Source organism: Podarcis filfolensis, assembly GCF_964270895.1.
Source record: "Podarcis filfolensis genome assembly, chromosome: 12".
NCBI classification, from domain to species: domain Eukaryota; kingdom Metazoa; phylum Chordata; class Lepidosauria; order Squamata; family Lacertidae; genus Podarcis; species Podarcis filfolensis.
In genome coordinates this window covers 20,001,507-20,073,595 of record NC_139614.1, presented here as the reverse complement: position 1 = coordinate 20,073,595, position 72,089 = coordinate 20,001,507, and the positions used below count along the sequence as shown (strand labels likewise).

Here is a 72,089-nt window from a genome sequence, read left to right as displayed (position 1 = left end):
AATAAGGTTATAGACTCCTAGTGGCAGTGGCAGGAATTGCAGTCAGGGGCAGGTGAGACTGTTCAATTACCACTCAAGCCCACTTCCCCTCCAGGCAAAAGCAGGCTTCTTGAGCCTCCTGCTTCTCAGCTGACAGCCAGTAGGTGAACCAGCTCTGTATTCATAACGAATCTGCTTTAACAGTGGAATAAATTTCACGATTGTTTGTGTGTGTGTGTGTGTGTGTGTGTGTGTGCAGTCGGATGGTTTTCTGTAGTCTACAGTGCATCAAAATGATTTATACAAGTTTCCAGGTGGATTATGACTTTCAGACAAGCTGCAAACACAAAACAGCTGTTTCTTTTCTTCTCCTTATTTTCGGATTTTTACGAGCTCCCTATCCCCACTCTGGCACCAGCAATAATACCTGAAAAGAGACTCGGTTAATGGCCTCGTCTCCCACCCCCCTTTCTTATTTTGCCTAGAGTGAGGAGAGCAACTCTAGTGTGTTTCTTGTTGGCTGTCATTTATTCTGTAATTACATCTAATCTACTCTTGGACCCGGCCTTCCCAGGAAAGCAGCAATCTTATGAGTGACATTTCCAGAGCGCACCTCAAACCGGTAATTTATTAGGGTAATACATCATCGGAGCAAGGTGCTTTAATGATGCTTCCCTCAAAAGATGGCACCATCCAAAGAGTGGCTGCATAATTGCGTTGCAAAAGATGTGCCAGGAAGCGAGGTGCTCTGGAACGCTGAACAGGTTTGCCTCCAGGTATAACTGGCATCTTTGCCCCTACTTTTCACAAATCTTTTAGTGCCTCTGCCTCGGCCGCCATACCTGATCATCAAACTGTTGTCTCCTTGACAACTAAACTTTTCAAAGATTACAGGCAAAAAATGTTTCCTCCAGCCCTGGAGCTGTTTAATGCTTTAAAATGTCAGGGAAAATATCCTTCGGTCCCACGAGTGGGAAAGATAAGGTGGTGAGGGACTGGAAAGGGATATTTAAAAACATGTTTACAAAATAATTCAGCGCCACAAGGCAGCTCAGCAGAGGGCTTTTTAAAATATAAAGCCAGCTAAAAAGGGCTTCTGGTATGAAATATGTTAATAAAAATTACACTTTCCTTTAGCTTGGGATGCAGGCTTGGCTTGGATGTCAGGAGCACGAAACAGCCTTTTTAATTCAGCCCTGAATCAGGATATGGTTATTTGAGGCAGACGTTCCCCTCACCCTTTAACTCTTTTGTAGCCAGGTAGCAACACTTACTATTTTGTTCTTAAGGCGACCTAGGTTCAAAGTTTGCCACTGCTTGATAAACCTCATCTATATTGTGTGTGTGTGTGTGTGTGTGTGTATATATATATATATATATATATATATATATATATATATATATATTTTTTTATAATAAAAATCTTCTAAGTGGTTTCCATAAAATAGTATAAAATTCGTTTTCAAAACAAATATATGCAATAAAATTACATGTCTGGGTAGATTTGTTAACAACAACAACAACACAAGTTGTTATTGTTGTTGTTGATTTTAAGCAGGCACTGAAAACAGTGTGATGATGGTGCCTACCTAATATTAACAGGTGCTGCTAGAGAAGAGGTGTTGCCATACATAGGGAGCAATCCTATGCTCAATTAGTAAACCAGTGTAAATTAAGCCAGCGTAAAATTACTTCAGATCCAAATCCGATTCAACAATGGGGCTGCTGCTGTTGTTCTGCCTACGCCTGGCAGAGGGAAAGCAAGCCTTTAAAATTGCGTTCTGTGTCAGGTCATGTGTCTGAGCTAAACAGGCTTAGACTCCAGCCTGAGCCCTCTCTCTAGTCCTGCCCCTGCCATGCCCCCCAAATGCCCCTTTTGCGGAACTTGCACCAGCTTCGGTTTGGTCACATGAGCCCCAGGATGAGCAAGTTTGCTGGCATCACCTTCGGATGAGGCAGGGCAGGGCTGAGCTGAGCCAGGAATCTGCTGCTCGTCCCAGTGGATCTTGCCACCAATTTCCCCCTAGAAAGACTGGTTTTTCGTGAGTCCAGAACAAAGATGGCGCAGCACTTGTAAAAGTGCCAGTTCTGCAGATCAAAGGGGTAAGGTGGTGTGGTGATCACACAGGGTCCCCGGACGTTTCACCATCTATTGATCCCTGTGCCACCACTTTATTTCTCGCTGCCACCACCCAGGCCCTACCTGGTAGAATACTGAGTCCAGTCAGGGTTAAATCGGAACATAAACTACTTCTTCTTCTTCTTCTTCTTCTTCTTCTTCTTCTTCTTCTTCTTCTTCTTCTTCTTCTTCTTCTTCTTTATACCCCGCCCATCTGGCTGAGTTTCCCCAGCCACTCTGGGCAGCTCCCAATCAAGTGTTAAAAACAATACAGCTTTAAATATTAAAAACTTCCCTGAACAGGGCTGCCTTCAGATGTCTTTTAAAGATAGGATAGCTGCTTATTTCCTTCACATCTGAAGGGAGGATGTTCCACAGAGTGGGCGCCACTACCAAGAAGGCCCTCTGTCTGGTTCCCTGTAACCTCACTTCTCGCAATGAGGGAACCGCCAGAAGGCCCTCGGCGTTGGATCTCAGTGTCCGGGCTAAATGATGGGGGTGGAGACGCTCCTTCAGGTATACAGGACCGAGGCCGTTTAGGCCATTTTGTTTATTTATTGCAGTTTAACAAGCGTGTGGTTTCATAAATGCTATCGGTCAATTACAATCATGGGGTGCCTATCCAGACCTATAACTTCCGCTACCTGCTCTCACTCACTAAACCACCTCTCATATATTTACTTGTCTTCCTAGCCCCTAACTATTCCTGACTCAGCTTATTTCGCTACACTAACTCAACCCTCCCACAAACTCTATCCCAATTCACTCCCACTCCAACCAACCACCCAACTCCCAACGAACTCCTCTCTTCGCCCATCCCAGAGCTGGTTTTATAGTCCCTCTGACTCCACCCCCCTGGGTTCTGATTGGGTAACTTGTTTAACTATTTCACCTCCAGCACTCTCATATGTTAACGTCACAGGTGGTTCTTCAAATAAACCAGTCCCCAGTTGCTGAGAGCTTTGTTTTTTTTTATAAATATTTATTAAATTTTCCAGTTTTATACAAACACAAAAGAAAAAAGAAAAAGAAAAATATTAAAAACAAATCAATTTCAACCACAGTTTTTCAATAACATGTTTCTTTGACTTCCTCATACCTCCCCTTCTTGTTTTCTAGTTCAAATTGTTAATCCAGCAAATCCTAATCTCTTAACATTCCTTTTAACTAACACCTTATTCTCCAATCAACTTTTTAAATTTTATGACTTAAACAATTTTAATCCCAATTATTTTTATCATAACAGCTAGAGACCACATAAGTTCGATCCAGCATCTTTCAAAGTTCATTACCCAGTTGCTGAGAGCTTTGTATGCTAACAGTAACACCTCGAGTTTGACTCAATAACAAATGGGCAGGAAGTACAGATGTTTGATCAGAGGTGTAATATCCTCACAGGGTCTTGGCACTCGTGCTGCAGTCTTCTGCACTAACTGCAGTTTTTGGACAAGGACAGTGCCGGATTTACATATAAGCTAAACAAGCTATAGCTTATGGCCCCACTCCCTCGGGGTCCCCCCCAAAAAAATCAAAGGGAAAAAACCCTGGATGTGCATTTCCAAAATATAAGATAAAAAACAAATAAAATAAAACCTACATACAGCAACAGTGTTTTGTGTTGTGTAGGCTCCTATGATGTAAGCAATGGGCCCCGCCTGCTAGCCTGCTCCCTAAAATATCACTGGTTTGCTCATTTCTGTATATAGGGTGCCTACATTCTGCATGGACTGGTTGCATGGCAACATGGGCAAATGGTTTTAGATACCTATTAGGTCCATAAATGACCATATAGCATATATTCACACAGCAACAATTTGTTGTTGACAAAGGACAGCTGGACATATAAAGGGTCCTATTACCTTCAGTAGCTTAGGGCCTCATCAAACCTAAATCCGGCCCTGGACAAGGAGCAAAGGAAGTGTTTATCGCAGCAATCCATTCTTAAAGTTACCAGTGCCTGGTGTACCCTGGCCTAGCTAACCTGGTCACCCACAGTTGCCATACCAACTAAAGCTGATATAAGACACTCCTAGCCACTGAGACAACCTGGGCCTCTATTGACGAAGCTGGAACCAGAAACACCCCCAGACTACTGCAGTGGTGGCGGGGTACCAACTTAAATAAAGTATGGGGGGGAGGTAAGGTAAAAGGTAAAGGTACCCCTGCCCGTACGGGCCAGTCGTGACCGACTCTGGGGTTGCGCGCCCATCTCGCTTAAGAGGCCGGGGGCCAGCGCTGTCCGGAGACACTTCTGGGTCACGTGGCCAGCGTGACGAAGCTGCTCTGGCGATCCTGCACCAGCGCAGCACACGGAAACGCCGTTTACCTTCCTGCTATAAAGCGGTACCTATTTATCTACTTGCACTTAAGGGTGCTTTCGAACTGCTAGGTTTAGGTTTCGAACTGCTAGGTTTAGGGGGGGAGGTAAGCCCCGCCCTAAATAATTGATCACATGACACAGTGCACGCACACCATTTTAATGGCAATGTCTGTCAACTTTGGGAGGCGAGCGGGCCCCCTCAAATATTTTATTCGGGGGGGGGGAACCCCTTCAGCCCGTAGGAGCTGGCCCCAATGAATAGTGGAAGCATTATAAAGGAGTTTCATGTGCATGGCCAGAGAGAGTGAGATTTGAATGTGTCTGATATTATACCATCTTTAAAGCTAAGCAGGCCTGAGCCTGCTCAGTGAAAAGATAATAGGTTTATGCAGAAGCGCATGACAGTGCTGTTACTGGCAACACCCTTGCCTGAGCTGAGAGGTCAGTCTCAAGTAAGAGGTGGAGACGTGGCTTTGAGTCAGAAGAGGCATGGGCTCCCCATTGTGAATCATAACTGCTTTCTTAGTTCTGATTTTAACTTGCAGCCTCTTAAAAAGCAGATACTTCAAAACACTGCCGCCAGTAACTGGATGGGAATGCCGGGCATGTTGCCCTGACCTCTGGGGAGATAGGCCCAAATACAAAAACAAGCAGTCGCCTCCAGAAAGCTGCTGGACAAACAGGAAGTATCTGAGACACTTCTTTTATCAGGCATTTAGCACCACCATGGCCTGGTGGCAGCTCTATCTTCCAAATACCTGCAGACAAGCAGGCATTGGCATGGCGATCTCCATGAGCAATTGATGTTAATAGCTGGTACTCCGATATAAAGCGACAGTGACATGGACACATGCCTTCCAGATCCTGTGGACTACAACTCCCATCAGCCACAGCCAGGGATGATGGGAGTTGTAGTCCAAAACATCTGGAAGGCACCATGTTGGCTAACCCAAGTCTAGAAGCATTAGACTAGTTAAAATATGTGGCACAGAGGACTGCAGACTTGGTAGCAGAAAACCACCCCATTTCTCCGTCTCTCTCCCACCTATCTCTGTTTCCTCCCTGCTTTGTCTTCCATCATCTTCTCCTTGCCCCATTCCATCTTTGCACCTCTCATCCTGTCTCTTGCCCCTCGCCTGGCCCCTACCTTCCCATCATCCTCTTCCTTGCAAAATACCTTCTGGAGGTCTTCTTTGGGAGATTGCTTAGCAAGGGGGAAAGGACCCCTCCGGAAACCACTTCTTCCTAGTGCTTAGTAGTGGAGATGGGGACAAGAAGGAGGCCAAGGGAGGGACATTTTGGTGTCTCCAGGTAAAGATGAAAAAAACAATAATAACCCATGTCCGTAGCCATGGAGAGCCAGTCTGCACTTCCAGTCAGTGCTGATACAGTAATATCAAGCTAGATGTTGGGCCAGTGTCTAAGGCCTATATTCCTAAACCCCCCAGGGAAGATGGTGGGACTACGGCAACATGGATGTCAAAGGCCACCATCATTCTTATCTGCCCTCTGCCCACAGTATCCTCATTGCCCCACTGTTTGGCTCAGCCAGCTCCTGGTGACCTAGAAGACATGGGAATGCACCTCACTTAATCTACTGAGTCTGAGGTTTAGGGAAGTGGGAGGTCATCTGAAGGCCCTGGCATTTTTGTAAGAGAGCCTCTGCAGAATCCGCCCCCTGTTTGTGCCTTCGTGTCTCTACTCAGACATGAGAATTTTCTTATTGTGATATTTATAAAATGGGAGCGAGCCGTTTTAATGTACCTTTTTTCATGCAAATTGCAAGCGCAGGAAATGGATCGGTTTAAGTATCACTTTACCAAAAGGCCAGAGAATAAATATTTGACTCTGTCATGCTGAGTCATGGTTGCAGAAGACACAACAAATCATTCAGCCTTCTTCTGTGTGGCATTTCCAGGGCTGGTTTGCACAATGCATTGTATGTGGGTCAAATAGATTACTTGACTTTCCTCTCCCTCCCCCCTGAGCTAAAGCTAGACTGACAGATCATATAAAAGCAAGTCATGCTTAAGAATCCACAATAACACACATTTAAAAGTGTGCTTTTACTAGAAAAATGTGAGTAGCTGAAACTGTGCATTACTTGGATGAATGAAACAATCGCCTTGGTTTGTTCCTGATGTCTATATTCTGTTTTGTCTTACACTGCAGATTAAGATGTGTGGGTTAAAAAAAAACACTGGCCAAACCAGACATGCTACAGGGTTATTATTAAATCACTTCACAATAAAATGCCTGTCTGAGTAGCACCTAGGCATTAACTCTTTCAATGCCAGAGGCAGTGGCAATTAACCTGGCTGTAGTAATTATTATATCATTGTGTGGCTAAACTATTTCACACCTCTGCAAATGCAAATTTAAATGGTTTGCTTTGGAATCTCCTACCTAGTATTTTTCTTGTTACACCCAAACTCTTGATTAGTTTGGATTCCCCCCCCCCCCTTAGCTCTAATAAAATGAAAATGCAATGAAAGATGATAAGGTGTCGACTTGGGAGAAATGAAAATAGGTGTTCTTGGGGTGGGGGCATCTGCATTAAAGGTAAAGGGACCCCTGATGATTAGGTCCAGTCACGAATGACTCTGGGGTTGCGTCGCTCATCCCTCTTTACTGGTCGAGGGAGCCGGCATACAGCTTCCAGGTCATGTGGCCAGCATGACTAAGCCGCTTCTGGCGAACCAGAGCAGCGCAAGAAAACACCATTTACCTTCCCGCCGGAGTGGTACCTATTTATCTACTTGCACTTTGATGTGCTTTTGAACTGCTAAGTTGGCAGAAGCAGGGACCGAACAACAGGAGCTCACCCCATAGCGGGGATTCGAACCACCAACCTTCTGATCTTATCAATTCGGCTGTCTAGATCTCTCTCTCTCTCTCTCTCTCTCTCTCTCTCTCTCTCTCTCTCTCCCAGCTATCTATCATCTATCTATCTTCAAATATTAGTGGTAGAAGTGGATATCCTTTTCCAAATTTCACATCCAGCTGTGCACCTGGGAGAAGCAAAAATACCAGTCCTTCACTCTAAGGTCTCAGGGTAGGTTGAAACAACAATATATGTTGTACAATGGAAATGGGTTTTAAGGAGTTAGGAATTTCCACTTAACCTCACATATGATCAGCTAAACAGAGGGAAATTATAGTTAACATTGTTCCGAGTTCTTATGAATGAACGCTGGTCCTGAAAGTGACATTTCAAGCAGTCAAATGCATCATTAAATGAAGGGGTATGTTTGAGGGCATGTGCAGCCTGCTTTTGACAGCAGCATAGTCTGCATTCTGCTACTTCAGTGCTGGGATAGTTTTATTAGGACAACAACAGGAAACCAGAAAAGTGAGCAAGCAGGATGTTCGCCACCTTGAATGCAATTATTCGTAGAAAAAAAGTCACACATTTATTTATTTTTTAACACCTGTAAATAAATGAGGGAGGGGAGAAAGAGGTGGATTCAGATACAATGGCAGCAACCATCCTTTGTATATGTGGAGCAGCTTTTACAGATGATTCTATTTATTGAATTTATATCTTGCCCAGGGTAGCAACCTTCCTAGATACGCAAAATTTTATGTCATCTGACGTCACCTCTAATGGATTGCTTTTTGCTGTGTAGGTGGCTACATAATCGCTGCCTGCTCCATTAGGATTGACTGCTGAACCCAAGGTTGAGAAAGAATCAAGAACAAGACACTGAACCTCGGATGGCAGAGCTCAAAGGAACTCAGTTCCTGGGGCCATAAGGCAGGGGTGAGACTGTAATCCTCACAGCCTGGGATCATGCTTCATTGACATAACTCAAAAAAAAAAACAACTGGCATGACCGAAGGCAGCAGTTGAGTCTGGATGCTTCTGGTGTATCTAATCCTGACTTCTAGAGCCACAGAACGTGACAGTTTTCAGGGTTTGGCCTGCCATCTTCTGGACCCCATGATCAGTTAGGAGTACAGCCTTGGTGGTGATGGGAGGAATCCTGGGGTTCGAACAGTTCTTACAAACATGTCAGGATGAGATAAATCACAGCTAGAGAGAAGGGAACCAGCTGGAAGAAGAAGAGTTTGGATTTGATATCCTGCTTTATCACTACCTGAAGGAGTCTCAAAGCGGCTAACATTCTCCTTTCCCTTCCTCCCCCACAACAAACACTCTGTGAGGTGAGTGGGGCTGAGAGACTTCAGAGAAGTGTGACTAGCCCAAGGTCACCCAGCAGCTGCATGCGGAGGAGCGGAGACGCGAACCCGGTTCACCAGATTACGAGTCTACCACTCTTAACCACTACACCACACTGGAGGAGTGAGGCAGCCTGTTCTGATAGCAATCTCAAACAAATGCCAATGTTTGGAAAGCAAAGAAATCTGGACTCTGTACTGGAGCTCCTGAAAAACTCTTGGGGCTCATCCTAAGTCCCATTCTTGTTCCACCATTTCCCTAAAAAAACAAGGTGCATTTTGGCAACAGTATGAATATAGAAATGGCAGTGCAGAGAAAGAACATAGCTCCATTACACAGGCTAGTTTGAGGTAAACAACAGAAGGTGCTTAGAACACAATAAGAGTATTGCTGTATCTAGTGCTTTCCCCCCTAAAAAAAAATGTTTAGGGGTACTCTCATTTTCCTACTCAATGAGGCCAAACTTAGATTCACAGAATGTTTAGGGGTATGCGTACCCCTGCGTCCCCCCAGAAAAAAAAAAGCACTGGCTGTATCAGACCAATGGCTCATCTAATCTAGCTTCCTACTTCATCCAGTGGTCATCCAGACAGCCCTGGAAAGACTACAAACAGGGCTTAAAGACAATAACTAATCTCATTATAATAATTAGGGTAGTGACCACCATATTTTATGGCATATGACTTAATAATGCCCTGGTCACATTATGTGCCAAGAGTTTCATGTGAGAGCGTCCAGTGGTCTCATTTTACAGGAAGATGCAAACTTTATGGTGGGCAAGAGACTTGGCTATGCTCCATTTCCTGGGAGTAAGCTCAATTGAACCCAATGAGACTTACTTCTGAGTAGACATGCCTACAATTGCAATGTAAAACAAGCACATAAAGCAGAGAAAAGATTAAAGTGATTCTTCAACCTTTGAGTGTGATCCAAAAGGTGTCGTATTAATATATCTAAAACCTGTGCACTTATATGAGAACAAGTGCAAACCTGCCTTACAGAAATGATATTAAACAGTGAAAGGAGACAGTCATATTAATAAGGTGCATCTATGTAAATGCACAATTCTTCATTATCTATTTATACCCCTCAGTCACTCAATTTTATTTTTATGCTTCATAATTAAAAAGGAGGCAAAGTCAAGTCTTTAAAATGATCTGATGCCACAATTTTGTACAAACAATTTCGGATGAATGTAATATTGGCTCCCTTTATTACTGTTCATGGACTGTATGGATTTCTTAACTAGAATATTTTTATGATCTTTGTAGAGATGTCTGTGTTACTTAGACAGTGAAACAGAGATGGCTAATATAAGCAACTATTGACTTTCCAGCTAAATAATCCTAAAGAACATTTAAGATCCATCACTTGAACCTCTAACACCCGGATGCTGAATCTGAGAATCTGGATTTATTACACTCTCCCCATGTTAGTTTAATGGAACTAATAATGTAACCCAATGCTCTGTTTATGATGCCTGGGAAGTTTTATGGTCTCAGCGAACCAACTCTGACATTTGGGGGCATCAGCACAGAGGGATATGTTGACTGCCCTGCCCATTGCTTTAAATGCATATATTTACAATCACAGTGGCATCGTCTATCTGTGTTAGCCCACCTTCAGGCTAATGCAAATTTTGGCTTTGCATATGCATGGTTCTGATATAACTTTGTATTTAACAAGAAGGCTTTGGAAATCACTCCTCTGAATGCGTAAGAACATATTGTTACGATAATGTGTCATAAGTTTAAAAGTAATATATACAACTGGCTAAAGAAATTTCCATGAACTGGATATTCCAGTACTCCCAGATCCAGCACAAGCTGTTAGGATGATACGTTTCAAAATGCAGTCATCTAGAGGGATCATTGCAGAAGCCATCAGGTGGGTGTCATTGAAATTCCACTCAGTATTGATCCAGAGTAGATTCCAATGTATAGTTAGCAGAGCAAAAACTTAAACGCGTTGCAGGATCCCGAAACAATAGACCAGAGGCATTTCATCCAGTAGACCTTTACTGCTACTGAAGGCAAGTGAGCATAATGGTCACAAATCCAATGCATTCAGGATTGGCACTGTCCATAGAAAATCCAATTGCAGCAGACTTACAAACTTATAATAAGTCTAAAACTTGACAAATTGAAATTGCAGAGTTTCGAGAAATTAAAAGACAAGGTGCGAGATTGGCTTCATTATTTTCAAATAAGAGAGGCCTATAATTCGGATAAAAAATTGGGCTTCCAGGTGGAAAAATCAAAATTGGAAACTGAATTGTTAGAACCCAAAACTAAAACACTTTCAAGAATGTATAACTTGCTGCTAAAATGGAACACGCAGGATGAAACAGTTAAATCTGCTATGATTAAATGGGCACAAGATGTTGGTCATAACATTATGTTTGCTGACTGGGAACAGTTGTGGACCACAGGTATGAAATTTACGGCATGTAATGCCCTAAGAGAGAATATTATGAAAATGATATACAGGTGGTACATGACACCAGTCAAGCTTGCAAAAATCTATCATTTGCCCGATAACAAATGTTGGAAGTGTAAAGAGAATGAAGGAACATTTTTTCACCTTTGGTGGACGTGCCCAAAGATTAAGGCTTTCTGGGAGATGATTTATAATGAAATGAAAAAAGTATTTAAATATACATTCCTTAAGAAGCCAGAGGCCTTTCTCTTGGGCATGGTCGGCCAATTGGTGTCAAAGAAGGACAGAACTTTCTTTATGTATGCAACAACAGCAGCAAGAATTCTCATCGCAAAGTATTGGAAGACACAAGAGCTACCCACCCTGGAAGAGTGGCAGATGAAGTTGATGGACTATATGGAATTGGCGGAAATGACTGGCAGAATCCGAGACCTGGGAGAAGAGTTGGTGGAAGAAGACTGGCAGAAATTTAAAGACTATCTTCAGAAATACTGTAAAATTAATGAATGTTAAAATTATGCTTGGATTGGTAATAAGTGGTAATTAGTTACAAAAGTTAATAAGATTATGTAAAAAAATGTATTGACAAATGGTTGAAAATACCGAGGGATAATATGTTATGGCACAAAGTTAAGATATTTGAAAAAGGGTAAGAATTTGCTGAATTAAGTATGTAAATGGGAACACAAAAGGGGGGAGGTGTGAGGAGGTCAAGGATATAAGCATATGAATTTGAGGATATTGAGAAAAATGGACTTGTTTTATTCTTTTTTAAATTTCTTTTTTTTTAATTAGCTGTTTTTTGTGTATTTTTTGTGTTTTCTTTTTTGTAATGTCTACTTTTATCTATGGTCTTTTTTTCTTTCTCTTTTTTATTATGTGAATCTTTATTTTTCTCTTTTGTAAAACTTCAATAAAATTTTTTTTTTAAAAAAATGAATTTTAAAAAAATATATAATAAGTCTAAAACTTAACACTATATATGGAACACCACGCCAAAAAGAAGAAGAGACAGAAAGAGAGAGAATGAAGCCCAGGCTCCTTCTGGCATCACTATTATAGTCAGCATGACCTTGACAGAAAGAGATAACAGAACCAGTTTAAACCAGCTGTACTCAGCTTCTCTGAAGGAATAACCCAAACATCACAAAACCTTCTGCTTGTTTCTTTCACACAGAGAGACTTCCAGAACCCTCTTGAATTAATCAGTATAGGAAAGATCTCTACACATCTGATCAATACTTTCTGCACTAAGAAATGCAGTAGGTACAATATTTTAGTTTGGAACTGGTCCTAAGAACAGGCGAATTCCCCACCCCCCTGCAATATAGCTCAGGACAATCTAGATTGGGGCCCTGACGTGGGATGTGGGGTGGGTAATGGTCTGTGGTCTGAGACTGGCTGGATTGCGTCACTGAACAGAATCAGCTCATGTCCTGTTTGGGGGCTTCCCACAGCCATTTGGTTACCCCCTGTGAGAACAGAATCCTGGAACAGATAGATAGACCTTCGGTCTGATCCAGCAGGGCTCTCCTTGTGTTCTTATACATGCTATTTGCACTTGAATAAAGCTTCCATTGGTGCAAATGGGATCTGCCACAGCGTGGGTTAACATCCCATTCACCCAAGATACGGATTCAGCTTGCTAATAGCATTAATCAGGTGTGGGGAACTCATGGTCTTCCAGACACTGCTTCTTCTCTTCTGCCTAAGCGTTAAAATAGTTGAAAATAATAATAATGGAAAGCCAAACTGAATACCTGTATTTGAGACTTTACATTCATAAATGGCCCCGGACAAATGGCTTATATACTCAGTAAGTGCCAGGGCAAAATAAAACATTTACATCCTCAATGGATTTTGCTGAGAGCAGCTGTTTCTCTTGTTGTTGTTGATGATGATGATGTTGGTGTCACCACTTTAAAGTTATTTGAGCCTCATTTTGTTATGCATTGCACTTTTGGCCCTTTCTTACAATGACTTAGTTGGCGGCAGGATAAGGCCCATTGCACTGCTGTAAATTATTAATATTCATCAAATGATAATGAAAATACATAATAATTATGACAAACACACCATCTCATTAAAACGAGAGGGGATGAAATCATTGTGAATTTTTCATCCGAAAAATAAGGAACGTTACATTAATAAGAGTTAATTGTATCATTAAATATTTACAATTACTTCCCATAGTAGATTTTATTTTTATTTAATATATTTCATTTCTAAATATGTTTAGCACTTTTATGAGAGTTGTCCATAAAAAACACATCAACTTATGGAGCAAAAGAAGTATTAGCTTAATGTATTCATCATGTATATATTTTGCCACATTTTCTGTTTTATTTATCTTTAAGGGAAGCTAACAATCCTTTTTATTTTATTAAAATTTATATATCTATATTCTCTTGAAATAAATATTTCATACCGTTGCTAATGCATCATATACAAAATATTTATTTAATAGAAAGTATGAATCACTTGGTGTGCATTTGGCTTTAATAATTTATACTTACCTTCATGCAATATTTTCACAGGAAATTATGATTAACGTTAAGAATCTGACTTTAACTGACAGCGGCTAGGCAATGAAGAGGGAATGCTAAAAACCAGCAAACCATTCTGTTTCGGTTAAACCCCACAGTGGCCTCCCCATAGAACTCAGCGCTTCAGTCAGGGGCTCTAGCAGGGTGAGCCTGAGACGTTTTCCTGCCTGAGGCAAATGACAAAATGGTGCTCTTCTTTCTTGTACAAAAGCCAACTCAACCAGGGAAGCAGGCCCATTTCAGGGGGGTCCAAAGCCATACATATCTCAACCAAAAGAGAAAAATGCCCCCAGGGCTTAGGATGGAACAGTCAAGGGCCCGCTGTCACGGCCTACCCCCAAGCACTTGCCGCCTAAGGCAGTTGCCTCATTTTGTTTCTTGGCAGAGCTGACCCTGGGTTTTAAATTTCCATGGCGAATACACCAATTTACCTACTAGAGTTGCTGAGGTCACATTCACACCATGCAATTAAAGTACCATGATACCTCTTTAAACAGTCATGGTGTCAGGGAACTGCCATCGGAGCTAGAGGCGGAGGCAAGGCTCCAAAGCGATGCTGGAGAAGGGCCCAGCAGGGAGAGAGGCAGCTCATCGGCTGGGGAAGGAAATCAGCGTAACACCAGGGGTAAAGGGGGGCAGATGGGGGAATCGGCGAGGGGGCTCCAGGACTCCTCGCCAGAGACCAGCGGGGAGAGCACGGGTCCTCCGCTGCCCACACCCACTCTGCGCAGAAGACTTCCGCGCAGGGAGAGTAGGCGGAGACTTGGTGTCAAAGAACTTCTTTGCTGGAAGAGGTTCAAGAAACGCCCACTGGCGGATTCTGCCAGCGACTGAAACAGCCACGGAGTGAAGGGCTGTCCAGACAGAAAGGGTTTAACCAGGTAACCTAGCCAGGAGCGGCGGCAACTTACGCACGAGCAACCCCTATAACCATTACACATGGCATCCCTCAAAGAAAACTGGCAGCTGCAGTTTGTTAAGGGTGCTGGGAGTTCCCCTTCCCAGAGCTACCGTTCCCAGAGTTCCCTGAGAAGTTAAACCGCTCGGAGAATCGTAGCTCTGGGAGCGCAGTAGGGGGTCTCCTAACAACTCTCAGCCCCCACAACAAACTTCACCTGCCATAAATCGATTAGGAAAGCTATGACTGCTGTCATAGTGCTTCAACTATATGGTGTGAATGTGGCCATAAGTCAAGAGGTTAGAATAAACTATGCATAGTTGTATAATTGGGCCTGCATTCCTCAGTTCTTTTCACTTCCAAAAATATCTAGAATATTCAGTTTTCCATTTGTCTAAGGGATTTGCTTAAAAGCACTGGAATAAGTGATAACAAGATTAGCCAATACAACAGATAAATCTAGGCAGTTGGCTCAGAGCAGGTGCTGGCCTTGGGAGTCAAAACTGACAGCCGTCATCATTCCCAGCCATTATCCCTGCATGGTCTTCTTGGTCTTGCTTTCCCATGCACTGGCATCACTGTTTGATGACCAAATTACAAATGACATGCATGGCATGTGTAGTTTGTGCCAGAGTGAAAGATAATGGAGCTCCTTCCTGACAGCTACTTTTGATTTCAGCAACAGCAGCCCATGACAGGACAGCACTGTTCCATACCTTCCAGCAACATTCCTCATGGAAATAGGGACATTCTGTTCTAAAGCCCCTATTTTCACATGGTCTTAGTAGCTTGAGTTCTCCTTTAGGCCTATGCTAGTAATTAGTCCTAGTACTATGCTAGTATCTCGAATGTTGACACTCTAGTCTAGATAGATGCCCAGAAACAGAAGCTGGGACTGGACAAGTAGTGAAGAAAACCTACAGTACTGAAATTTACTGAGCAGCAGATCCATTTCAGGCTCCTAGTTCTAGCCATCTACTCCTGATTACCAAATCCATTGTTGTTTCCTTCTGTGTTTTCCTACAGATGGATTTCTTGATTACTATGACCCTCAACTTGGTTTCACCTGATGCTTGGGTCTTCACCTCTCACCAAACACACTTTAGCACCTGGCTGCTTGGACCTTCTGCTGCACATTCCTCCAGAAAGTCTTGCTCTCAACCAAGGCAGCCATAAGCATCGCAGTGAGCCAGAGCAGAGCAGTTCAAAGGCGAGTGGGACGATATAGGATTGGACTTGGCAGAAAGGTATGTTGGAGGGGCAGAAACAGCTCATGTGGAGCAGAGAAAGGGATGCAGATGTACCAGTAGAGCCACTCAAGCCGTCTTGCTGGTGTGTTTGAACAGCCCTGACCTTGCTGCTACTTGTGCCTTCCTGTCCCAAGAAGCAGCAGTGATCCTGCTGGTGGGAGACTGTTTGCTGTGGTTCCACCCAATTGTGTGCGCTGCTTCTTAGAGCTGTTGTGAGGAAGGGAAGACATCAGGGCAGAGCCACAGCGGAGGAGCACCGAGCATAGAGGACACAATCTAGGGTGTAATTAGGGATGCTTGAGAAAAATCATTTCAGTTTGCTTGTAAATTGAATTATGAACACTGAAACTACGGTAAGTGGGAGTGGGGATCCCTGAAAGATAAAAGCTCAGGAGGCTTATGGTTGACTTTTAGGAATCACAGATAATCTTCAGCTTGAAGGAAGAAGGCGTCTGGACATCAAATGAACTCCAATAATTTAGACCTTATATGTGTTTAGTTGCTTGTTATACAAGATATGGAGAACACCCAATGCCTGTAAACTAATGATAATTAAAACTGTATATTGCACGACCAGATCAGACATTTGATCAGGCTACTGCGCAGGTTAAAAATAAAAGAGGTTTTAAAAATATTAACAATTTGGCAATTGGAAATGTGTTTAAACTGTAGGATTTCCTGAAATGTGTTTGTGTGTGTTGCAGTGGTCCTAATTCTAAATTACCCCAGAATGCCAAACTACTTATTTTAGTGAGGAACACAACATGGGTATTGTTAGGTACCAAAGCAAGATGATATTATTGCCCTTTATCCAGATTTTTCCCTGGGCAAATTAAGGTAGTTTGGAGGGGTCATCACACAGGCACCATGCCATTCAGTCTGAATAAATAAAACAGGCAAGGTCCTGGCAAAAAAGGAGGGTATTTCACTATGACTATAGCACTGAATCATTAGGATGAGAAAGAATGATTAGATGTGTTATTGCTAAATTAAAATACATTTCACTGAAATGGGTTAACATCCTTCATGTGGTCATGCACCGTACGCAAGGATGGCTTCTTCAGCAAAGGAATGACTAGAAAGGAGGAAATGAGTAATGTGATGATACCCATATTTGGGGGAAATCCTGCACAAACGTTGGCCCCTTTAAACCAGTTTTTCTATTCCATGCAGTGCCTTAGGTGAGGTTAACAGAATAACAAGAATAATACCAATAAACCCGTTCTTGAGAAATAGGGAGGAGGAGAGTTCTCACGACAGAAAACCCACAAACTGGGTTACCAGCTCAATCCTGGAGTGGTGATAACGGGCACAAAAACGAACAGATTTTGCCTTTCTTGGAAGTTATTCCTATGCAAGTCACTTCCTGTAAAAGTGTGATCTTTCTCAAAAAAAGAAAAAACATTGCAGAGGAAATCCTGCTCTATAATTACACAAAAGAACCTGTAGGCATTTGCAGGAAATGCAACATGTTTAGCCTGGAACACATCCTTTGACTTTTCAGTGGTGAAAGCTTTTCTCCCCACCCAATTCAGGGGTGGAGAACAGTTTTCTGTCTGAAGGGCACATCCTTTCATGGGGAACCTTCTGAGACCCATGTTACAGTAGTGGGCCACCACCTGAGGCAAGAGTGATTGAAGCAATGCTTGTGTCTCTTACCTTTGCACAGCGGGCTGCATGATTCCCATACAAAGGTCAGAGGTATCTCCACACACACCTCTCTCTCCATCTCCTACCAGGCAAGGGAGAACATTGTCACCCTTTAAGCGCTCCTTCCATCCAGGCAAAAGCATTCAAGGAAGGTGCAGAGTGGGGGTATGTCCTAAAAAGAAGAGTGCCTGCCCTGGAAAGGAAGTGTATCCTGGGAAGTGTGTGGTTTAAAGGACCACATCCAGCCCTTAACCTGAAGCCCCCAACCTTCATGGCAGGGACGCCAACTTGAATAAAATATTGGGGGGGGGGCAGGTAAGCACCACCCCACACAATCAATCACATGACGCAGTGTATGCATGCTATTTGAATGGCAATGCCCATCAACTGGGGGCTGTGATAGGAGGGCTTACCCCCCTCAAATATTTTATTGGGGGGTGTGTCAAAGGGCCCCTGGCCCCTAGGAGTTGGCTTCTATGTTTCCTGGCTTTACCCTTTTGTCATTGGGTTCAATTTTTCTGACCTTGGAGCCATACACAAAAATCCAAGGGGAGTCAACAGAAGCAAATTGAGCTTTTCTATCTTCAACATTAAAAGTTCAAGAAAGGAAAGGAAAGCTGTCTTGTTTCCTTTGTGTCCTTAACTTCAAATTATGAGGATATGACACGAGGAAGAATGAACTCAGGCAGTCGCATTTTGACCAAGCTCACTATATATGCCATTTTGATTTCGTACTCGGGGCTCGGACTATTGACAATGTAATGATTTGGATGTAAATCACATGGTTTGATGGCCAGGGAAGTTATAGGGCATTTTATGCAAAGCAATAATATAAAAAAAGTCTATTGAACTAATCACCGGTTAATCTGACACTTAATGGAATAAGTAATGCTAAGTATGACATGAGGGCAGCGTTAAGCTTTAATCAATTCTGCTTGGGTCAAAGGTGCTGGTTTTGCTGATGGCAGGAGACAGAAGATGGAGAACCTTTACAGAAGAGTCCCTGCACTTCATTATCCCAGGTGAACAAATGGCTGCTCTCAGGCAAACTGTGAACTTAATGACTAGAGCATGTGAGAGTATTCTTATTAATTTTGTTATTATTTTGCTGCTGCTGTGTTTTGTGTTTTTTAATGAAGAGGGTGTCTCGTGATCTCTTTGAAGACACCTTCACCTGGAGTTGGCAGACTTGATCGGAGTTAAGTATGCAGAAGGAAACTCAGAATCTCACCTGTCGCTGGCCTTTCAGGAAGATCTGCCTCACCTGCTGATCACTAGCCATGCTTATGGGCTTATCTCTAATGCCTCCACACTGTACATACATACAGTGATACCTCAAGTTACATACGCTTCCGGTTACAGACTCCGCTAACCCAGAAACAATGCTTCAGGTTAATAACTTTGCTTCAGGATGAGAACAGAAATCGTGCTCCGGAGGCGCGGTGGCAGCAGGAGGCCCCATTAGCTAAAGTGGTGCTTCAGGTTAAGAACAGTTTCAGGTTAAGAACGGACCTCCGGAACGAATTAAGTACTTAACCTGAGGTACCACTGTACAAGCGAAATGGTCAGAGCAAGAGAGGAGAAATCACAAGGACGAGCTTTTTGGTTGTAAGGCAGAGCAAGTGTCCTGCATGCAGCTATATGTAGGGCTCATGATTTCAGACAAAATTATTATGATTTTATTATTTATTTTATTCATTTATTAATTTGGCAGACCACCCTTCATCCAAAGATCACACGGCAGCTCACAACCTAAATATACAAAATAAGAACATAAAATGCATAAAAAACAAAAGCAGGAACAAACAAATAACTACCACCCCACACAAACATTTAAAAGACCATAGAATGTTAGTCACCCAAAGGCCTAGTTATACAGAAACTTTTTTTGCCTGGCACCTAAATTCATGTAATGATGATGCCAAGTGAGCCTACCTGGGGAGAGTATTCCACAAATAGGGAGCCGCCTCAGAAAAGGCCCCTTCTTGTGTTGCCACCCTCCAGGCCTCTTGGGGAGGAGGCACATAAGGAAGAGCCTCACATGATGATTGCAGCGTTTGGGTAGGTTCACATGGAGAGAGCCATTTAAGGCTTTATAGGTCAAAACCGGGATGCGGGTGGCGCTGTGAGTTAAACCACAGAGCCTAGGGCTTGCCGATCAGAAGGTTGGCGGTTCGAATCCCCGTGAGGGGGTGAGCTCCCATTGCTCGGTCCCTGCTCCTGCCAACCTAGCAGTTCGAAAGCACGTCAAAGTGTAAGTAGATAAATAGGTATCGCTCCGGCGGGAAGGTAACGGCGTTTCCATGCGCTGCTCTGGTTCGCCAGAAGCAGCTTAGTCATGCTGGCCACATGACCCGGAAGCTGTACGCCGGCTCCCTTGGTCAGTAAAGCAAGATGAGCGCCGCAACCCCAGAGTCGGCCACGACTGGACCTAACAGTCAGGGGTCCCTTTACCTTACCTAGGTCAAAACCAGCACTGGAAACTAATTGGCAGCCAGTGCAGTCGGACCAGGATCAGTGTAAGACGCTCTAATTGTCTTGTCTCAGTGAGCAACCTGGCCGCCGAATTATGCACCAGCTAAAGTTTTGCCCTGAATGTGTGCATAAAAATTAAATGTTAAACCTCACTACAACAACCAACAAATTCCTAGGATGGCAATCCTAAACTGATCTTGGAATGGATGAATCTGTCAATTTCTGCTTTTCTCGGTTTCTCACTTTTCCAATATTAACCTCATTTCTGTACCAGTTTGCTCATTTTAAGTTTTTTTTTAAAATGCATGAAAGGCCATGCACATTTTTCATGGTCATTCCTCCTAACACAGACATATTTGTATGCAATTTTGCCTAATATAAACTTTTTTTTTGCAAGCAGATATTCCTCTACAGGATGAACCTTTTGTATGCCCACCCTAACTAATATATATCTCCTCGTCCCATCTTTCCCTAATATGTGGGGGTTTTTTGGCTGGATAATTGCATTGAATAATTTGCAGAAGTGTGAATTTTGAAGAATAGCTGCAATTCACTTCATGCAATGGTTTGAGAAATGTAAACCAGGTAAGTTCACATTAACTGAACAAACTTCTATCTGATCCTTCTTAGAGAGCAAGGCCCACTGAATGTAGCAAGACTTCTGAGCAAACATGCCGAGTACTTTGTGCTTTCGAGAGCCTATTATAGCTACAGATATGCCAGCTGGCACACTGAACACAAACCTTAGATGAACTCTAAAAGGCAGTGAGTTAGGGTGTGGTTGGGTTAGAAAATATTTGCTGTGTGTTTATTACTCTTGAATAGATTTTCCCCCCTAGACAGGTGTCTATGAGGTGGTTCTAATCATTTGGTTCATAAGAATATGCCACTCATATAAAGTAATAAAGCCTTGGCTAAGGCTATTCTGCCCTAGCATCGAGACATGAATATGATGCAATACTTTAACTTCATCTAACTAATACATATTGACAGCGCCGCAAGAAAAGATTCACGCACCACGCCTAGCACTTTATCGCTGCCCTTTGTTACTATATGCGGATGACGCAGTCATCCTTTCTTTTTCTAGAGTAGGTCTTATGAGGGCCTTAAAAGTTTTTGGATCATATTGTAACGCAAATTCCCTTACAATTAATTATGGAAAATCTAAAGTCCTAGTTTTCTCAAAGAGCCGGAAACGCCATAATTGGAGAATTGACGGGAGAGTCATCGAACAAGTCTATAGATTCCAATACTTGGGAGTTTGGTTACAACATAACCTTAGATGGAAGGCCCATGTAACCTATGTTACAAACAGAGCCAAAGCTATCTCCTTGGCGATCTTGCGATTTTTCTTCACCGATGGGGCCCTTCATATCCCATCGGCGCTGAAAGTCATCAAGGCCAAGGTGATCCCGACAATTGCTTATGCCATCTCAATTTGGGGGACTTTTGTCAACTTATCTCACTTAGAGGTTATTCAAAATCAGTTTTTAAGAGGGATATTGAAACTGCCCAACTGTGTAAGTAATTCAGCGCTACGCATAGAACTTAATATTGTATCCCTGGAAAACGCTCTGTGGAAGCACATACTTTGTCACTGGCTATCTCTATGGCACAGTCTCCCAAACTTGTACTTGATACAATGTATGTGGAGAGATGATTTCCAGAGCCCATGGGTAAAAAATTTACAACTGAAAATTACGGCAATGGGAATCTCCCCATCCAAATTACTAGAGCAGGATATAGTTCCAGCTAAAAGAACAGTAACCTGTAAACTAGAGGAGATGGACTTGCAGCAGAAAATGATCTTGGGCAATGGTACCTGCTCACCTCTAAACCTTGGTTTATTACCCCTCTTAAGGCTCCCAAACTATTTGAATTCCTTGACTTCTTCGGCTCATAGATATGCCTTTGTAAAGGCAAGATTCAACACCTTCCCATCGAACGTGCTGAGAAATAGATTCTCCAATGGACAGATATCGCTCTTATGTGATTGTAATTGTGGGGCACCGGAATCGTTGCATCACATAATTCTTGACTGTGCTCTTCACTCATCGGCCAGGAGCAAGTTTCTCGCTCAATATCTAAAGGGAATTGCCGATGATACGAATGAAGCCAAACTGAGATATCTATTAAATGATGATGACCCCCTAAGATCACTCATGGTTGCCAGATTCTTGATCAGCGTCCTATCCCTAAAGAAGAGAAACGGACTCCTGTGCGGCTCGGATAATCCCTTTAAACTATGATCTATGTTTTAGGTTCTAATTAGGTGATATCACCATGGAAATTAGTCTTCTACTAATTTATAAGCAGAGGGCGATGTTTATGCTACAAATTTATTGTAATGTATGATGTTGGTCCTTTGTTTTTTATTTTGCTTTGGTTCTTGTCTGCTGTTTGTAAGTTTTTGGCGGTTTTAAATTTGGAGGTTTGGGTACATTGTGTTGGTATGGGAGGCTGTCGTGTGATGGGCCAATGGCCGTAATAAAGATCAATATGAAATATTGACAGCGCCATTGCAAGTAGCTCCTTCCAGCCCCCATGGAAAAAAGTAGCGAGAAATGTCAAGAACCAGCCATTAAATGTCTTGATAGCTTTAGAAAGTGCAAAACTCACCTTATTTATCCATAACTTGTTCTGTCATATTGTAACAAAATGCTATTTTGGGTTTTTAATTTTTTTTTTTAAGGACTTCCTTCATTTTCTGATTTACAAGTTTCAAGATGGTGCTGTGGAATTCACTTTAATTAATCCACTTTGCTGCACTTCCACATTGGCTATAAGCACAGAAGGAAGCTTCTGCATTTGGGTCATCATCTTCACTGGCTTGTGGTAGACACTGATATCTACAGATGTGCAGCCCTGACCTCACCACCTGACCTCACCACCACCCTGCCCCACACGAGTCCTGCAATGATGGTGGTGTTGGGAGCAAGGCTCCAGCCCACTGCACAGCCGCCTTCTTCTTCTTCTTCTTCTTCTTCTTCTTCTTCTTCTTCTTCTTCTTCTTCTGTCATTTAGTCGTGTCCGACTCTTCATGACCCCATGGACCAGAGCACACCAGGCACTCCTGTCTTCCATTGCCTCCCGCAGTTTGGTCAAACTCATGCTGGTAGCTTCGAGAACACTGTCCAACCATCTCATCCTCTGTCGTCCCCTTCTCCTTGTGCCCTCCATCTTTCCCAACATCAGGGTCTTTTCCAGGGAGTCTTCTCTTCTCATGAGGTGGCCAAAGTATTGGAGCCTCAGCTTCAGGATCTGTCCTTCTAGTGAGCACTCAGGGCTGATTTCCTTAAGAATGGATACGTTTGATCTTCTTGCAGTCCATGGAACTCTCAAGAGTCTCCTCCAGCACCATAATTCAAAGCATCAATTCTTCGGCGATCAGCCTTCTTTATGGTCCTGCTCTCACTTCCATACATCTCCAGCTTCCATACACCCCACAGTCTTCAATCCACAGCCAACTATCCACAGCACAATAATCATTCCCACAATGGTCAATGGCATTTACTGTCTTACAAATGTGCACAGGTTTGAAATTTCTATCAGAACCTCCAAGTGTTCCTATTTTCCAGGGACAGTTCTGGATTTACAAAAGCCACCCCAGTTTCTGATCTGATCCCAGAATGTCCCACTTTTCCTTAGGATGTCCCTATTTTCATTGGGGAAATGTTGGAAGTTCTGCAACCCCTGAGCCGAGGAGATAGAAACTAACTATACAACCTTTAGAAGCCTTCTGAAGGCAGCCCTGTATAGGGAAGTTTTTTTTAATGTTAATAATAATAATAATACTATATTTATACCCTACCCATCTGGCTGGGTTTCTCTAGCTGCTCTGGGCGGCTCCCAACAGAATATTAAAAACACGATAAACCATCAAACATTAAAAACCTCCCTAAACAGGGCTGCCTTCAGATGCCTTCTAAAAACCAGGTAGTTGTTTATTTCCTTGACTTCTGATGGGAGGATGTTCCACAGGGCGGGCGCCACTACCGAGAAGGCCCTCTGCCTGGTTTAATGTTTTATTATGTTTTTATAATGTTGTAAGCTGTCCAGGGTGGCTGGGGCAACCCTGTCAAATGGGCATGGTAATAATAATAATAATAATAATAATAATAATAATAATAATAATAGTTATTATTGAATAGGATGTCCCTATTTTCATCAGAGAAATGTTGGAGGGTGTGTTCTATATGTAAGGCTGCAATGCTATACCCACTTCCTTGAGTTTAAGGCCTGTGGAACTCAATGAAACTTACCTCTGCATAATATGGCATTTTGGCGTAAAGGCCTTAAGAAGATAAATGATTTATTTTCTCCGCTAGTGGGGCAAGGTGTGTGTGGAATCTGAACAAATAATTGAAAATAACTGAAAATACATTTCACTGTTCATGAAGTTCAGATAGTATATTAGGCAGTATACTTTTTCATGTTCTATAATTAGGATTACTGTAACATCTGTGAAAACTCAACTGTCACTTCAATTTGGGCTCATTCAGATATTTCTTTTTCTTATGCCCAATTGGTGTTTTAAAAATAAAGTCCTAATTAACAAGATCTATCATGCCAAATTTTTCTTGCCCTTGCTAATGCCCGTGACAAAAAACATACATTGGTTAATTAATAGCTAACAAAAATATTATGCTGAAAAGTTGTGTGCTGGCTGGTTGGATTGTTGGTGTTCATGTGTTTATAGGAGAGGGAAATGGTTAAGAAACTGTAAATATTCTTGTTAATTTAATAAAATATAAAACTTTAAGAAGCTTCAAGTTTTAAGAGGCTCCAATCAAGTTTGCATCTCAGAATTCTAAAATTTCCTGACACAGAAGCAACATTCAGTGTGTTTCCATTTCCTCCCTTTCTTCTTCCTTTTGATAGATTAACTGGAACTAAACTCATGTCATGAGTTCTTGAACATTTCCTTCACGAACATATTCCTCTTTAAAGCTTAGAGGCAGTTTTGTATTCTTGTTCCTCACTTCAAACACTATGCTGAAGAATCACAAAGAGTTTGAAGTCAGATGAACTTCTCTTGAGATTGCTTGGGACGTTGCTCTGAGGCCTCCTCCCTGGAGCTGTGGTGAAGGTGGCCTTAATTTAAAACACATTTGTAATATATTTAACAGGTGGTTTCGAGTTATCTATATCACCTTGGAGCAGGAATAGCCAACACGGTGCCGACTAGGAATTTTTGAACTCGCAATGCCCATCACCCCAATAGAAAACTGTAGTCTAACAACTTCTGGAGGGAATACAATGGCTGCTCCAACTTTGGAGAGGAACAATAAACATTATTCAGGGACATGGTTTGAGGAAATACGTGCTTGTGTGTTGCTGGTGTTGGTGGGAGGGCCATGTGTCCCTCCCCTCTTCAAGTCTAGTAAGGGTTGAGAGTAGTGGGTGATGCATTTCCTGTGCTTCACTTGGTTTTAGGAAGAGATGGCAAGGGAAAGAATATGCCAGAAATAGCCTGTGAGTGGTGCTGGGACAGAAGTTGGAAGCAGGCTAGTGTTGTTGTGGCATAGGGATGCAAGGTGTTGCTGGGGGAATGGTCATGGCTAGAGTCCTGCTGGTCTGATTGGGCCAATGGCTGGTGTCATATGGTTTGGGACTACATTACCTTGAGGACAATAGCTCCCTATTGTTTCTACTTCATTACTGCTCTCTTCTTCAGAAGGTATTATTTTGATTCTCCATCTACTGAGGTGAGGCCTTTTTTTTCAGGTGCATCACTCAGACTAAGGAAGCTCACCTAGCACTGAACGGGTTTCTTTTTCATACCAGGGGAAGAGCTTTTTCCTTAAATACAAAACTTAATATCAAATATATTTTCCTCTTCTTTTGTCCAAACTAAGACTTTGATCTAAATATGATAAAAACATAAATAGAAGTGGTGGGGAAGAATAAAGAAAGAGAAAGAGAAATAGAAATAAAGAGAAATAGAAATAGAAATAAAAAGAAAAGAAGTTAAAAGAGAGGAGGGGAATCAGAAGGTAAGGGACTTTTGATTCTTCGTCTGTCTGCTAAATATAAACAATATTTGTATCATCCACTCCAATACAACATCCAACAAAGCCACTTTCTATATCGTTTAATTTCTGAATAAGAGTTATGGAGTTGATTTTGTCAGCCATGACTTTCTAAACTGTTCCTTTTTTGTTAAAATGATGCTGTTGAAGTATACCTGAATATTTGTAAAAGAGAAACAGTGGTGTGTGCGTGCATGTCCTGGCATAAAGCAGAGACACTGCTTGTCATTTTATTCATTTTTGCATATCTTATCACTCCTCCTTCTCTTGCTTCTTGGAGGGCAATAAGACAACCCAGATGCCAAGCTATGGAACATGTTCTTCTGACACGAGCATCTGGCTCCTTGGCAATCTCATTGAATTGACATGCTGGCAGCTTTGCTGTTGTATCCTCGTACGTCGGTATATAAGAAAATTGCAGATGGGCTCTCTTCTCGGATTAATAAAAAAATAAAAAATCATCCTGACCTTCACTAAGCAAAAAATGTGTTGGGCTTGTGTGTCTGTGAATGAGATCTCAGACCATTACGAGAATATTTAGCAGTTCAAATTTCCAAGTGTTTTCTGAGGTGATGCCAAAATCTTTTACCGCAAAACCTTTTAAGTAATAAGTCCTCCCAAGTCCAAGATACAAAAGAATTAGCATGAATAAAATACATTATTAGAGAAAATTAACTCTTTCTCTTGCAGCAGCTTATTCTGAAGCTTGCAATCTGTCGCAGCAAAAAAAATGAGAATTTATAGATATTTCAGCACAGGTTTCCATGGAGCTTTGTGGTGACAATAAGTGGTTGGGGTGGGCAAAAGGGCAGAGGGGCAAAGCTTCCTTGTACATTTTTTGGGGGGGGGAGTTGTAGCAGTTTCCTGGGGTCTCATGGCTTGCCAGCAAAAGTTGCAATGACTTTATTTCTTTCTTGCATAGTTTTGGTGCTGCTGCGGGAAGCATCAGAATTCTTCTTGGCAACCTAGCTGCTGTCATTTCCCCTTACAGTGTCTCTCTTGGAAGGACACTACATTGTATTGCATTGCTGGTTAAAATAAACATGTAAAAGGGGACAGTGTGGATGAGCTTGATCGCTACCACCTCCCCATCGCCGTTCTGATCACCTTCCCCCATGAGGAAGGTGAAAGTCAGGACGAGGGAGCCTTCTGAACTTGTGGGAAATCAGGGTTCTTTAGTGCATGGAAAATTCAGGAGGTTCCCAGCAACACAAATTGGAAGGTGATGAGAACAACCACAGGGGATGGAACCAGCACACTCATCCCCTTTGTCCTTTTCATATATTTACTGGAACTGGGGATGTAACAGAGGTGCGCCGTGACAAAAAGGTTTATCTTCTATCTGTAATTCAATCTATTTTGGATCTGCTTTTTGGTGTTCCAATTTGATTTGTTACTTGGTTCCAAATTTGATCTGTTGAGAATTTTTAAATCACCATAACTCCCCACTCTTTGTACAAAAGTGGATGAAGTCTTCAGGCAAATGAGCCCCTCCAGAGTAGATAGGTATAGCGGTTTACCCACAAGCCCAGATTTTACCATTTTGGGGTAGGAAAACAGGAATCACATTCTTTCCCTTAGTTATTTAATTGAAGGCAATGATTTCAAAACTGCAGACATAAAGGTAAACAACTCGCCAACATTCAGACAAATAGTCCAGGGGCTTTCGTACTAGATGATTTTACCTTGGTTATAAAAAACTGGAAAAGTCAAAGCTTTTTCTTGTGACACTCCCTCTTTCCTACAAGTACTTTCTGTGAATAGCGAGTGAGTGAGTGAGTGAATGGGCACTATGCTTTTAAATGGGTTGGAAAAATTATGGTGGTGGTGTTGGGAAACAGGCTGCTTGACTAGTCTAACTTTCATCCTGCTTTCACAGCCAAAACTCAGAGGTAAATGAAGACCCACAGAAGTAAAAATGGAGTGTGCGTACATACCTCAGTCAGTGATTTCTTCATCAAGCCCCCTTTAGTTCATTGTGGGGGGAAACCCCCAGCTATGAACATTCTCTAGGCTAGGAATAACAACTTTTGGAAGTCTTCCACAATGGTTTCTGGAGCATGATATATATAGCAAACTTCCTGGAAGTTTCAGACCAATACTCTCATGCTAGCTGGGCTGATGGAGGCTGGAGTTCCACAACCTCTGGTGGGCAAGTTGGGGAAAGTTGACATACCGTATCTATTCAAGCCATGTGTAAAAAGCTCTGTTGCACAGACTCCATATCCACGAATGTTTATTGTGGAGGCCTTGCAAGCTTTTAAAAGTTGGCACCAATTAAGAATATTGAGACAAGATTAATTAAACTACTCAGTCTCTGACCTTTCCCCTACTCTATCTCCCAGCAATTTACCACAGCAGAAACTGAGATAGGTATACAACTCCCCAATGGCTATATGGAAGACAGCCAAGCCTATTGAACCAAAGTTGGTCCGATGAGCATGCTCTGAGTCTACAGGGAAGGGTGGGGAAAACACCTCTGAATTTGTGGGAAGCTTTTCTTAATTTATTCCTCCTGAAACCATTATTAAGATATGACTGACAGAGGTTTCTTGTCTGAGGCTTTTGCAATAAATTATACCACTGCATGATTGCAATATATCGCCCTTCCCCACTTTTGTTCTAATAAACAGCATGAAATAGCATGAAAGAGAAATTTAAAAATCAGCATAAAAAGGAAGGAAGCATAGCCTGCAATCTAGTAAACCGCTGAAGCCGATGGCGTTTAAACAGCTTAATTGCATACAGGGTTGTAGCCACAAACGGTCTGGAATTGTGCAACTGGCAAAATCCATCCAAAGTTAAGCACTCTTCAAAAGAGTTAAGCTTGCACGTGTAAAGCATTTATTTATTTATGAGGATTTATATACCACTTAATCATTCATAACTTCTCAATGGAAATGTGATCATATAATGATTATCTCCCATACATGAAGCTGTGCAAAAGGTGATTAAAGCAAACATAATTAAAGCAACTATGGGGTGTAGGTGGGATGGAACATGCCATAACTATTTCATTCTTTCAACCAAAGCTCCAGAGCTCTAGCAACTTGGCCTGGTATAGATGGATAAAATATCTGAATGGCCAGATGGGGTTGGATCCAAAATTTATCTTCTTCCAACCAAGCATTTCTTCCATGGCTGAAAAGACTCTTTCCATCAGACAATGCATCTTTTGTCAGATGAAGGAAACCTTTGCTTACAAACCATGAGCTATGTTGACCTTTGCCAAACTATTAGGACACTGGGCAGTGATGAATATTTAGCTGATGCAACTTAGGAGGTAACCTTTCTCAGGTAATTGTCACAAGAGACTTTTTTTAAGGACTATGAAAGCAGCAAATGATATACCTCTCAACAATTGTTATTCTTAAAATTAGATGTGGTAAGATAAAACCATTTCCAATGGCAGAACATACTTCCGAAATCCTTGCTCATCTGCTGTGATGTATTCTTTTCAGCCCTAAACAGCTTTCCCAATAAATACCAGGCACATTGCTGTGACACATATTTAACTAGCTGTGTGATATACCATGGGATTTTCAAGAGGAGCTTTCTCTAATGTTTGGATTACTGACACACTGCCCATTTTTGTGGAAATTTACTTTTGTTTTTGCACCCTGAGAGTGAAGATACTCATTCCAGTTCGCCAAGAAGAATCACATGTGAAATGAAGAAGAAGAAGAAGAAGAAGAAGAAGAAGAAGAAGAAGAAGAAGAAGAAGAGGAATTTGGATTTGATAACCTGCTTTATCACTACCCAGAGCCGTCTTAAGATCCGCCCAGCTCCCCTAGGTTGCCCAGAGTAGTCAACCTTTTTTTAGGGGGGACCCCAAAGTTGTTGACCTTTTTAAAGGAAATAGTTGTTTACCTTTAGAACAGTTGCGGGATGGACTTCCGGGTTGGTGCCACTGTTTAATGGCGGATTCCCTCCGAGCTCCGGAGGGAATCGGCTCCGTAGCGTCTGGGTCTGGCCGCTGCGGCGAAGCGGGGACCCTTAAAATCACAGGCGCGGATGCCTGTGAACACAGAGACTCGGCGGGCACCATTTGCGCCCCCCCAATCCGCGACGGAGCCTTTTTAAAGGCTTCGGAACGGAGGCAGGGTAAGGCGTGGTGCTGAGAGTACTCCCTCGTCTACGGAGTGAAGCCGCAAGCCATTGACAGAGAGCGCCAACTTCTTCTAAGAGTGATTGGATCCTAAAACATCAACCCGTGAGTAATACGGAGATTGGAACTTTAAAAAATTTCTTATCTTGGATTTGGAACGAGCGGGAAGGGGCTAAAAAGGAAGTCCACCCCCCCCTCTTTGTAAACAACTTAAAGCAAAGGACTGGGCAGCTAAGGTCGAGAGAACCTGTTTCTTGCTTTTTTTTAACTAAAGATCCTGACCTCACGGTTTGGACATTATAAGAGGATATTCTGGAGGATAAAAAGAATTTTGGGAGCTGAAACTACACCCCCCCCTAGACCCGGGAACGTCCGATGAGAAAGCCTGTTGCATGGAAGATTTTGACAGCTGTCAAGTGAGCTGCTAGTCAGCTAGTTGTCAGCTGGAAAAAGAGAACATTGTTTCTGCTGTTTTTGCTGGTTTATTCGGGATAACTTGTTGAAAATAAGGTTGATACAAAATAACTGGACTTTTGGTTTTTGAGCTGAAAGGAAGATCAAGGAATTAAATCCCCCTAGAGGGGTAACAAGGATACTACATTACAAAAATGGCTGGAGTGTCTAAATTCCAAGCAGAATTGGACAGAGCACTGGTTCTCTTGGGAAACTTACAAGATGAGTACGATGCTTTGTCTACAGAGGTAGCGCTATTACACTGGACAGTAAACAACAGCTTGGAGTCTGATAAGGATTTGAAACAGGAAGCCTATTCAACTGAACAAATAAATGAAACCGAAAGCGTAGACACGATGGAGCAATATGTTCTTTTTGAAGAAAACGAAGGAGGAGATGGAGGTTTGCAGGAGCCAAAGGAGAGCTACAATATGAGGCCTGACATGATGATAAAAAAGGACAATAAAAACTGGATGCGGAAAGCCTGGTTTGATTGGGAATTTGGAAAATGGAGAGATCCTCTTTTGAGGAGATCTGAAGACCTGAGGATTATAAATTTGTTGAAGGTGGAAGCTGGAGCTGTGGGGACATTTGGATTTGAAAGAAATTCGAAACAAGAGTTGGAATACCCCATAGGCTTTGCTTTTGCTTTTAAGTATGGAGGACTGGCTAGAAGCAACACCGATTCTGTTGGGCCGGAGCCCCTCCGAGACCTGGGGCTTAACATCAAGGTCTATCAAAGAGACCGGCAGAAAGGAACTGAGAGAGACATAAGGGCCTCGGACCTGAGATCTCCAGGCTAAATAAATAATATAAAGACTGAGGGATATTGGTTGGGGACTGGAACCGGGAGAAGGGTGGGTGGAGGTTGGGAATCCAAAGGGTACATAAGGATAATTTGCATTGCTTTGTTTGTTTTATATTTTGTTAGTGGTAAGGAAATTGGGTAAACCGTGGAAGGGAAATTTTGGTCGACCTTAGGAAAAAGGTTCAAGAATAAATTAATGAGGTATAAGTATTGATGTGTAATTTTAATAAGGTGAAATTGGTTTTTTTTTTCTTTTTTTTTTTAAACTAAGTGAGAATAAGGCTGTTAAAAATAAATGGAGGAAATGGAAAAAAGAAGTAAAGTAAAATAACAGTATGTTAGAATAAATGTTTAAGTTAAGGTGAAGAAATAAGTTAAGGACTTGCTGAATTGACAATTTAAATTGGAATACAAGAAGGGGAGGTGTGAGGAGGTCTGAGAAACAAGGTTGAGGAAAATAAGTATCAGAAATTGTATGTGTTTTTTCTATTTTTTTTGTTTAGTTTCGAATATTTTGTTTTTTTTTTGTTTTTGTTTGTTGTGTGTTTTTTGAAAATACCAATAAATATTTAATAAAAAAAAAAAAAAATAGAACAGTTGCGGGATGCAGGGACTCACAGCGCCAACCAATGGGGGGTGCCATCACTACCCTAAGGGGCGTATGAAGGTGGGTGCGGGTTCCATTTTGGGGGGGACAAAATGTTGGGCGGCACAGTCACTGCGCTGTCCGCCCGCTGCCTCTCCCCCCCACTGCATGGCGGCTAACTATTTTGGCTGCGCACGCAGCCCCCGGAGCGCCGTGTAACGTGGGCATTGCGTGACACATCCTATTGCGTGCGCCAAGCTGCGGATTCCTTTGCTGGCTTTTCCACTGTTGGCGCACGCTCCCAGCGCTGCCCAACGTGGGGTGCCAGCACAGAATGACTGGGAATGCAAGCGGGATCCACACACTCCTATTCATTGGGTTTTGTTGCTGCCGTCAGCACTGTCAGCGTGCGGCGCATCCCATCCAGAGATGTTTCCTCCACTGCTGCTTGCATTCTCCATCGTTCTGTGCTGGCACCCCACATTGGGTGGTGCTGGGCGGGTGCGCTGACAGCAGAAAAGCCAGCAAAGGAACCTGCAGCTCGGTGCATGCAACAGGATGTGTCATGCAGCGCCCACAACGTTACACGCTGCTCTGGGCGCGGTGCTGAAACAGTTAGCCGCCATGCAGCTGGGGCAAGAGCCGACAGCCGAGCGGAGCAGAGCCCATCGGAGCACCGTGGGCTCTTCTGTTGCGGGCAGCTCAGCGTGCTTTTGGGGGAAAGTGATGGAGTCCGGGGAAGAGCTACCTGCAGCAGAAAAGGCCATGGCGCTCCGACGAGCACTGCTCCACTTGGATGTCGGCGGCTCTTCCCCAGACTCCAACGCTTGGCCCCGGACTCTCGGCCTGGCGCCCCTGAGAGCCCGGTGCCCGCGGGCCGTGCACCCCTAGCGCCAATGGTTAAGACGGCCCTGTCACTACCCTAAGGAGTCTCAAAGCGGCTAACAATCTCCTTTCCCTTCTTCCCCCACAACAAACACTCTGTGAGGTGAGTGAGGCTGAGAGAAGTGTGACTACCCCAAGCTGCATGTGGAGGAGAGGGGACGTGAACCTGGTTCACCAGATTATGAGTCTACCGTTCTTAATCACTACACCACACGGGCTCTATATATGGCTCCCAGGGCTGGTGACCAGTACCTGACATCCTTGACCTGTCTTTATGGCCACAGCACCCAATTAGGACTCAGTGTCCAGATCCTTCAAATTCTAAATTCACTTCCAAATTCACATGAAGCTGTTTTTGAGATGGAATTTGATTCAGTGGTTAAATCCACATCCTGGGTTCAGTTGGAGTACTCAGGCCTTGCATATAGAAAAGTCCCTGTTCGATTCCCTGACATCTCATCAGGTAGCAACAGGTAAGCACTGAAAATCTGCTGAGTCAGACTAAATAATACTGGACATGGTGGACAAAAATCTTGACCCATAAGTTAGTTTCTGATATATATATATATATTTGGGGGAACCCTGCTATACCTAGTTCTATATACAAGGGGGGCATGGACATGTGTTAATGGATACTGCAGTGATGCAGGCAATGTCATGGTGCCACAGGACACAATGCTTCTTTTGTCCTGAAACTGTGACTTTTGACTGATATACCACCATATCGTGCCAAGTTTCATTCACATCCATGAGTGTGCCACTCCCCCAACCTTTGTGCCCATATATACTTCTGTCTTTTATATGTTTCTGTCAGTGCTATTTTTATAGAAAAAGAGGTGAGAGAGCCGGCATACAGCTTCCGGGTCATGTGGCCAGCATGACTAAGCCGCTTCTGGCGAACCAGAGCAGCGCATGGAAGCGCTGTTTATCTTCCCGCCGGAGCGGTACCTATTTATCTACTTGCACTTTGATGTGCTTTCGAACTTCTATGTTGGCAGGAGCAGGGACCGAGCTCACCCCGTCGCGGGGATTTGAACCGCCAACCTTCTGATCAGCAAGCCCTAGGCTCTGTGGTTTAGACCACAGCGCCACCCGTGTCCCTTGAATGCAACCTTAGAAGACATTAATAAAAGATGACAGGAAATATAAAATAACAGGGGAAAGCAGGAAGGAGGGGGCGGAGTTGAGGCCTGGATTGCTATAGGCCAAAGATCTTTTTTTCTAAAACGAAAATGGACACTATCTAATCCTTAATGTAGATTCCTTTATTATAAGACCTTCTGTTTCACAAAGGCTGAGGTGAGATAGCAACAGAAGCAAGTGATGCTCTGGAATCTTATTCCTTGAGGGGAGAGAAGGAGGGAAGTGTGTTGGCATGCTTAGTCGCATGGAGGGTTCAGGGATGTTAATCACAACTCCTTTTATCAGACAGCTTTATTAAGATCAATTTTTTTGTTGCCAAATTAGAGTGGACCTAGAGCGAACTTCCCAGCAGTTATTAACACAAGTCCATGTTTGCTGGAAGGATCGGGGTGTGTTCGCATGAACCACCATAGCTGGGAGTTACACAATATCTATATCATTTTTCACAGCTTTGTCATTAGCTGGTAATGATTTGATTATTTTGCAGATGAATCACAGTATAAATCTCTTTCACAAACACTACCTCCAAGTATTAATCAAAACCATTAAGGCAAAGCAGTCAGTGCAAATTAAAAAATTTGCATGTCTAAATTAAAAATTACAGTAATACATCATAAATAAATCTTTTAAATTCTCTATGGCCTCTGTGAACATCCCCTTTTTGTGCCTATAATGAGCCCATGAATGCGAGATTTCCCCCTCTTTTTTTAATCATGATGTAATTGAATTTTAAAGGTAGAATTCAGTTCTTTCTGTCTGAAGCATATCCTAGACCTTACTGAGGGGTGATTCTTTTTTTTTAATTCCCTTCATCCTTCCAAAAGCGAACCAGAGGAGAAGGAAGAGATTCAAAGACAAGTGTGGAAGATTAGAGTTCAGTCCCATCTCACATAATCTTCAGCTTCTTCAATTGCAGCAAAGTAAATATTTGGAAAAGATGATACATCTTAATCAAATATCTTTGAACTGTGAGAAAAATGACTAGTTTTTGTTTTAGGCACTATTTCATTTTAGCACTATTAACACCTTACGTGCAGTTTGGTAAGAGATTAAAGAACTCTCCGTAATAAAAAGCTATCTTTGGCATTCAAATTTTATTATTATTTTGATCTCTAAATACAGTAATCATCTTCAAGCATGAGTATTAATTGTTCTTGATGTCCTTCATATGTCAGGGACAGCAAAGTAACTTCTCTTCTATAGCTGGAGCTGAAGTTGCAACTTCAGTCTTCAGACCCAGCCCAAGGGGTTCTGCCGCCTGAAGCAAAGGGCAAGAAGTTGCCTCCTCCCAGTCTAGTTCCACATGCAAAAGCCTCCATTGCACCCTGAGGGCAATGGCCTAGTTTAGTGGGTGTAGGAGAGGCTGCATGGCACACACACAGAGAGAGCTCTCACTTACCTGCTACCCCTCAATATTTGCCACCTGGCAGCTGCCTTACTATGTCTCACGGTAGGGCCCGGCCCTGCTGCATTGTGTGGAATAGAATTGTTGTGCCCTCCCCTCAACTACAACCCCTGATTTTTCAGGGGAAATGCAACCTCATCCAGAACGGCTTGAACCCCATCTCTTTGAACATGTAAACAATCTAGCCACAGAACCTTGGTCTGGTCAGGATAGGAGAAGATTATCATAGGGGAAGGGCCATAGGGCATCTGCTTTGCATGCAAAAGTTCCCATATTCAATCCCCAGCATCTTCAGGTAGAGCCAGTGTGGTGTAGTGGTTAAGAGCAGTGGACTCGTAATCTGGGGAACGGGGTTCGTGTCTCCGCTCCTCCACATGCAGCTGCTGGGTGACCTTGGGCTAGTCACACTTCTCTGAAGTCTCTCAGCCCCACTCACCTCACAGAGTGTTTGTTGTGGGGGAGGAAGGGAAAGGAGAATGTTAGCCGCTTTGAGACTCCTTCGGGTAGTGATAAAGCGGGATATCAAATCCAAACTCTTCTTCTTCTCTTCTTCTTCAGGTAGGGCCCTAAAATCCTGGATAATTGCTGCCAGTCAATGGTTTGACTCAGTGTAAGCCTATGTTCCTATCACTGATTTCAGGCAAACGTTCACTTTCACATGCTTCCCCATTTATTTTCTTCTTTAGCATGAAGAAAATTCAAACTTGCACAAACTCATCATTTGTACTGTTATAAGAATTTTAAGGTCATATATATATGACCAAACTGCGGGAGGCAGTGGAAGACAGGAGTGCCTGGCGTGCGCTGGTCCATGGGGTGACGAAGAGTCGGACACGACTAAACGACTAAACAACAACAACATATATATATATATATAATAAATGTTCATAACTGTATATATAAACCACATGTCTGAAACCCCACAGATTAGATCCTGAACAAATTGACCTCAAATATTTCTCTGCAAGGTCAAAGTGGGAAACCTCCCCATTGTCTCTTTCCTCACAAATCCTGTCTTAAGGGCACATTCAAGATATGAACAGGGTGTGAGCCTGTGACCTGTGACCTAGATTCAGGAATTAAGTTATAATAACAAAAGAGTGGCCAAAAACCAGATAATGCAATCAGGTAACTTGCCAGACACGAGATAAACAACGCACTCAGATTTCTGTTGTAGACCACCCCTTCTGTGATGTATGTATGATGTTTCTGGGGATGGTCTTGGACTCCAGGGCGGGCAATTTAAAATGTCTATTTAAGGGCTTGCACGCATGGCTCTGGGTCCCCCTCCTGTCTCCTGCATGTGGGGGAGCACCCTGTTGCAACATTTAATAAAGATCAGGCTTACTAGCTGCTTTGTTTCTCAATATTCTCTGGTTGGTCTCTGTTATTTTCTCCTACCGAGAGAAAACCTACAAAAGGACTCTATGTGGGCTCTTGGGTACCCCATAAGGGAAAAGGAGTAGGTTTTTTTTTTTTTACTTATATCAGTACCTTTTTTCTCCGCGAAGATAACCTTTTCTTTTAACCAACGCAGCATTACCTGCTTACTTGCATCTGCAACAGGTAAGGTCCTTACTGTCTCTAGGGAGAAAGACAAGAAGAGCACTACTCCTGTAATTAACCACAACTAATCCCTCATCCATTTTTTTGCAGAAAGAAGCCAGCTGTGAATGGGAGTAAGTATGTCATGCTGTCATAGCGTTTGAGTAGTCCTGAGGCGACAGGAAAGGCCTACCAGAATTTCTAACGTTAAAAGGTAAAAAAGGTAAAGGACCCCTGGACGGTTAAGTGCAGTCAAAGGCGACTCTGGGGTGCAGCGCTCATCTTGCTTTTCAGGCCGAGGGAGCTGGCGTTTGTCCACAGACAGCTTTCCAGGACATGTGGCCAGCATGACTAAACCACTTCTGGCACAATGGGACATCGTGATGGAAACCAGAGTGCACGGAAATGCCGTTTACCTTCTCGCCACAGCAGTACAGTCATACCTCGGGTTATAGACGCTTCAGGTTGCGTTTTTTTTGGGTTATAGACTGCCGAAACCCGGAAGCACCGGAATAAAGGAAGAACATTGATCTTACAGTGGTACCTCAGGTTACATACGCTTCCGGTTACATATGCTTCAGGTTACAGACTCCGCTAACCCAGAAATAGTACCTCGGGTTAAGAACTTTGCTTCAGGATGAGAACAGAAATCGTGCGGTGGCAGCGCGGCGGCAGCGGGAGGCCCCATTAGCTAAAGTGGTACCTCAGGTTAAGAACAGTTTCAGGTTAAGAACGGCCCTCCAGAACGAATTAAGTTCTTAACCCGAGTACCACTGTACTTTTACAACTTCTAGGGACAAGTCATTATGGGTATTCTTATTATGAAGTGTGATACGACACAGAGGAACACGTTTTCAGAAAGCAAAATATTCACTTCCTGGTTCCCTACTTGTAATCAATTGCTAGCATTCAAAAATCAAGCAACACACAAGGCCCAATAGTCACAAAATGTACTGTTGTTGTTTGAGACTGAAAGTGAGAAGTTGGCAATCCCAGCTGGTTGTTTACTAAAAGGAAGTAATGACATACTTACTCTGCAAGGTTTGCGTATTTATCTGGTACTGCTGTTTAAAAAGCGATTTTGCCTAAACAGCTTCTTCAGTCTGGCCCTCTTGTAGTGGTTGCAGTGTGCCTGTTAAGTGTATATTTAGCACACCCTCGCATTGCGGTGTTCTGCTTTCTTTTCCTGTGGTATTCTCAACTGTAGGTGACACTATTGTGAAGGCTGCATTTCAAAGTCCTCACCTGCTCTGCCTTCTCTGATTTTATGTCACACTTCATGGTATCAGCTTTAGCAATCTCATTCTTTAGCTCTTTCTTTTCATTTACACCTCCTTTACTCACTTCCTGAAGTTTGACACAGTAAAAATCTTTGCTGTGTATGTCTTTAGAAACTGTATTTAAGTCTTTGCCACAGCTGCTGACCTTAGAAGACGGAGGAAAGGCAAAAGTCTAAGAACTGAACTATAGTGTTTTGAGGGCCTTATTAAAAACATACATAGGAAATAGTATTTGTATATTTATTTCACATTTTAAAAATTGCCTAAAGAATTCCATTTTACAAATCCAGTCATAAAATGGAAACTGTTAGAAATGCAAGGATCGTTGTATTCATGGTCCATCTCTCTTTTGTGTGTCTATTCATAAGTCCATTCTATCCCATTTCTGCATTAATTTGAATTTTTAGAAGTCCATCAAAAATAATTTTTGAATGTATTTTCCCCTCACCAAGCACACATTTCTAAACTTATTTTATCCTAAATAAAAAAGTATATTTTGGGAGTAATTTTTGGATGAACTAATCTCCTGTCCATATCCAAAATAAAAAAATTACCAAAAAGGGGTTGTCTTTAGCTGTTTTAAAGGATTCCTTTTCTTTCATTTTAATTTCACAGGCTAGTACAAGTCTGCATTAGTAACAAACAGTAAAAACTGAACTCAAGATAGGGTTTAACACACCCACACCCACACCTAATTAAGGACAGATTAATTAGTCTGGATTATTTGTCTATCTGTGTAGCTATTCACAATTCAGACTAAGTTAGCTGTGCTTAGTTCCACTGAAACCAATTTTTCACATAAATTTCAATGGGACTTTAGAGTTGTATATTTAATTGGTGTCTCTCTGCTGGCAGATAACTCTTTGATCCTTCAGCACCTTCTTTTTACCCATAGAGGGGTAGAACCAATCTCCAGTGATTCCTCATCGGCCCTGTACTTCCACAAATCTGCTACAGAGAGTTGCGGGGGTGGGTGGGGCCTCTTTGGAACAGCACAGAAAGTGGTATGGGGCGGTATGGGGCGGGGGACGAGTCCCAAAGGTCCATCAGCTGGGAGACAGCTGTTAGATACTGCCTGACATAATTTCTTCAAATTGTGTCCGAGGTTCTCAAAGAGCAAAGCAGTTCTAGACCACCAGATCCAAGAGAAACATAAAACCAGCAGCTGCTGGAACAATCTTTCCTGCTTACATACGGTATGTTTAAAAAGTGAAATATGAGTTAAGGTCAATTCTTAAATGATACTGCAACTCTGCTGTGTGGACTAATGACAAAATCTTTTAAACGTTTTCCTCATACTTCTCTGCAATGAGGACAATGTAAAACTTGTCCTGTTCAAAGTGTTGGCTTTGACCTATCAAGCCTTGAATGTCTCAGGACCACAATAACTCTTTCCATATGAACCTACTCAGACCATGAGATCATCTTCTGAGGCCCTTCTTCATGTGCCTCCTCCATGAGAGGTCTGGAGGATGGCAACACGAGAATGGGCCTTTTCTGCAGTGGCTCCCTGCTTGTGGAATGCTTTCCCCAGAGAGGCTCACCCCAGAGAGGTTCATTATATGCCTTTAGGCGCCAGGCAAAAACGTTCCTCTTTAACCAGGCCTTTGACTTTGACAGGCCTTTGGTATCTGAAGAAGTGTGCATGCACATGAAAGCTTATACCCAGAACGAACTTAGTTGGTCTCAGGTGGTGCTGTGGGTTAAACCACAGAGCCTAGGACTTGCTGATCAGAAGGTTGGCGGTTCAAATCCCCGCGATGGGGTGAGCTTGGTCCCTGCTCCTGTCAACCTAGCAGTTCGAAAGCATGTCAGAGTGCAAGTAGATAAATAGGTACCGCTCCGGTGGGAAGGTAAACGGCGTTTCCGTGCGCTGCTCTAGTTTGCAAGAAGCAGCTTAGTCATGCTGGCCACATGACCCGGAAGCTGTATGCCGGCTCCCTCAGCCAGTAAAGCGAGATGAGCGCCGCAACCCCAGAGTCGGTCACGACTGGACCTAATGGTCAGGGGTCCCTTTACCTTTAAGGTGCTACTGGACATTTTTTTATTTTTTATTCCGACTGCGTCAGATCAACACGGCTACCTACCTGAATCCAGGCCTTCGACTGATTGACATCTAAGGCCCTTTTTAAATTTCTTGGGGAGGGGGGGTACTATGAGTTTGTTTTTGCGTTTATTTTTATTATGTATTTTGTGTTTATATATTGTGATTTTATATATTTTGATATTGTGATTTTATGTTGTAACTGCCCTGAGACCTGCAGGTGTAGGGCAGCATACAAATTTAATCAATGGTAAAATAATAATAATTTTAGACTTTCTCTGACATAAACAATTAAACCAGTCCTTTCAGTTGAGATCTATGTGATTCAGCTCTAGGTCCTGTTCTCTTCTTCTCCCTTCCAGATAATGCAGTTTCTCTGCATGTTCAGTTCTTTGTACCAGCCCATGTACAAGGATGACAGAGCCAGAGGTGTTGCAAGGTTGGGGAAACAGATGTGTCAGACCCAGTGCACAGCTCAGAGAGCATTCATCAGTGCTTCTCCTTGGAGCCTGCCATAGCCCCTTGTGAACTGAACTCTCCTTCAGTTCTAATAAGCAAGCAACTGTTCTCTGGTGTAAAAATCAATCGCGTCCCATAGGGGTATTAGGTATGCCTGGAAACTGGGAAATGAGCACTCTTAAGTAGCATTCTGATGTAACTTGCACTCTGGTGTAAGAACATGGATCTTTTTAATCCAATTATTTGAGTTTAAGGAAGCAAGGCAGTGCCCTTACGTACTGTGTATATATCTGTCTGATTTCCCTCATTCATCAAAAGATTAGAGCAGTTGGGAACAGATTAAACAGACAGAAAATGTATAACATGCAATTAAAACCCAATTAAACCGCAACTGATGTGAAGTACCTGAGTAGTCTACCATATTTACCTGGACTTTAAAAGGCAGCATCTTATAGTGGTTAGAGTGTTGGACCAAAAGTAAGGAGAGTTGGGTTTAGAAGGGCTGCAGTTCAGCAGTACAGCAACTGCTTTGCATGTAGAAGGTCCCGAGTTCAGATTTCTGAGATCTCCAGGTAGGACCCCTATTTGAAATATTGTAGAATTAGTTGATGACAACCCTACGTTCCCAGTTAGTCATCAAACTCACTGGGCAACCCTGGGCCAGCCACCGACTCTCAGCCTAAACTACCTCACACAGCTGTGTGGTTAAAAAGGATGAATAGGAGGAACCTAGTGCTTCTTGGGCAAAAGGCAGGATTTAAATGTAATAAATAAAACAAACGCAGAATAAAACCCGATTCAAAAATAAAGCATTTACAGCATCCTACATTTGGTACGTCATGCCTTACCTAAGATGGCAGTCCTATGTACACACTGAACCCAGGGCAGAACTAGACCCCTTCCCTCCACCATACTTGTGAGTAAACATGAACAGCATCAGGCTGTCATTGTGGAATGTGAAAGTTGTAGTTAGTTTATTTTTTTAAAAAAATCATTCCCTCTCTAGTTATACTCTGCCTTTTGATCCAGACAGCACTCTTAGTTTATCAAGCAGACGGAAGGCAATTATGGGCTTCATCTGTTATAACCAGCAATTTAGAGAGCTTCCTAGTAACTCACCTATATCCGCCAGTCACCATGTGCAGTAAAGGTAAAGGTAAAAAAGGTAAAGGACCCCTGGACGGTTAAGTCCAGTCAAAGGCGACTATGGGGTTGTTGCACCCATGTCGCTTCAGGCCGAGGGAGCTGGCGTTTGTCCACAGACAGCTTTCCAGGCCATGTGGCCAACATGACTAAACCGCTTCTGGCACAACGGAACACTGTGACAGAAGCCAGAGCGCATGAAAATGCCGTTTACCTTCCTGCTGCAGCGGTACCTATTTATCTACTTGCACTGGTGTGCTTTCAAACTCCTATGTTGGCAGGAACTGGGACAGAGCAACGGGAGCTCACCCCGTTGCGGGGATTCGAATCGCCCACCTTCCAATGGCAAGCTCAAGAGGCTCAGTGGTTTATACCACAGCGCCACCCGCGTCCCTACATCCACGTGCAGAACCACATACGCAACACACTACAGTAGCCTATCCAGCTTTTGTTTATCCCACTTTTTATCCACCAAGGTCAGGGCACCTTAGGGCCACTCCTTTATATCCCAGCAACACACTTAAGGGTGACAACTGAGCAGGGACGTGAACTCAAATCCCTGTCACCAAATCCCAGCACGATACACTAGTCTCCTCCAGAGTTTTGGGGCTACAACTCCCATCAGCTCCAGCCAGCAGGGCTAATGGTCACAGGCAATGGGAGGGCACCAGTTTGTAGCAGGTTACGATAATTGCTCTTCCGACATCTTTTCACCTTCAGTGGTGGTTATGTGAGCTCACTGTAGGCTCTGATGGTCTTTCACCCCATCCCCCCTCTTTAGATGCTTATGTCTATTACGTCGCTTACTTTCAACAGTTGGAAACCAACTTTGGGGCACTCCCCTATTCATTCTGCTGAATTCAGCCCCAGACTCCTGCCCCACATCCTTCCACATTGACAGCACTACCATGCTTGGTGGCTGGGTGTGTGGACAGAACATCTAATGTGTGTACAACAGTACAAGGGAGTGTCATTATTTTTAAGACAATCTATTGAGGTAATGTTCTGGTAAGTCTAGTTAAATCAGAAGGAGTTTATTCTTGGTTATTGGTTCCATCGAGACGACATACTTCATTTTTGATATAGTTCTGCCCAGCTCTCCAGATGCATAATGTCTATAAGCGTGTATTATGTCTTCTTGTGCTTCTCTGTACATTAATAAATCCACCAGCAGCGGAATTCTTGTTCATCACGAACAGCAGCAATAATAGCAAAATCGCAGGAACAGAAAAGAAATCAAGTGCTGTTATAAATCTCATGACTGGATGGGTCCAGCAAGAGTTTAATAATCAGTTACATTCCCCGGGACCTGTTCATTCATGCCTTTGCCTGGTAAAAAATTTATTGAAACACTTTTTACTCGCAGATAAAGCATTTCTTCCTTGATCAAATGGGAGATAATAACAGTCTTATTGACTCAAACCAGTCAGTGGGGTTTTAGCATTTTGCTGTTTTTGCTGTCTGGCTCCTTCATCCAGACTTCATCGTGTGTTAGTGGGCCTCTAAAATTGTGCTGGCTACAAAATGAATGTGTCCCGAGACAGAGACTCTTACGCACAGACAGGTGGGAGAAGGTGCTGTGATTTGTGAATGGCTGTTACTGATTTAGAATGCAGAATAGTACAGGTGAAAAGCCATTTTTGCATTTTCGCACAGAGAGTGCAAGTAGATAAATAGGTACCACTCCGGCAGGAAGGTAAACGGTGTTTCTGTGCACTGCTCTGGTTCACCAGAAGCGGCTTAGTCATGCTGGCCACATGACCCGGAAACTGTACGCCTGCTCCCTCGGCCAATAAAGGGAGATGAGTGCCGCAACCCCAGAGTCGGCCATGACTGGACCTAACGGTCAGGGGTCCCTTTATCTTTATCCTTTACACACGTTCTGCATCCAAAGACAAATGGAAAAAACCCCTATCTCTGTACAATGCAGGGTCAACAGAGGATGCCATGGATAGATGCCATTAGATCTGTATGGGTAGGTCAGCTTACTAGTTGTGCATAACAAAGTGGTAGGGTCTCAACAATAGGAATTAAAGAAGCTTAAAATATATTGGTAGACCTGATTATGAAACCAATTCTTCCTCCACTGTTGAATAATAAGTAGGGTGGCCACCAGGGATGGGAGAGAACCTTGATTCAGTTCCCATTTAAAAGCAAACAGACTAAGTTTACATTTTCCAAAACAGTGTGCAAACTAAGGTACCCTTGGGAATTTGCAGTCACCTGAATTTTACAGTGCAGTTCTCCAACCATACAATGTTTACAAAAATACATACATTTGGGGGAAGTGTGCATAGAATGGAATATATTAGTGAAAATAACATATAAGAATGTATTATATTAGGGGAAATTGGTTGCAAAAAGTGTGTGCATTCATTAAAACTGTGTCTTGTAGAAGAAATTTGTACTAAAATGCTGATGAATTTTCATGAGGATTTAAAAAAAATATCACAAATTGCAGCAGAAATGTGGGGAATGGAATTTAAGATGGGGGACATGAGAAACTGAGGAAACCAAAATTGACAGATTTGTCAATCTTAGTGGCCTTAGCTACTAGTGGTTGCTTAGTGGCCACTTAAAGGTAAAGGTAAAGGGACCCCTGACCATTAGGTCCAATCGTGACCGACTCTGGGGTTGTGCGCTCATCTTGCTCTATAGGCCAAGGGAGCCGGTGTTTGTCCGCAGACAGCTTCCGGGTCATGTGGCCAGCATGACTAACCAGAGCAGCACACGGAAACGCTGTTTACCTTCCCGCCGGAGTGGTACCTATTTATCTACTTACACTTTGATGTGCTTTCGAACTGCTAGGTGGGCAGGAGCAGGGACAGAGCAACAAGAGCTCACCCCGTCGCAGGGATTTGAACCACCGACCTTCTGATTGGCAAGTCCTAGGCACTGCGGTTTAACCCACAGCGCCACCCGTGTCCCTTAGTGGCCACTTACACATTGCCAAAAATGAGGAAGGAATAAAAAAGGGATAAAAATAGGATGCAAATTTCTGTAAAATCGCATATAATTTAGAAATAATTATTGTATTTTATTTCTGTTTAAATTATATCCCACCCTACTATGAAAGATTGTAATCAGATGACCCATGAGTCCGCTTAATCTGTTGTCCTGGTGCTCTTCAAGGCTCCTGCTTCTTCCAAGACTCGAAAACCCACACAAAATGCCTCTGTCTTTAAGCTTCAATTTATTGGCCTACATCCACTGCCTTCAAGCACTGGTCTAACATCTCAACAACCTCCCCCTACAGTTTAGATGGAACAATGCTGGGTGTCATCTGCATATGGATGACACCTCATTCCAAATCTCCTGATGACAGCTCCCAGTTTTCATACAGATTTCATGAGGGACAAGATGGAATCCTGTAGGGCACCAGAGGAAAGCCCCCACTGTATTGAATGGTGCCTCCTATAACTACTTTCTGGAAATAGCCTGGAAGTAGGAGTGGAACCACTGAAGTACAGTGCCCACAACCCCCACATCCCTGAGAAGCTGCTGAAGGTTCAGCAGTATCAAAAGACATTAAGAGATGAAGGAGATAAAATGATCAAGGAGAACAAGCAGGGATGCACTCCCCACACCTCTCACCCCATAAATATCATCAGTTACGGTGACCAAGGTGGTTTCAGTGCCATGGCCAGGTCTGAAGCCAGACTCAGTTTTCTCCAAGCATGCCTGAAGTTGGTCACTACTCTATCATGCACAAGGGGATATTCCTCACTGGGAAATAGTCGTTTAACCCTTCTGGGTCCAGGAAAGTCCTATTAAGGAGTAGACACACCTCCTTCAAGGCAGGTGGTACTTTGCCCTCCTCCAGTGAAGCATCAATTACTTCCTGGACTCATATTGTTGACCCCCTATGGCTAGCTCCAAGAAGTCAGGATGGGCGAGCATCAAGGTGGGCAGGTGGTTGGCTGCATTTCTTGAAGCTGGTTGTCCACATTCACAGGCTGCAATAATTGAAAATGGTCCAATATGGATGGGACAGTGCTCTGGACACTTGCATTGAACTTGGTCTAATTGTGGCATCCAACTCTATACAAATCAGAGTAATTTTGTCCCTAAAGTGCTCCACAAAATAGTTGCAGTAGGCTTTTGAGGATGTTAAAGCAATGAACTCTTGGCCAGGTGACAAAAGCCCATTCACCACTTGGAAAAGCTTGGCCAGATGTCTATTTGCAGCTCTAATGGTAGTGGAGAAGTAAACTTTATTTGCTGCCACCACCGCAGCAATGCAACTTCACCCATGTTTAGTCAGGTTTGGATAAAGATTTACAATACTTGCACTCTAGCATCTGATTCTCCTGTTTCATCATACACAGTTCACAAGAGTACCAAGATGACTGTGTGCTCCACAGCGACGATGAAGGCACTGAGGAGCAATTCTGTCAATAGCTCTATGCAGGTAAAGGTAAAGGTGGCGCTGTGGTCTAAACCACTGATCCTCTTGGGCTTGCTGATTGGAAGGTCGGTGGTTCAAATCCGCACGATGGGGTGAACTTCCGTTGCTCTGTCCCAGCTTCTGCCAACTTAGCAGTTCAAAAGCATACCAGTGCAAGTAGATAAATAGGTACCACTGTGGCAGGAAGGTAAATGGCATTTTTGTGCACTCTGGCACTCGTCACAGTGTCCCATTGTGCCAGAAGTGGTTTAGTCATGCTGGCCACATGACCCTGAAAGCTGTCTGTGGACAAGCGCCAGCTCCTTCGGCCTGAAGCGAGATAAGTGCCGCATCCTATAGTCGCCTTTGACTGGATTTAACCATCCAGGGGTCCTTTACTTTTTTTTTTTACCTTTTGCATCAGCCAGGACTTTGGCTAATTGGCATCCAATACCCTTTTCAATGTGTTGGGGGGGGGACTATTGGTTTGTTGTTGTTGTTTTTATTTTCTTGTTTTGTAGTTTTTATATTGTAATTTGACTGAGATCTAGAGATGGATGGTGGTATACAAATTTAATAAATAATAATCATCATCTCAGAATTCCATAGCAAGTTGAAAGCGTTGATAGGAGTGCCAGCCATGCAAGCTAGAAAAATCCCATAGAACATTCAGGAATTCCTCAGATTCCTAAGTCTCCAAGGGGCGGGCCTTCTCTTTGCCCCCCCCCCCCCCCGTGGAGTGGAGTAGCTACTTCTTCATTTTTCAAAATTAAATTGCCCTTCAGATATTATCAGTTGCACATGATATTGTTAAAGAGCATCTGGAAAACAAATATTGTTACACAGAACTGAATCCCATGCATTCGCAGATCCCAAACGTGCAGCTGGATCAGTTGCTAATTAGTACTGTGCCATGATCCAAGGTGTTGGCATTAATTATAAAGCCCTGCACAACTTTGGTCTTTAGTTACCTGCAAGGCTTCCTCTGGAGGGGATTGAATTAGCAGCTCCCTGCTTTTAGTCATGAGGAAGAATGATGTCCGTGGCAGTGGCGTAGCGTGGGGGGTGCAGGGGGGGCCGGCCGCACTGGGCGCAACACCTGGGGGTTAGGGTTAGGGGGCGCAAATCCACGGGTTAGGGGGCGCAAATCCACGGGTTAGGGGGCGCAAATTACTTGCCTTGCCCCGGGTGCTGACAACCCACGCTACGCCACTGGTCTGTGGACCTTTCAAGGGGCAAAATGCACCTCAAGACTCAGTAATCACTCAGAGGTCAGCATTTGTTTTTTTAGATGATCCATTATTTTCATCTAGTCTTAACAGCTTCTAATCAAACCTCTCTACTTCTACGCCCCTCAGCTTCTCTGTCTTTAAAGCTTAGATATATGATGATCAGGAATAAGGACATCTGTCTGGAGGTGCTCCATTTATATTTTTTATATACTGCCAACTCATATAAAATCTCAAGGTGGTATATCTTACTATATAATAAAAATTTGAGAGTGTCGTCAGACTGCAGTTCCCTTGGATGCTATCAGGGCGTCATTCGCTTCTTCATCCTCAACCCCTGCTTTTACTGTGGGGAACAAGAGAAAAAAGCCTGCATTTTAAAGATCGCAAAATTTCTGCTGGACGAATATTCTACAGCAAGGAGCTATTATTGGCGGCACCAACTACCCAATTTCTAGTTGAAGCCTGTCACACTTCTGTAACATGAAGTACAATTATTAATTAATTAATTAAATTTGTATGCCACACTTCATCTGAAAATCGCAGGGCGTTTCACAACATAATCACAACCAGCTTGGACAAAAGGCTTCAAGTAGTCCTTAAGGTATTATCTAACAACAACAACAACAACAACAACAACAACAACAACAACAGATTTATATCCTGCCCATCTGGATGGGTTTCCCTAGCCACTCTCCCAACAGTATATGAATAATAATAAAAAAGCGATAAAACATCAAACATTAAAAACTTCCCTAAACAGGGCTGCCTTCAGATGTCTTCTAAAAGTCAGATAGTTGTTTATTTCCTTGTACCTCCTCCCAGTACCAGTACCTCCTCCCACCAGTACCTAAGTATGTCACTTTCAGTTGCTATTTTGCTTAGAAAGATGGGATATAAATTCTGGTATAAATAAATAATACTCATTTATATAAGCATGACTCATAAGTGGAGACGCCAAAGCTCTTGAACCTGATGTACTCTTTTGATAAGTGTTCTCAGCGAAATGCCTGAACTATTTGGTTATTTGTCATTTACTTTGTATCTTAGTTGCATTTGAATCTGTCTACATAAAAATCATTAAAGATGAAATGGGTGGAAGGAAGCATGATGGACTTGGGAATGGCCAGCAGAATCTGCTAAACAGTTTTATGAGAAACAGAACAATTTACTCACGACTGAAGGAAGACGATTCACTGTGCAGAGGCCTCATTAATCTATAGGCTTATGAGTATTTGAGGTGTGATGGTTTGTAACTCTTTATTGGAATAGGATATACCAGTTTCATGTTGTTCTAGGCTGAATTCTTTATCTTGAACATCCAGGACAATATACACAACCCGTTTAAATAGAGGTCAAATGCTACATTACATTCTTTTTAGGATTTTGTCTCTTTTGAAACCCTTTACTATCTGCAATCAGTCACATAATGTTTAGGCAGCAATGAATAAAAGGTATGTACAGTAGCTCGTGGTGAGTCATGCATGATGGCTTTCATTTGTTTCATGCTCCAAAAAATTCAGTATTAATAATAAAATCTGTTTCCCTTTTTAGCTATTTTAGTTACATAACATAAGACATTTTCTCTCCTAAAATATTGCTTGAAATCCACATATGCCAATAAAAACTTTACCAAATAATGAAATGGCAGCAGCTGGATTTTGAAACATCCCCCCCCTACACACACACACACACACACACACACACACGAATTAAGGAATCATAGTGAAGAAAATGCACAACAGCCATAATGGTGGGACTTGAGTGATAGCCTGAAAAGGATAGAATGCAAAGCTCCATGAACATATGAAGCCATGTAAGGGGGGAAAAACGGTATTCTAAGCGATTAATGGAAGATTTCCCTTATTTTAAATGATACCTTATTATTGCCCTTTTCTTCAAAATATGTCAGCTCTGTACAACATTATTGGTGTCCCTTAATTCAGAGCACTATATTGCTGTATTGACTAGAATAAATGCCAGATATCTAGAGTGCCCCATATTTTTAAACTTTGACTTGGCAAATCTATAGTGTGATTGAACTAATTGAACATTAGTGGCATGTTTTTTTTTAATGGCTGATGAGCCCTGAGAGCCTCAGAGATAGTCTGTCCAGTCCGAATTAACACTCGGACATATGGATTCTCATCTGAACCATCTGGGTCTACAAAACCAGCTGGAAACTCTGCCTGAATGCCATAGGCAATATTTTTGTTTCAATTTGTGGTTCAAATTAAGCTGTAAATAAATTGTAAGAAGTCAGAAGGTCAAGAAGTATAGTAGTGCAGGATGGAAAAGATCAATAATATTGCAGTTTCTCATAACGCTTCTGTTTCTAACGAACGGGAAAAATCTACCATCAATATATTAGAATCACAGATTTATAGAATTGTAAAGTTGTAAGGGACCTCAAGGGTCATCTAGTCCAACCCCCTCCCTACCTAAGACACTATGCTCAAAGAGAAAAGAAAATATCAGCAATAGTACTTTAGTGATACTAGATGCCTCCAAATCTATGGAGTGGGGAACAATTTTGGAAACAGGCCTTCGGAAGCATCCCTGAGGAAATCTTTGTATCAAAAAATGGTGTGATCTTTTGGTGCACACTTTCTGGGTACAGTGGTACCTCTGGTTATGAACTTAATTTGTTCTGGAGGTCCGTTCTTAACCTGAGGTACCACTTTAGCTAATGGGGCCTCCTGCTGCCATTGCGCCGCCGCCGTGCAATTTCTGTTCTCATCCTGAGGTAAAGTTCTTAACCTGAGGTACTATTTCTGGGTTAGCGGAGTCTGTAACCCAAAGTGTTTGTAACCCGAAGTGTTTGTAACCTGAGGTGTTTGTAACCCGAGGTACCACTGTACAAGTTTGCCTTGCCCATTAGTATCACCGGCTCTGCTCTGAGTATGACTAGCATGGGATGCAGCCCACAAACCCCAGCATCTCCAGGAAGGCTGACCTGAGCAAGACTCCATTTTGAAATCCTGGAGAGAGCTGTTCCCAGTCAGTGTAGACAATACTGTGAGCTGTATGGACCAATGATCTGTCTCATCTTCCTTTGTTCCTTTGTTGGGTTCCTTTGTTCAGTCACAGAATGGAGTAGGAGAGCTGGTCTGCACAACTCGGCTGTGGTGTCCCTGACAGACCCCTGAACGGTTTCAAACCCTGAACATGCCTCACTCTCTTCCTCCACGTGATTGTTTATTGTGTGAATGAACACCAAGCATGGAACTGAAACCTGACAGCGGTAGCTATTTGGATTCAACAGCAGTAAACGTTCCAAATTCTGTTTGTTCTACTCTTAAGTCTCTTGTGGCCTCATTTTGCTAAGTCTGCCGTGGCAAGTATTGCACACCTGCCCTAATGTTGATGGGCATTGTGATAGCACAGGAGAACAGGCCTGTTCCTGCAGGTCTTTTAAACTCTTCAGAACTTATGAAGATATTACAGAACTTGTTGCCTAGCAACAGGTGCCTGGCATAGCAGCTGCGGGAGCCTGTCAGCACCTAAAAGCATCGATTGTGAGCCCCTGTGTCCTCTGAAATATGCTTGTGGCCTATTTAAGTAGCCAGCATCCCTGTAAACCAACCAAGGGCCTGGAATTTGGGTAGGAATTTGAAAAGAGCGAGGGATGAAATTCTAGAACAGAGTGACAGAACTGAGGTAGCTGAGGAGGTAAGTGATAAAATGATTACTAAGCTCTTTAACAGTTGAAGAATTGACCAAAAGTTGCATGCCATAAAGCTTATTGATTAATAGGACATTTAATTTATGAATAGGATCGTCATTTAATCCTTCAAAACTCTTCATGCCATTATTCAAAGATTATTATACACCTTTTCTTTGTTTCCGGAGTACAATTACTCCTGAATCTCCTTTTTGAGTCTTGTCAGTTGAAGCTGAGGGTGAGTTAAGATCCCAGGCAGTTAACACTCACAGAGGTAGATTTAAGGGTGCCCCCACTGGGTGCCAAGCTGAGAGGCAGGGGGTAGGGGGAAGCCAAATTTTGGCATCTTGCGGGCGCTACTGAAATTTTAAAGCCCAAAGTCTGTCGTTGGCACTCATCAGAAAGGCACAGCTGGTCAGAGTTCCTTGAAATTCTTATCCTTACTTACAGACAGCAAGGAAGATGGGGATTTGGATCATCTGGAGGAAAATGTACATAATTTCAAGACAAAGGCCAAACTGAATTGTGATGTTGTGTGACCTAGAACTTATCACTGTAATGTATAAGTGAGTGTTTGTGTAGACCCAGGCAGGAGCTGTCTAATGCGTGCTGGCTGACAGTCTGGTTATGAGATTCTGTAAGTTAGTAATCCTTTCTCTCACAGAGGCCCCCATCTGTACCATACATTGAAAGTAGCATCAAACCACTTTAAAAAGTCATAGTTTCCCCCAGAGGATTATGGGAACTGTAATTTCTTAAGGATGCTGAGAGTTGTTTAGGACAGTTGTGGCCCTTGCACAGCTACAATGTTCAGAGTTCCATCGGATTAAGGATGAACCACTCTGTAAACAGCAGCTCTCTGGGGGACATAGGAGATAACCTAGCAACTCTTAGCACCCTTAACAAACTACTGTTCCCAGATTTTTTTGGGGAAAACCACGACTTTCAAAAGTGGTATGACACTGCTTTCAATGTGTAGTGCAGACGGGGCTGTTTAAATGAATTCCCAAGAGACAGATTCCTGGAGTGAAAACAATACAACTACAGGAGAGGTACCTAGGGTTAAATGAAATAACATGCACTAGCAGTACCACAAAGCCATTCTCTTATATGTTGCATGGCTCATTTAAGTTCACCTTTGTGTATACTCTAGGTTGTATGCTGGCTTGCCATGCCAGGAGCTGCCTGAGTCAGCTCTGAGACTCTGTGCTTTTAGTTTCAGTTCTGCGTTACAAGCAGCAGTTTCCTGCAAATGTTCTTTCCCCCCTCCATAAACTGTTTTGCACTAAAGTTGTTTTGGTTACGCATCCTCTGTGTGGCCTCCTCTTTACGTCACTTGAGCACAATTGAAGGCTTTTGTGGGGTCATGCTAACCAGTGGCAGCTGGTAACGTTTTTATTTGACAGGGCTGCAAGTTTTAACCACAGTAGGACTTTTCATCACAGTAGGACTTGTACAGCACTTATTTAGGGAAATGTGTCATTGTGCATGTGCAGAGTGTCATTGTGTCCTCACTAAAAAAAACCCAACCCAATTATTTTCTGCACATCTATGAACAGAGGAAGAAGGGACCTTATAGAAGGGTCGAAGTATAGGATTGATTCTATACCTCTTGTTTTAAAAATTATTACCTGACATTTGTTGTGGAATTTGTGCATTGATTATACCTAGACATCAACTGACAAAAAAACTAAACAGTCACAAACTTTTAATATGTGAGGAAGTTGCTTCCAGTTTCATGCAGCTGCTCTCCAGGTTTTGGGAAACTAAAAGCCCAATCATCCCAGAATTTTAGCCATGCTGGCAGCAACCGATGGGTGTTGTGGTTCAATGTAGAGGGCACCATGTTGGATACTCTTGGAGAAGACAATACAAGCCTATGTGGACCAATGCCTTACACAGTATAAGGAGTTTTGTTTGTCCATTCATTTGCATTACATGGAAAGCTCTGCCAGGTCAAATGTCTGCTCCTGGTTCCGCACTGTCGTTTGAGAAACTGCATTTGCCAGAACTGCTTTATTGATTGTTCTGTGTGTGCTCATTATTCATTAGCTAATATCTGCACAATTAACCTGGATGAATAGGATTGGATATGAAATCACAAACATAGCAATGGCCTTATTATAAGTTGTGTACAAAGTATCATTACTTCTTGGTTCAAGGAGAAAAGAGTGGCTGAGTTTCTATACAGAAGCTTACACATCTTGTAAGATTTTGAGAGGTACAAGAAAGCTGGGAGGGAGGAACTTTGTGGAGAAATGGAACTTATTTGTAGAACATTGGAACACTCAATCCCAGGAGAACTTTACAATTTTTAAATTAAGGTTCTTTATTAGGAATTATAGAGGGATGCAGTTTGGGTTGATTATTGCACTTTTTGACTATGGTTTATGAAGTATGATGTATCATTTAAAAGTTGGAAAATCAAGCAAACAAAAAATAATAATGCATCCTTATAAGGTAACAGTGGAATGGCTATTGAAGGCTTGGTATTAATGGCAAATATTGCTTCTATAGTACATCTGGATATTCTAGTATTTGTCTTCCTCCCAAGTGCACAGCAACTTCATTTGTTCAAAACAAATAATAAATTCCGTTGTAGGGACTCCAAAACATGCATTTTCTATCTATTAATAGTACACTTCCTTTCTGTTGGCACAGGAAATTACTCAGAGACAAGTACACCGATAACTGTGATAAACAAACTAGTGTAGCACTTTTTTTTCTATTCTCAGCCGTCTTTCAGATCACAACATAATTCTAAGTTAAAGAAAAGGGAGAAGGAAAAGTAAAAAGAAGAGGATTCAATGGCTAAATGAGTCACTTGTTTGATTCTCAGTGACTCTATTAATGAGCAAAAAAGGTCTGCATATAATTTATTAAAATCGATGGAATTCAGGGGAAAATAATGCGATTTTGAGCCACAGTTAAGTGACTAACTAAGACTGCAATGTTTTGCATGCTTACTTGGGGAGAAAATCCCATTGCTTTTCAGTAAACATGCATATTATTGCACTACACAGAGCACAGTTTATCCAGAATATGTGTAAATCACAATTATTTGTGGAGATACAATAATGCATTTCCCAAAAGACCTAAAAGTCAGAAAAATATAAGCCAACACTGTTAGTTAATCCCATTTATCCTGTTTCTTTGAATCTCTGATTCTTATGCCATATATGAAAATGGATTACACAATCTTATTCCGTATTCAGAAGCATATTCAGGAAGTTTTGCTGGTGATCCCATCACAGAGTGAAGTTTGCAGGCAAGGGCTGCCAAGGTTTGCAGTGCAGGGCTTTCTCTGTGGTGGCCCCACAGCTCTGCAATAGCCTCCTCTCTGAGATGTGTTATGCCAATGCATCATTTTAAATCAAATAATAAGTAAAGATACACTGTTTTGCACAGGCTTTTGGATAAGGACGAAGTGCACAGTGATATTTTATTTTCACGTTTGACACCTGTTTTATTTCAAGTTGTTTGAGTCATTTCATTTTAAATTGTTATTGTTAATTGTTATTTTAGTGTTATTGTGTGTCGCTCTGGGACCCTTGAGTGAAGCGTGGGTTACAAATGCCTCAAATAGATAATAATAAATGATAAACTGGAAGCAAGAATCTTCAGTTTTGTGGTACTGATTACTGGGGTGGCATACGTGTTGCTTGAGATATCTTTACCCGACACTCAATTTCTGTACTGTAAGTTTGTCCACTAGTCTTGTAACCCTTTCCTGGGAGTAAGCCCCATTAAACCCAATGGGATTTATTTCTGAGTAGATGTGTATACAATTCCATGGTAAAGCACTGAAAGTTTGCTTGTTTAAAATATTTATACTGCACCTTTTCACCTACTAGTATTTTCACCTACTAGTAAGGTTCTCAAGATGGTGAGTCTCAACAAAGATTAAAGATGATGAATGCTGATGAATTTTGCACACATACTCCTGCACAAAACACACACACACTGAAATTTGTTAACATGTTGCTTGTTTTAAAATTCCTCACCTGAGAGATCAGATACTAATATTTTAATACTGAAATGAACTATTAAATATATATAGCTCTGTGCAGACAACTCCAGAATTTTGACAGTTAAAATACTGCATTAAAAAAGGTTGAATTTTAAAAATTATAATAAAAGGCATGCAGGCGATATTTTGCCTGAATTTCTTTGAATGTAAAGGGGGAAATGTTGTGCTGCTACTTCTAGATTGTTTTTTCATTATCTATATTGTGTTGTTGCTTTTTGGTCTTATTTTAATGGAGAAGGTTGTTCTGTGTAAGATTCAACCTTGATGCTGGTAGAAAAAGCCAGAGAGAGCTTTTCTTTAATGTTACAAAAATAAATTAAAAATAGAAGTAGTATCGCTAATGAAACCTCAGTGATGTCATTTCTGATCAGACTGCAATTGTAGTTGCTGATGCTGTGATAATGGAGCTTACTTTTTAAAAACCCTTTCCCTGAATTTTCAAGGTTAAAGAGTAGAAGAAACTATAATCGGAGATTTGTATATCTGTATATATATATCCTAATTGGCACATAAAATAATAAAAATAACAAAAATGAACCTCGGTTACTGTCAGGGATGTTTGAGGATTTCATTCAGTCTGGATTTTTCTTAGTGAATTGGCCCAATTTTCACCTCAGTTTTAACACTTCTCTAAATGTTGTGGCAGTTTTTGGCTCAATAAAACTTACCAAACTGTGTAAAATATGCATCCTTTAGATTAAAATGCTTGCCAAAATGTATATTTTAGGATAAAATGTATACAAAAAGGCATATTTGAGAGTTAAGCACATATGTTGTGTAAAACTTTACCTCAGTTGGTAGAGCATGAGATTCTTTAATCTCTGGCTCGTGGGTTTGAGCCCCAAGTTGGGCAAAACATTGCATGGGGTTGGACTAGGTGACCCTGGTGGTCCCTTCCAGCTCTACAATTCTATTATTCCACTTTGAAAAATAATGTGAATATTCCCTTCTTTTCCCTTTTATATTGCATATTGATACAAAAACAGAATGGCACAGACTTAGGAACGAACACAAGTGAAAATTGGCACAGGCAGGAAATAAGGCTATTCCTGGCTAGTTCATGTTCTGTGTTTGAAATTCTAAGTATTTGAAAGCAAATTCTCGCCAAAGGGTAAATACCCCTTCATGTACACAAATCCATGGCTGTTCAATTTGCAGAAATACATTTAATACTAAATATTAGAAGTTCCATTTCTATGTAAGCACCGTGTTACGTCCAGCTTCTCCCAGTAACTGTAGCGCTGCTGTTGGAATTGGGAAAGCTGGATCTAGAAGCAGTGAATTCAATAGGACTTACTTCTGAGTAGGCATAGTGTGGTTTTCAGCCACAGACGGCTTTGTGGTTCACCATTAGCCACTTCGTTACCTTTATCCTTAAGGTGTTTCAAGGCTCTTTGCTGTTGCTACTGCATAAGACTAGCCAGGCTATCCCTCTGGAAATTAGATAAAAAAATTCCTTCCACTAGCACCTTAGAGACCAACTAAGTTAGTTGGAAATTAATTAACTTGGAAAGAGAACGTATATATATGGACCACTGGGATAGCTCAGTCAGTAGAGCATGAGACTATTAATCTCAGGGTTGTGGGTCCTGCATTGCAAAATATTCCTGCATTGCAGGGGGTTGGACTAGATGACCCTTCCAACTCTACAATATGGAGAGGTAATTAATCTGTTGATGGCTGAGATATACATGCTATGTAAAAAAATATGTTAAAGCATGCGTGTCTTTCTGCATCAGCACACCATGAAAAGGGGAAACCAACTTGTCCAAACTGAAGCAGAGTAGAAAATGGCATGTGAAAGTACAAATGACTATTGGAACAGATTGGGACACGTTTGTACATCTGTATGTATGGTATCAAGGTCTTACGCTGTTCCCATTTGTCTTGTTGAAACTTGTGTAGCAGAGCTTCCCAAGTAATCGTACTCCATCTGATGGAAGGGGTAATGTTGTTAAAATTTTATGGAGAGGCAGGACAGGGAGAACTCTGGGACGAAGCAGGGAGTACTTTTGCCATATGTGTACATTGAGCCGCTGTATGCTGGCTTTTCAAAAGCATCAGATTTTCAAGTCTGCTATTTCTGAGGCTTTCTCAGGGACCCAACAGAGAAATAGCTGGTGCGCCTAGACATCCGATCCTAAACACTTTAAAAATGTTTTCCAGATTTTGTTTCAGAAGTGTTTTATTTTGTCCCTTCTCGCCCCCTGTGAATTTTAAAATAAAAAATGTAAATGAAACATCAGACACAATCTTATATTGACCATTGTTTCCTGTGCCTTGATAAGGAATTGCTTCAATTAAAAAACAACAACAAATCAGGCAAATAACATATAACATTTGTAGCCACCATCTTGATTCTTGAACTGATTGCTTAGAGCTGCTTCATTTTTTGTGTGAAAATATTAGGTGAAATGATAATTCTGTCATTTTAATTTCTCATCGGGAACTCACCTGCATGCTTGGAAAACATATAAATGAATACTTTATTGCCAAAATCACCCTTTTGGAAGCATTGCCGATGAAATCTTTCTTCACAAAACAATTCACTCTGAGTGTTGCTCGTTATTTACATAACATCTGTCTTTCCTATTATAGAACAGATTAACAATTAAGCTTTTTCTGGTGTGTTTTTTTTTTTAAAGACAACACACCAGAACACACACAAAATGTGCAATTAAAACCTCAGTGGTTCGCCTGGGGTGCTACATGTATGTCAGATGGAAGACCACTCTCAGTGCTACTGGGGAAGTTTGCTCTATGCCTGCTTGTTGTTCCAGAGAATACCATATTATTCCAATTACAGAATTATTCCCTAGAGGGGATAAAAAAAAAACCCTTCCCATTTTTGACACATGCAAAGTTATTTTCTTTTTTTTCTGTTTAAAAAATGTATTAAGCTCTATAGCAGAAGGACTTCTTTAAATTAGTGTTTTGTTTTGGCAGCGGTTGCTGATGTGTACATGTAATACAGTTTTAATCAAATCCCAAACGCTGAAGACCTTTCAGCTGTATCTTAGGAAGCAGCGTGCAATGCTTATTCCACTTGAAGTGGTCACTGGGGAGGTACAATTAGCTGTTCCCATGGAGAAGTTTGTTATAGTAATAAATAATAAGTAGTGTAGGTAGAGATGGAATCAATTAAAGATATTTTTGACGACCCCTAATGGTTTATGGGAATGCTAAATAATTGACAACAAGTTTTTGACTATGAGTTCCATGGCGAGTTCCGTATGCATGTTTCATTGTAACTAAACTAGCAGCTGTGGAACTAAGAGGGCCAAAATGATGGCAGTGTCATAAAGGTCAACCTCTTTTGTTTATGCATCGGTACCCACAGGGGTGGTGTTAGAAAACGAATCAATTCCTGCACCGGCTCTCCTGTCCAAAAGACATTTCGCAAGGGGGTGAAAATATAGATAAATGCCCTCAATATCTGGACCAAGTTGAAATCACCAGTCTGGTATTCTTCCGAAAACAATTCCTGAACTGTACTAGAAAAACACAGCTCTGGCTAAGTATGCTATTACCTAGCATGGAACATTACAATGGACCCCAGTGGTGTAGCGTGGGTTGCCAGTGCCCGGGGCCACACGGAGGGTGGTGGGTGGGAGGGAAACAGATGGAGTATGCATGCACATTCAACTGCCAAGCGGTATCCACATCACCCAGGAGAACACAGCTGTTGTCTGGAAAGGTCACTTCCTGGTTCACATGGAGAAGCTGTTTTCAATGGAGCCCAGTGACTAAAGTGTGAAGCTGTATTGAGGCAGCACCGGGTGTTGAAATTTTGCACCCCTAACCAAGGCAACCGTCCCTGTGTCCCCCCTTCACTATGCCACTGATGGACCCTGTCACCATGACTCCGCAATTTTGTACGCTTGCAGGAACAGTGCCCATCATACACCCCCGTTTATTTTGATGGAAGCAGCAACATGAGAAAGAGCTCAGTCTGCATGTGGGAGCACATGTATGAACGAAGTTCAAGGTAGTTGTGCTGAGTTTGGGTTGGTTTGAATGAATGTAGCTCTATTCCCCACACCCCCAGCATAATGTGCTTTACGAATATCTAGGAGGAGCTGAAAGGCGCACTTTGAATGTGTGGGTGAGTGTACAAAATCATTTACACTAGCAGTGCAAAATGAATTCTGGCCACAATGGAACCAGCTCTATTAACAAATACACATTGCCCTGCTACTTAGTTGTAGTCAGTCACAACTCTATTAATGTGGCATGTGAGTTAAAAGGAAAAACGTGTCCCACTTGCCACACAGAGGATGCCACCCTCATGGTGTCTGGTGATGTTTGCTAGTGATGCATACAAGGCTACAAAACAGGTTGTTTGAGGAATTATTTTCTGAATGATTGGGCTAGCGCAGGCATGGCCAAACTTGGCCCTCCAGAAGTTTTGGGGCTACAATTCCCACCATCCCTGACCACTGGTCCTGTTAGCTAGGGATGATGGGAGTTGTATTCCCCAAACATCTGTAGGGCCAAGTTTGACCATGCCTGGGCTAGCGTGTCAACTACCCTGAAATATATGCATACTATGAATTCAGCAAGGAATAAAAATTAAGAGGTGCACACAGGAGTCGATAAGTCTCTCTTGCAGTTCCTTTGGTGTGTGTTTTTGCACGGGGGTGGGGGATGGGCGCCAGTAGTGTACAGAACATACACGCTGTCTATTGCTGCATTCTGAAAAATGTAAAGCTTGAATTCAGAATATTTTGTTTGGCCCTGTGGGTTTTTAAAATAAACGGTCATCATCATGTTTCCATTAATAGCCTACAAGAATTCCTAGAAAGTAGATGGAGAGCATGCAGTGTGTCCTTTAATGTTATTTGCAGGGTCACTGATCAATGAGCAAAGTAGAGGATTTACCTAAGAGACTATAATGACTTCATCAGATGTGCATGGATTAATAATATGTGTTCTGAAAGTTGTGATGGGCACCTTACCTCTGTTTACCTGATGGACCAACATATCCACTGGCTAAAAGCATTTTTAATAATCTTAAATTATTTATTAGAATTAGAGCTTTTGTACATTTGTAGCAGCAAATGGCACAACTGCTGTATCCTAATAAAAGTGGTCCTTTTAGTATTGAAATGCGCACATTGCTACAGATAAAAACCTGGAAACTTCAGCAGAGCGAACACTCTGCTTGCAAGGGGGCAGCCCAGTTAGTTAACCCTTTCATTTCCTATATGTAGACAGAGCTACAAAATGGATAAATTGTCCTGAGAAGCCTGCTTTTAAGAGAGACCCTTGTGTGAAACTTTGCTGTCAGTCAGTGTAGACGATACTGAGGTAGATGGACCACGAATCTGGCTCGGTGTGAGGCATCTTTCTAGGATCCTAAAAGTGACAAGTGTGAGGAAATGGATTTGCCTCGTGATTTCCCGCTGGGTGTTTGTGTGGATTGAATCCAGATGGAGGAAGAATGTGAATGGGCAGTGGGGATGGAAGCAAGGAGGAGGTAGCCCCACTCAGGGAATGGGCACCCTGAAGGTAACTTCAGGGTGCCCATGATGTCAGGGACTGAAGAGGAAGGCTGGGAATTGCCCCCTCCTTCCCCTCTGCTTACTTCAGAGGGGGAAGAGAAAGAATCACCCCTCCCCCCCCATTCTCCAGTAGCTGCAAGAGGAGAAGGAGACGGGATTGAATTACAACAGGACAGTGAACTGCCAAGTTATGAGGCATTGGGAGAAGGAGGGGGAGTTGGAGAACTGATAGCAGACTCATCCTAGGAGAGCCTGGGAACTCCCCCCTCTCCAAGGACTCACCGGTCACTTAGAATTCAACAGCAAAGAGTGCAACAACGTTTGACTCCTGAGACCACCCATATGGACACAGAGTGTTGCTGGGGAAGGAAAGGGAGGGGCTCAGAGTGAGCAACGTCACCATGGCATCCAGGACTAGCTTTGTTGCCTCGCTCCACGACTGCTGAATAAAACCATGGCTACGAACTTTCTTGTTTCTTCTTTGATCCTGGAGGCTACCGGGGGAGGAGAGAATCCCTTGAGTCTGACACTTTCCTAAGGACCACCAAAGCCTGGAGCCGCCACTGACAAGTAGATGCTTTACAGCCTTTGCTCCAGGGTTTAAGAACAGGCATCAGTGGCAGAAGGTCGGCAGTTCGAATCCCCGCGACGGGGTGAGCTCCCGTTGCTCGGTCCAAGCTCCTGCCAACCTAGCAGTTCGAAAGCACGTCAAAGTGCAAGTAGATAAATAGGTACTGCTCCGGTGGGAAGGTAAACAGTGTTTCCGTGCGCTGCTCTGGTTCGCCAGAAGCGGCTTAGTCCTGCTGGCCACATGACCTGGAAGCTGTACGCCGGCTCCCTTGGCCAATAAAGCGAGATGAGCCGCAAGCCCAGAGTCGGTCACGACTGGACCTAATGGTCAGGGGTCCCTTTACCTATAACAGGGACAATACAGATATATCAACAGTTAAAAAATATATAAATTAAAACTTAGTCACTAACATATAACCTAAAATTATCATTTAAAACATTAATCATTATGATAGCACAGCTTGTTCCCTAAGTTTTATGGCAATTGCACAGAATTTGGCTACCCTTAACTCATTTGGAAACCTGATCTCACTTGCCATTAACGCCTTTTGAGTTATTATTGACTGTGAGGTGACCCCCAAGGCAGCTGCTGTATCGAATTATTTGTTAGGCTTTGTTGAAGCTGCTTAGCTCTAAACTTCGTGCATGAAAAGGCCTAGGCATCTGACAAAAGGAAGTTGAAAAAGAATAATAATTAAAAAAGAAACAACACCTCTCAAGTGAGTCATGGAATTATAACTAAAAACAGCCATTGCAGTTTGAGACACCTGGAAGAATAAAAATGGAGTTGAACCTGGCTTACCAGTTTGACCTGTTAGACAGACAAAAACTAGTAAAAGCTCAAGAGTCAAACTTCACCTGTACATGGAGCCTCACCTTCAAAGAGGTATACTGTGTCTCCATCTGCTGGTCAGCAGCATAGGCCTCTGGTGAATGAAGGACCTGGGAATGCAAGTTTAAAGCAGCATAAATTTTTCATCAGGTTCTTCGCTCTCTGTTACAATCCATCTGAAGACATTGTCACCAAAAGCACCTTCTAGAGAAATGCAGAGGGAAAGGACCAAGACTTTACAGTGAAGAACACACACAAAGCTTTTATGAGTCACCTTTAAAGAATGGTTCATAAGCCTCAGTGCAGTATATTTCCTAAAAAGAAAGAATAATGAAGCGAGCATAGGGAGACGGGCAGCAGCCAGTCTGAAGAATCAGGTTAGGGACACTGTGTTCAGCTGCAGAACACATGCATTGCATGGAAAAGGTACTATTAGTTTTTACATTTTTTAAAATACTACATTTAAATTCTCTGGTGCATTTTTATGGGAGCAAAGTACACAAAGTCTTTACAGTTATTAACATCTGCTAGCAATGCTTATTTAGCAACAACCACCACCAAATTATTAGGGCCATTTGGACACTTTTAATAAAGGCAGATACAGTGGTACTTCAGTTTACGAACTTAATCCTTTCCGGAAGTCCGTTCTTAAACCGAAACCATTCTTAAACCGAGGTGCGCTTTCCCTAATGAGGCCTCCTGTTGCTGATGTCCTTCCACTGTTCGGATTCTGTTCTTAGACCGAGGTAAAGTTCTCAAACCGGGACACTATTTCCGGTTTTGCGGAGTTCATTCTTAAACAGGACTGTTCTTAAACCAAGGTACCACTGTAGTGAAAATGAATTGCACGAAGGCCTGTGACCACCCTGTCATGGCCAGGGCTTTTTATTCAGATCAGTCATTCCATTTATATGCTGCTGCTCCTCCCAAAGGAGCCTGGGGTTCTGGGTTCCCTTGCTAATCTGTGCAAAGCACATATGCCTGCCTGCCTGCATGTCACAGAGGCTCCTAGTAGCCCATAGGACCCATAGTAACCCAAGTGCTGTTGTGCTCATGTTCAGCTTGTAGACTTCCCGCAGGATCTTCCCATAGTCAGCCACTGTGAGACCAGGATGTGGGGCTAGCTGAGCCACTGGCCTGACCCAGCAGGCTCGCCTTATGTTCTTAAACTTTGGGATTAATGCTGCCAAAGACAATTGTAACTTCTGACAGGGATTGCCAACCTGGTGCCTGCGGGCACATATGTGCCCAAAGAGGCCTTTCCTTGTACCGACAGGGCCACCTCCCCCCTGTAATTCTATTGTAGCCACTGGAATAGGTTGTAGTGTGTGCCTTGTCGCTGTGTATGGGCCGTTTCTGATGCTAATTCTACTAAGAGCAGACCCAGTGAAATTAATGAAGATGACTAACTTAGGTTTGTTAATTTTAATGGGTTGGACTAGAATTGGATACAGCCCAGTGTGTGGTACCCACAACTGTTTCTCTGGTTTGCAGAATGGCCTACTGGCTAAAACAGATTGATGGCCTCTGGTTTATGATGACCAATTCAATGGACCATAGTGAGTGGATAGTGAGAGTGCCATGAGGCACTATCAGTGCAAAAATTTGTGCACTGAGCTGGATAAACCTGGGTTTTGGTAACTTTTCTTAAATGCTGGAGTTGAGGCACGGTTTATAACTGTGACAAAAAATATAGTCAGAATGGTCTTCCTTGAGCTGTCAAACCGTTTCTGATTAACGGCAAAACTGTATTTGCAACCCATTATCTTAGATTATTTTTTGAACGAGAGTTGCTGCCAAAGCAAAGCTAATCTGAACTGAATTAGATTATTATTGGAGCCCTTATGAATGGGGATTTTAAATTATTCTGCATTGTGGTGAAATTACAACACATTATCGGGATATTGAAAGCAATTGGTAGCACAATGATAAAGCAATACTTTTCCATATTACTGGTTGGTGTCATGTTAAATCTTTGGTTTTTTGCACATCAGTGGTTTCTGGTCAATTGGCCTAATGAAACATTTCGATACTTTATAAAGATTTCATACTACCAGGATCTTGACAATTTGTTCAAGAAACAACAGAACCATTTACTAAAATTAATAGAATCATAATAATTAGGAACATGGGATGCTGACTTATACCAGGTCAGACTGACTGCTTTCACCTCTGACTGGAAGTTGTCCTCCAGGATCTCTGGCAGAATTTTTGCCCATCACCTGAGCCTTTTAATTGGAAATATCACAGATTAAACTTGAGAACTTCTGCCTTTAAAGCATGCACTCTAAAACTGATCTGTGGGCCCCTCCAAAGCTTTGGGTGATGTGTTTCATTCAAAGAGATGGCTATACCATTGTTCATTCGCTAGAGATGCACATTTATGCCATGGTGAATAGAATATAGTAATCTGGAACAACCTGGAACAATCTACAGCATTTGTTGTTGTTGTTGTTGTTTGGTTGTTTAATCGTGTCCAACTCTTCGTGACCCCATGGACCAGAGCACGCCAGGCACTCCTGTCTTCCACTGCCTCCTGCAGTTTAGTCAAATTCATGTTAGTAGCTTCAAGAACACTGTCCAACCATCTCATCCTCTGTTGCCTGCTTCTCCTTGTGCCCTCAATCTTTCCCAACATCAGGGTCTTTTCCAGGGAGTCTTCTTTTCTCATGAGGTGGCCAAAGTATTGGAGCCTCAGCTTCATGATCTGTTCTTCCAGTGAGCACTCAGGGCTGATTTCCTTAAGAATGGAAGTTTGATCTTCTTGCAGTCCATGGGACTCTCAAGAGTCTCCTCCAGCACCATAATTCAAAAGCATCAATTCTTCGATGATCAGCATTTAGACCACAGCATTTAGACTAAATCAAATTCTAGTGAAGAAGGGCTCTTGGTCAGCTTGCTGTGGAAGGAGAGGCAGGTCTGGGTGATGGGATGGACCAACTATGAGGATGCAGTAGCAGCATATGGCTTAAAGGCCAGCTGATTGGCAAGGAGCTTGTTGTATGCCCATACCCTTCAGGCTTCCCTAGTGTCAGGGACACGCCCAGCAGAGAAGAATCTCCAGAGGAGGAGGAATTGGCTGCACCTGAGTCACCAAGAAGTAGGAGACGGAGCAAGTGATTAGAGCAGAGGCGGGCCAGCAGGAGGCAGGGAAGGACGTGGCATATATTTGGCCTTGGGAGGGTTCAGAAGCGGCGGCGAAGGATGAGTTGTGGAAGCTTGGAGTGCTGTAAGCCTGTTATTGAGAAATAAACCTCAGCTACTTAAACTGCCAGTGTTCCATGTCTTGTGTGGGAGAAGTGCTAAACCTGCCACCTAGGGACGTGGGAGGCGCTGTGGTCTAAACCACTGAGCCTCTTGGGCTTGCCAGTTGGAAGGTCGGCAGTTTGAATCTCCGGGATGGAGTGAGCTCCTGTTGCTCTGTCCCAGCTCCTCCTAACCTAGCAGTTCGAAAGCACGCCAGTGCAAGTAGATAAATAGGTACTGCTGTGGAAGAAGGTAAACAGTGTTTCTGTGTGCTCTGGCTTCCATCACGGTGTCCCTTTGTGCCAGAAGCGGTTTAGTCATGCTGGCCACATGTCCCGGAAAGCTTTCTGTGGACAAATGCCAGCTCCCTCGGCCTGAAGTAAGATGAGTGCCGCAACCCCATAGTCGCCTTTGACTGGACTTAACTGTCCAGGGGTCCTTTACCTTTACCTTTTTACCTTCAGGCTTCCATATTGATCTGGCTCCTCCTTGTGCAGATACAATGCAAGGACCACCCATAGAACTCATTGAGTTGATCATCCACCTTATCTCTGTCTTCATCCAAGTTTGATGTTTTTTCACTGAGAATTAGGCGCCCCAGCATCTTCCAGGTTTCTTGCAAAAACACACAGACAAAACCAGCGCGATCAACCACTCTGTGAGAAGGATTCCAGGGCTGAGAGAGGGAGGTGGGCAGGCCAAGGCCACCTCAGGGTGTGACCCAGATAAACTATCTGCTCACCACCCAGCACCAACACTGGGTGATCTACTGTTAACCATCGTGTGGGAAGGATCTTCACATATTTTTCAATGCTAATAATTTTATTAATGAACATGCCAGGGAGAGAGTGGGGTCATGGATATTACCACCCTTAGATACCTTTCTGCTGACCTCTGCAATATTTTTTCCTATGGATTTTGAGAGATTGCGGCTTTTGCAAATAAAAATAAATACAAGGGTGCCTGGTATCTACTCTGCCAAAATTAGTTCATTTTGACTGTGGAAACAAAGAAGATACAATTATCAATTATTGTGTCTTTTCGCAAAATGCTCATGATACTTAGAAGACTATTTAATCCGCAAATCTTTCACTTACCCAACCCTCCCTTTGCTCTAGCCTATGGAAAACACATGTCAAATACAAAGAAGCATTATGAATGCTGTTTGTTTCACATCACAATTACCTTGCAAGTAAGTATGGTAATGTCTTCTTCTAAGCCTTTCCTCTCCTTTTTAAAATAAGTGAGTTGTTCAGGATGTCTGAAGTCATAAGATATGAATACAAAACTTCTTAGCACATCAAACCGTGGCAAAAAACCCCCACACATTTGAAATTCCATTGCGAATACCACACTTGAAAAACAGTCTAGGCTCCCTATAATTTAATAACTATACTAAGCAATGTCTTTGATCTTAGTGTTTAAATGTCTCTGAAGAAAATGTTGCTTAGGTGGGATCTTTTTATCTATTCTTGAAGCTGTTCTTTGTTTTACTGCTCATGCTGCAACACAGGTTTCACGTGATTTTGGATGTGGCATATGGATGCCCGATTTCTGCTTTCCCCAAAGGTTGCTAGACAACATGACACCACCCCACACTGTTCAGCTCCCCTTAGCTATCTCTAACTGGCCTTAAATCTGCATGGGGCAATGCTAGGCTTGTAATGTCTGAGACATCTTGGTTTTACAAAACAAAGCTCCTGGAAACCTACTCCAGAGGGCCAGGACAATTTTAGGGAAGGTCATCAGAGATAAAGAGATGGAATTAAGGAGGGGAAATAAGGAGGATCTTTTTATTACATGCTGCTCACAAGTCAGGCAGGAGGCTGGCTTTTCTGGCTAATGGTGTTGCTTCAGAAACCAGTACCTGTTGAAAATCTCCCAGGTCACTCTTAATGACCTTAAAGTAGGCATTCTTAAACAAAGAAACTTCACAGGGAAACTCCATTGCAAAACTGCTGAATTACACCGTAACAAGTTGCTCATTTTGTGGGATTCATCCAATTGCTGCTGTGTTTGTTTTGCTTCCTGCTGGCATGTGGAGTAAGCAACTACATAATGGGATGGGATGGTGAGGGCAGGATATGGCAGCCCTTTCTTGTTTCGGCTGCATGCCACATATAGCAAAGTTTATTCCAATGCCCGGCACATGGGGGCGGGAGGTGGGGAGCCCAGTTCAGAGGCATCATTGTCATCTCCTTTCGCCTTTATTTCATTATTATTATCATCATCTCCTTATACACTCCTAATTTTGCCATTGTTGTATTTCTATAGGTGAACAAATAGCGTTCCCCCAAAGGGTTGCACATAGGGCCTCACAAGCCATAAATCTGCCAATGGAGATCAGTGATGTAAATACGCCTGCTGTGACTGATCAGGATGGGGGAAGGAAGAGCAAAGCTATACATTTCATCCTATACAGAATGGAAATACAATGAGGAAAGGACCACTTCCTGGCTACTGGAGGGAGGCAGTAGTTGTGGTCTGGTGCAGCCATAGCACTGCCAGCCTAGACTTGTTTGTGATTGCAGCCAGTTGGGTGGTTGTTAAGGCCTTTGGGTTGGATTCTTAGTCAAGGTGCATATAAGGAGGTTGGGAGCAGCTCCCCACCCCGGGCCAAGGAATCAGGGTATCCCATTAAGGGGATCCATGGGGAGGTGCTTCTGTAGAGATGCCCAGATGAGGGCTGATGGGTCATAGCACTCCTTTAACCTTGGTTAACCCTGCCAGATAATCAACCAGCAGTGGGTTGGTTGATACTGGACACACGCCCAATGCCTACGCCAAAACCAGCTGACATCGGTAATCAATAAAGCAGTGGCCTCTGTTACCCCAGAATAGTTGTATGGTGTTCTCTGCAACTTCACCATGCCTTAGCCCCACTGCCCACAGCTTCGCTGCACCTGGAGCAGCAAGCAAATTTCTTAAGAAAAGGGTAGTGTGAATTGTAGAGCTTTGGAACACAACTGCGTTCTTTTTTTAAAAAAATTCCAGTATTCAAACACGGATAATTAACACTGTTGTAGACTGATGTGTCTAAATGTTCAGCATTCACCAAATCACAGCATTTATATTCAGTGTTTAAATGGCCTACAAGTGTCACAGCAGAGAGGTCTTTAGATCAAATGCTCAGCAGTATCCTGACCAGGGTAATGAATAAACACTTACTGAATACTGAAATATGAGTCCAGCATGCCAATCTCTAGTGCAGTCTCAAATTTGACCAAACCTAATTAATTAAGTATAATTAATTGTAAAGAACAAAAGTGTTGATTTCCCCCGTATTGTTTCTTCTTTGGTGTGGTAATGACTGTGTGGCTGAGTGGGCTGCTAATTATATATTGACTTAGAAGTCTTCAATATAATCTCTGATTATTCAGTTTTCAATTTTATTTTTACAGCACATCAAAGTGGAATTGCACTATCTGGCACTTAGAAATTCAGCATCAGTAAATGGATGTGAACATGATAGGTTTATTAATAGGTGTAAGGTCACATTCACATTATTATAATAATTCAAATCTAACAACATAAAAGTATTATAATGAACAGTTCTGATGTCACACTTCAGATTTTACTGCCCTTAATCAGTTTGTTCATATATTTAAACTGAACCTATTTAATGTGTTGAAGTATTACAACTTAGGTCATGATTATGCAGTACATTTCCCCTCCATTATAGCATTGTATCAATGACAGAGCAGGCTTGTTCAGGTGCTGTGAATGGGGAAAGAGTCAGTGTAGGAAGGGCGGGGGGAGTTCGACAAGCCCCACCCACTCCACCCTTCACACATTGGTAAACAGGCCTGCACATGAAGACTTTTTGTACAAGAAAAAGTATACAACGTAACATAATCACAAAACTTGTGAGTACTTAGGGGCTATGACAGGTCAACATGTGCAGATTAGGGGAAAGCCAGTGGCTGTGACCCTATTCTCTCTTTCCTGCACTGTCTGCAAGCATGTGCTTAGGATTTTTCTATGAAGGCAATGGAGCTTTGTTCAGTCCCATTCACTAGCTCATGCCCACAGTTTTATACAGTCATACTTAAATTTAGACACATGCATAAATGCTGTATGTTGCTATATGGATCTCTGATTATTTAAGTGTTATATTTAATTTCCCACTTGGTGCCTAGCTGAGGCAAAATGAGTGCATCCCATAAGAATATGAGCCTCTTCTGAAACTAGTCTATGAAAAGTTATGGAACGCACACACAATCATATAGACATTTATTAGGGTTATACAATGGCTCTATGCTGGGGCTTAATAATGAGGTGAATGGGGGTCATTTTATTTCTACCTGATTCAGACCACACACAAGCACACACACCTAGTTGAATCCTCAGGTTGCTTGGATTTTCTGTACTCTACTTTTCTGTGTACTGCTTCTCTATGTTTTTCTATGTCTCTGCGGCCATGGGCTTTGCAAGAAGTGAGGCTGTCTACATGCTTCCTTTGGAGTGCTGATGAGTTCTGTGTTATTACTACTTTTGTTTAAGCAGAGCAGAGGAGGATTTTTGGTTTTGGTTTTTTTTAAATGCTGTGGCTGTTTACAGGAGAGGCATGTTTTGTTGCAGCTGGGGCACATGAAGGCGTCTGGGTGTGTTGATGAAGCAAGTGCACCATGGCATGTCTTCTCTCTGGGTATACATAGATACATACAGTACCGAAGTGAGAAAAGGCTTCATGCAATTTGTTTAAATGTTGCAATAAAACTTTTCATTCTAACAGGGTGCATTTCTTGGAAACAAGAACTATTGAGTGTCAATTTATTTTGTGTTCTACCACCACCCACAGTTTCCACAATCCTTGGGGAGAGGCAAACAATGAAAACTCACAAGCAACTCTCTCTTAATGGAAGCTTTGAGGCAAGGTATCAGAATGAACTCAGTGACCCAGGTTTTACCTCCAGTGGCGTGTTTCCGACTTCTCAGTGAGACTTGCATTCACCTGTAGCAAAAATAAAATTAACACCAGACCAAAAAGCCAAGGAGCGACTAAGAGAATCACCAGGAGAGAAATGAATTTAGACTTTAAAACCCAAGCAGTCCCCAAAGTGTCTAACAATCCAAAATGTATTATTAAATGTATTATAACAAATGTATTAACAATGCTCCCGTTACTTACAATAACAGAACAGCAGCTTTAATAATAAAAAGCAACCACTCCCTAGTTACTTAAAAGTGAGAGACAGGAAACAAAACTTGAAAGAGTCACACAGAATTGGGATAAGTTTATTTGATTATTTTCAGAGAGGTAACCATGTTGCAGTGAAAACATGAAAGAGTCTCGTGGCACCTTAAAAACTATCAGTCTGCGGTGTTGTTTTATTTAAAGAGCATCCTGTCTATCTAGGGAGCAGGCTGGAGATCAGGTCTCCGACTGTGGTTTGTGGGGAGATGGGGCTAACTTGATTTTAACTGGGACTGTTGCGTGAGAGGGAAGTGTTAAACCCCCCTCACTATGTGCCAAGGTCCCAGTCCATTTTGGGATAAAATAGGTCACAACTGATTACAGATGTCAGCAGGTTTTGGTGTAGGCATTGGGTGTGTGTTCAGTATCAACCACTGCACTCTATGCAGTGGAACAGACTCACTTGGATGGAGGTTCTCCTTCATTGGAGGTTTTTAAGCAGAGGTTGGATGGCCATCTGTCATGGATGCTTTAGCTGAGATTCCTTCCAACTCCACAATTCTATGATTTTGTGATTCCTGAATGGCGGCCCTGTGCTGCTATTGGATATATTTTTTTAAAGCTGTTATGTACTGAGTTGAATAGGATCCAAAATGCAGCAGTCTGATTGGTCCTAGAACAATAGGATTCAGAATGCAGCAGTCTGATTGGTCCACAGCAGCCACCCAATCCAGCTCCAGGTGGAAGTGAATCCGCAACCTGATTGGCTTACAGGAGAATCCCGGAATTAGCCAATCACGTGGGGCCCATTGTGTAAATAATGTGTATAAAGCAGACATTCTGGGGGGAACTTCCATTCCTCCTCACCACTATGAGATGAATAAAGAGCATGAAATCCACTCTTGACCCCGAGTGTATTTCAAAAGCCAATTGTACTGCTTCAGTTGCCATTCTTTTTACAGTGTTGTCACGGTCTGGTTTACAGGCGGTCGAAGTCCTGGCTGAGGACGTTGGGACCGGGGGAAAGATGGTGGGGTGGGAGCAGGAATGGGAGTCCAGAAGTCAGGAAGCCAAGGGTCCAAGGGTCATGAAACCAGAAGCCAAGGGTCTGAGGATCAGGAAGCAAGGAGTCAAGAAGCTAAGGGTCTGAGGATCTGGAAGCAAGGAGCCAAATGCAGCAAGGCAGGAAGCGTGTTGCTGTGGCAAAGAGCCAAAGGGAAATGCTGACCTTATATCCCTTCCCGGCTCTTGCCACCAGGTACTGTGAGTTACCAATCAGCCGCGCATTGCCTCTTCAGAACAAAGTTAGGAAAGCCCCAGTCCTTCGAAGCCCTACCGGTCACAGGACCTGGCTCCTGCATGCGCTCCTGACAAGTGTCATCAACCGACCTTGGCTGATAGGCAGCCACATTTAGGAGCAGCTGAAGATTTTGAACTTATTTTCAAGGGCAGTTCTACAGAGCAGCACGTTGCATTCAGTTTGGATCTTGATGTTTTCATTAATTTCTGTGCCTAAGCCATTGGTTCCCACTGTCAAGGCCAGACTGTCCCTTGTAAATAATGTATAGAACCCAAGAGGAATAATGATATGGAGTTTAAATATGGACATAACCTATTAGAGTAAGCAGACTAGCTAGTGCAGGGATGCCTTCTAATTGCTTTGTTCAGGCTCCTTCTAAATCTCCTAATCAATGCAATAGCCATCGCTTCTCTAAAGACGGTACCAGAGACTAATACATC

The 72,089-nt window shown here is 42.6% G+C and overlaps 1 long non-coding RNA gene across 3 annotated transcripts; it reads right to left on the bottom strand.

Annotated features, from left to right (window-relative positions):
• Nucleotides 1-19,084: 19,084 nt before the first annotated feature.
• Nucleotides 19,085-51,319, bottom strand: LOC310745641. 3 transcript variants are annotated; one of them, XR_014540264.1, is made up of 3 exons: nt 50,323-51,319; nt 36,774-36,863; nt 19,085-19,136 (listed from the first exon to the last, which is right to left on the bottom strand). It is a non-coding gene; the product is annotated as an uncharacterized lncRNA (long non-coding RNA). The 3 variants fall into 3 exon arrangements; XR_014540265.1 differs by lacking the exon at nt 19,085-19,136 and adding an exon at nt 34,954-35,199; XR_014540266.1 differs by lacking the exon at nt 19,085-19,136 and adding an exon at nt 34,954-35,132.
• Between the last annotated feature and the right edge of the window lie 20,770 nt (nt 51,320-72,089).